General features: G+C 36.4%; 1 protein-coding gene across 1 annotated transcript; it reads left to right on the top strand.

Annotated features, from left to right (window-relative positions):
* Positions 1–38,847: 38,847 nt before the first annotated feature.
* LOC140237112 (angiopoietin-1 receptor-like) lies at positions 38,848–67,967 on the top strand. Its single transcript, XM_072317051.1, has 11 exons — positions 38,848–39,043; positions 40,862–40,996; positions 45,262–45,423; positions 48,299–48,430; positions 49,793–49,951; positions 50,618–50,746; positions 51,878–52,024; positions 53,821–54,135; positions 65,012–65,253; positions 66,783–66,849; positions 67,942–67,967. Exons 1-11 carry the CDS (start codon positions 38,848–38,850, stop codon positions 67,965–67,967), a joined length of 1,710 nt encoding a protein of 569 aa, XP_072173152.1.
* The last annotated feature ends 4,122 nt before the right edge of the window (positions 67,968–72,089 follow it).

Genomic DNA, 72,089 nt, shown 5'->3' with positions numbered 1-72,089 from the left:
TTTTCTATATTTAACCATATTTAACATTGATTCTACTGATGCAAATTTTTAAATTGTTTCTATCCCTAACTCACATGTTAGAATTCTTTTGAAGCACTAAAGCTGGATTTTTGTTTCATCTGCTAATGCTAAAAAATTGATTTTTATACTGGTAATGGTACAATTACTACGAGGGTCGAAATTGTTATATTGCGAGCAGTGACGTGACTTCAGGTATACATGTAATATAATTCAAGAATATGACTGGCTGCCAACTGCCCTCTAATGATTGAAATGTGCATTATTTTTGTTTTTTATGTAACCAATAGTGTAACCGAGAACATTCATTTATATCCTTGCCGTGTTTTTCTCTTTATAAGATAGCGCCTCGACAAAGGCAATATCAATATATACTATTGGACATGTGAGATTGTTTGTCTTTGTGTGTATGTGTGTTCCAATCAACTTGTTATGGAATGTGGGGTCATGACCAGCTTATATCATAATATCTTAGGTATAACTCTACAAGCTAATTTCTGTCTGTTGATAATTTACATCTAAAAAGTAAGGCCTACATTAACTTTAAACTAGTCTGCTACTCTATATCAAATTAAAAGTGGATTATACGCTTAAAACATACTAGCACGCTGCAGTTGTACATCATGTAAATCATATCTTTTTTCGATTTTCTGTAAAATATTAAATTAAAAAATCTTTCTTTCCCTACCAGACACTTTATGAGGGGCGCAAACAATGGCTGATCATCTTTAAGGCATCAGGGTAAACCGTTGTAAAATGTTACCATTTTAAAGGCAATTACAAATCATGTCTTAATCTACGCTTTATATTGTTGTGTTTTTATTCTGATAATCAACCTTTTTCTATTTTGTTGTTGTTGTAATGTTTCATAATAGTTTATTGATGGAATTTAGATCACCGAGTGGGATATGAAGTAGGTAAGAAGTATAGGCCTACCCCATTCCTTCTTCACCTTACTTGACCAATTGCGTATTCCTCACGAGCTGTGCGACTCATGACACAACGCCATCTATAATTAGCAATGCTCGTAGTTTCAATGAAATATTGCTTTCAGTTCGGCAGTCGCAACTCCTGCGACTGATCAGTACCACACACACACACGCACACGCACACAAGTAAAATAGAGAGGGAAAAAAAGGCTTGCGTTTTCAACACGAAGTGTAACAGATGATGAGTTACATCATTACTTGTAATGCCAAAACATACAAATTATGTGAAATATAGCACGTAGAATCAACATTCGTACTGAAAGGTTTACATTCGGCAGCAATTTTGCAGTACTTTGTCCCTGCAAAAAAATAAAAATAAAAAATTATATATATATATATATATATATATATATATATATATATATATATATATATATATTGTGAAGTGGGCTTGGCCTCGTACGTGGTGGGTGCTGCATTATCTTTGGGTATATGTGTGACGGAAGAATGACTCGCAGACGTTGCAGTGATGTTCACTATTGCCTTTATTTCCCAAGCTTTCGACTGTGTAACCAGCCTTTTTCAAGGGCTTGATGAGACATAAACATAAAAGCAAAATAGCAACCAATTTGCATGCATTTGAACAGAAATAGAAAGTAATGATAATAATAAGCCGATCAAACGGAATATAGACAGCAACAAGACATAATAGCAACACAAGACAAAAGCAATAAAGGCCATGGTGAACATCACTACAACGTCTGCGAGTCATCTTTGATTCAGGAATGGCTGCTCCAAAGCTTAAAGAAAAATTCATAACCTCTGAACGGATCGTCTGACTTATTCTCCAAGTTTGATGATGACATGTGTTCCTACAAATATTCTACTCACCCTTAATCAATCAACGTGCATATTTGGGTTTCATTGCCCTTTAAAAGATCAGGAAGTATATAATGAATCAGATGTGATGTCTGTGGTTCTAAGCAACCACACTCTGGACTGACTAATCACTGCAACATCATTATCACCCAATACAGTAAGTTAGTGATACAATAAATACAATAAGCAATACAGTGAATAGTAATTATGTACACGAGAGACTCTGAGCACATCTTTTTTATCACGCCATGTATGACGTTGGGAAACCGAAGAATGAAATAAGGTTAAAGGGACTGTACAGTACTGGTTGAGGTAGGGATTCATGTTTTGAACATTCCTAAGTGAGATAATGAAAAGCCTCCTATGAAATATGAAAGAGCATGTAATTTTAAGAAGGATTCAACGTTTATTTGATGAAAATTGGTTTTCAAATGGCTGAGATATCCAAAAAAGTGCTAATAATAAAAGGCGACATGCCCCAACTTTATTAGGATCTCTTTGTTTCACCTTGTTTTTGGATATCTCAGCCATTTCAAAACCGATTTTCATCGAATAAACTTTTGATACCCCTTAGAACTGCATGCTCTTTGACATCTCATAGAGTGCTTTCTGAATATCTCGTAAAATGTTAAAAGCTAAATCTACACCTCGACCAGAACTGTACACACCCTTTAAAATGCGTCTCATGTCAGAAAACTCGGAGATCGGGACAACTAGTCACGTCAGCACCATTTCGCAATTGAATAAGTACCCTCCTATATAACAGCATTAAAAAAAAAATAAATAAATCCTTTTTCGAGAGACAGTCATAGACAACACATGTATGAGTACTTTGGGTCTGTTGCACACAAACACAAAAAAAGCAATTAAACACGTCAAAAAAAAAAAAAACATAACTCAGGTATCAACCAATCAGAAATGAGCGAACAGGGACCTTTATTTCATTTTCTGAGTTGCGTTATTACAAAAACTTCTCCTGACAACCAGAAAGATATAAAATGCAAAGGGCAAATTACTTTATAGTTATATAGTTATTGACTTTAATAGACATATATATCTGAGAACTGAGAAAAGAACAGTTATCATTAACGATACCTTGGATATCAAGACTTAAAGCCCGTTGCAATCCACATTAATAGGAGGCTGTCCAATGCTAAGGCCTACACGCTTTACATTAACGAGCTGTTATGATTATATTTTCATATTTGTTTTAAGTGGGCACAATGAATATAAGATGAAAAAAAAAAGGCAGAAATCTTAGACCAGAAAATCATGCCGCGTGTGCCCTTGATACATCACTAATCGGTTTATGGAGGGGCCTCGGAACTTGTGGGGTTGGGGGCATTATCGACCCTTGACCCAACCACATGCACTAAACTATCGACCTCCCCACGACATCCCCCCCCCCCTTAAATAAAAATAAACAAATGGCTAGATATGCATATATACAGACATTGACTGGGTGGAATATAAAAACATTCTTTGGACCGCCAGAAAGTTATATTTTCCCAAGGGATTATATCTTCCCGAAGCGCGCAGCGCTGAGATAAAATATGATCACGAGGGAAAATATAACTCCCTGGCGTTCAAGATTGTTACAGCCCATCCCCTACCAGTCAATATCTGTAGGGTCTATATTAGATGGCCTTGATTACGCTTACTATAACAATGAATGTTAGATTGGTCTACAGACGAGTACAGAATGAAGTCCTTCTCCACTTGTTCGATGTCCAAGAATTGCCCTCGCTCTAAAATGAACTGAATAGAACCCATATACTAATTCTGTCTAACGCCTGGTAACTTTAGGACATGTTTAGTGGATCTAGAATCATTTTCCTCCAAGAGCTTATCGAGCTTGTCGTCGTTTTTTATTTTAAAAAATGGCGTTCCATTTTGAAGTGTGAATCCAAACTTCAGCGCAAGTAGTATGGAAGCGCGCTGCTTGAGTGTAGCAGCACGGTCGATAGCATACAGCTCTATGGGGCATTCACATCACGTACGTTGTACGTATACGTGCAAATCGAAAAGTCCATAATGTGTATTCAAATTGGCCTGGCGTGAAAGACAATGTATCCGTTTGGACATGCTGGATATAATCATCAATTTCGGTACGTTTCATAACGTAAATTTTAATACTGATAGCATAGATATAGAGTCTTATTATTGAGGATTGTATTAGAGGAGTTTGAGGTGACAAAAATGATCTTAAGTATCAAAATTCAAAGCTATCGGATTCCGATTGCATCGCTCTCTTAGTGGTTGGTGGTCCCGCGGTACAGCCCTGTCGCGACGTACCTATGTACAGCGACTGGGCTGTGTATAGTTAGCTTAGGCCCAGCGCATTGATAGCCTGTAAGCTTTATGCAGCCTACGCCGTGATCTACTAGTACTCTGTCTCATCCGTCGCACGCACTAATTGTATAGTAATCGTTTGCTCGTTACAGTTACCGTAGTCCCACACCCTTATGTTGGTGTAATTGTTGGTATTAGAAATGTAAGAGGGCGACAGGCAAGGACAAAGATATTTTCATTTTACCAGTTGTTAAAATATAACGAGCTGGGAAAGTTAAACATTTACGATCCTCGCATACAGTACCTAGATATCATGCGACGAGCTGTCAACCAATCACATCCTAGTAACTGTACTGGCCATCTAAAGCCCGCAACACACTACAGTACTAGTACAGGTATACGACTCACGACTACTAGTAGGCCTTTGTATGCGACCTTAAGTCCGTAAGACCCAGTTGTACGACCTGCCAACGCACACTTTACGACCTGACCCTACGATCGGGACGAGTAGGCTTAAGTCTGTTCTGTCTTCAGTACATTTTACCAATGAGTATCAAAGCGCGCGCACTGTGTGCGCTTGCATTTTATTGTATCTTGACTGGCTGAAAGCCCGATACCGGTCCTGGAAATTCAACATGTCAAATCTCTGCAACTGGCGCTAAGACCCAGTCGTACGACTAGAAAGTGGCCAGGCTTGTGACGTCACACTTCCGGTCTTAAGGTCGTCCGACTGGTCGGATCATACAGTGTCAGGCGGGCTTTAACAGGGTGGCCCAGAAAGAACGGAACACCGAAGATCATTAATTTAATTTCAGCAATAGGCCTAGTGTTGCAGATATGTCATTATTTCGCATACAATTGGAAAGGGCATTCTTTTTCTAACATAATTTTTTGGTTAATGTGATATGATTTTAGGATATTTTTTTTTTGAAAATGTGATCATTTTGCACTCTCAGAGATACCGAAACCAGCGAGAATTCCGGCATGTCCGCGGCTTGCCATAGAACCACTAGCGTCCACAATGTCGAATGTCGACAACATTACCAAACGTTGCTCCTAGCTCTTTACTGTGAAGTTGATGTGATTGTCATTGTCAGTTATCATTGTTAATGAGACGACCTGTTGAGCTCATTGAGATACAATTGCTGGAAAATAGCGAGGTTTATTCAAAGGCATGATTGGCAGTGACCTCCCACTTTCGGCGGTGGCGGGGACCCTTTTTTACGTTTGATTTTGCTTGTCAGCTCCCGCCGGTAGGTGGTTCTGTGACCAGGGATCGAAGTACACGAAAGGCCATTTTTTTTTTCACCGCCAATTTCTTTTTCTTTATTTTAAACCAGCAATCCCCCCCCCCCCCTCCCTTTCGCACTTTTTCGGAGCTGGCATGGAAAAATGAAATATCCGAGTAAGAAGCCAAGTGCTTGTGGAGTCGGCCGAATTGTTAATAACTGATTTATAATTTTCATTATGCTTTTTTTTTTTTTTTTGTTAAACAGTAGTTTTCATCCATCTGAACGTTATTATACAGGTCGGACAGCTCATATTGAGATTTTTTAAAATCGGTCAGGCACATTGTTAAATCGTGTCTTTAAATTTCTTGCGACTGCTCGGAGACACCATGATTTCACAAAAGACGTCTCAGAGTCGTAGGCTAGCGGAGACATCTCCGCAACCAGCAAAATCTGCAGTCGCAAACTAGTTTCAAGCCCGGTGAGATACCCCTTAATTCGTTCATAAACCTACACAGCAATATTCTCAATTCTCACTTGTATTATCAATGTATAGGCCTACTTATTCAAAATTATGAGTTTTATTCCTAAACCACTCATGAACTCACGTCACTGCCAACCATGCCTTTGGCAATTTCGGCAATTTAGCATCTCAATGAGCCCAACAGGTTGTCTCATTCATAATGACAATCACACCGTCCAACTTCACAGTAAAGAGCTAGGAGCGCAACGTAGGGTAATGTTGTCCACATTCCAAACATTGTGAACGCTACTGGTTCTATGGTAAGCCGAACATGCCGGGATTCTCGCTGGTTTCGGTATCTGTGAGAGCGCAAAATGATCACATTTTGAAAATTGCAAGGGTTCACAAAAATGGTTCTAAAACCATAACGCATAAACCAGAATTAAAGAACTTGGTGTCATTCTATTTGAAAAAAGAATGGCCTGTCCATTAGTATGCATAAAATGATGACATATTTGCGACAATATTGCTGAAAATCAATGATCTAAGGTGTTCTGTTCTTGCTGGGTCACCTTGTATATATATGTTTATATGTATATATATATATATATATATATATATATGTATATATATATATATATATATATATATATATATATATATACATATATATATATAGATATGATATACATATACATATATATATATCCATACAAATATAATGTATACACATATACATAATGTAGTTATATTCATACAGATAGATAGATAAAGATATAATGCGCGCGATCGTGTGTGTGTGTGTGTGTATGTGTAGATTAAGAAGCTCGAGGTGCAGTCACGACAGGAATAGTATAGTACTATGACTGACGGTAAAGACGATGTTTATTTTTTGGTCTCATTTCCTTCTAAAGCACAAACAAATGTACACTGCACGATTAAAAAAAAATGGAATTTCTAGAGAAGTTTAAAAACGTGACGATAACATAAATATGTCATGCGATACTATGAATACAGTTGTGTCACTCAAATTACTCAAAGTTGTTGTGATAAGACGTTCCGTTCAACCTCATTTGGGATAGCATTTGTTGGGACGTGATAGCATGATAAAGCGGAGCTTGTCATACTAGGGATAGAGAAGGGAACGTGTCCAGGAGGTTTCGGTCAAGGAAGTATGTGAAAGCTCTTGAGACTCCAAGGCAGCCAATCTTTAGATTCCTTTACCCCCAGCCGACTGTCATTATGCAGGTCTTAATGGAAACAAGATACAAAGAATCACATCGATAATCATACACAATTTAATTTGAGGGATATCGGACAATCCATCCGAAAGTTCTTGTGAGTTTTCTGTATTCACCGAATTCACCTGTGTTTGTGTTCAAGATCCCATTTCAAAAGGAAGTTTCTTATCAAAGTCATCATGTTTGAAATGGCCTTTTCAGCAATATAAAGGTAGAATCAGCAATATAAGTTTAGTGGAAACCCTTGTGATACCTTACTTGAAAAAGGTGGGAAAATCCGTTAAAACGTTTGGTAAAGTTTCCGCTCATTCCATGTGCCACACTATAGCTCCCGGTATGGAAAATCTACAACAATTCTTGAAACGTCACGGGAGTAGCGCGTTATAAAAACGCCAGGGAATTTTACAAATCACAGGCTAAGATACTGTATATACATTCCCTTCACCTATTGCTGAGAGATGTAAAGGGATCTTTTTTACCACTCCTATACTGAGAGGAGCTAGGAACTTTTGAACGGACTGTATTGTTATTGATTTACTTTCACCTACAAACTCTACTCTGCATTCGAAGCGTCTCCTGTAAGCTGATTTCACTAGGAATGGTGAAATGAAATACTAGTAAACAGAGAAGAAATTTTTATTTATCTTCTCAGGACCATCCGTGCCAAATCTTATTCACTATTATAAAAGCATGCACGTCGCAAATGAGGCAATTTGAGGAAACGATTCAAGGAAAAGTCAGAATCCTACAGTTTAGCATACATGGTATTTCCAAGAAATATTATGAAAGTCATATTCACGTGTTGTCATTGTCACATGAGTTGATTATGTCATCGTCTCAAGAATATCCCATCTGACTTTCTACACACATAATATATTATATCGCTAAATGTATTCAAACGGAAGACTTACGCCCGTCGCGTCAGTTCGATACCCAGTGTTAATGAGTTAGCAATCTATGGCGTTTTGATGGGAGAGGTTCCGCTAAATTGTAAAAGATGATATTTCGAAAAAATGTACAAATCATTAGGAGACATTCACTAGAATGACATCATCGGTCTGTCTGCATGGCTGGGTGCGACCCATTAAACTTTCCTGAAAATATTTGAAATTTCAAAATACCATGTCCAGCCTTCTTTATTTATTTATTTTTGGTCAAAATCACTGGAAACAAAGAATGCTGTTCTTGTTTTACACCGTTTTCCTCAGAGTCAGCGTGAACATAGGGTCAAAGTACCTGTCAAGAGGATTTTCATGCTAATTGTTGGCCTGTCAACAGCTCTAGCCACATTCAGAGCTTCCACATGACAACAAACGTGATATCCCGTTACATTAGAAATTGAAACGAGGAAATGACAACATGTTGACTTCTCAATATAAGCACCGTGCGGTATTATAGCTGTAAAGGTGTAGCTTCATTGAGACATTCGTGTCCTCGCTAACGCACACGCATTTGGCAAGTTGCATCAAACGTGGAAAGAAACCTGCAGAACTTTACATGTTTTCTCTGAAGTCAGTTTTGCTGCGTGAATTTCTGCTCTACATTCGGACATGTTACCCGAGAGTGTAAAGCAGAAGTGATAAGGCCCTATCTAGAAAGTGTAGACATTGGCACATGACAGCTTCCAATGGTTTTTTAGAAGCCACAAAGTGTGGCGACTGAACCACAGAGGGGACCATTGCTCGCGTAACATTTCTGCGTCTCTCACGTGCTGGAGGCGATTACGGAGCAAAAACTGAGTTGTAGTTATTGGTTTTGGTGTTTGTTTGTTTGTTTGTTTGTTTGTTTGTTTGTTTTTCCGATGGTACACGCCGGTGGGAAATAGACTTTCTGTGCCTACTGCGGAACTTCGTTTCAATCCATTTATGGCACCGCCCAGCGGCGGGCGGTTCTCCGGCTGGATTATGACGATTCAAATGCTAGCTCTCCAAGTCTGCATTATTCTTCTGACCACTCTTAATGGTAAATATCACCCGATCACACTCATTGTTGGTTTGTTTCTTTGTTGTTGTTTTTTCAGGTGTGGGTAGAATGGATGCATATACATTATTGCATTGTCATTCTCCATTGCTATCCAGCTGATAACATTTTCTGTTTACCTTTGTATGATTGTGTTTATGAAATAACTATATGAAATCTTGCATATTTTAATATGTATGTCCATTTATGTTAAACTTCCCCCGTTTTTCTCCTGTTACGTATTTTTCCTTATTTCTTTCGTGACGGACTTACAGAAATACAAGTCATAAACAACAATTGTGGTTGTTAACCAGGTTCCGCCCACCCCCCTCCCGCATAATGATTTTTTTCTTAAAGCTAATGTGCAAGCAAAAACTATGCAACACTGTAAATTTTGTTTGTTTTTCTTTTCATTCGACTGGTAATATACTCTAAGGCACTCTTTGGTACAATTTTCTTCCCTCTGATCTGAAAGTACATGTCATGTACATGTATATAGGTAACCCTATCAGAGAAGAGTCTCGATATATCTAACTTTGATAAAGCGTTATTTTACTATAACGAGATGATTTGTCCGTTAAAACTGGCATTACCTTCCTTATGGACTTTGTTTAAACGAGATTTCGTTATAGTTTGAAAATTCTTGCGGTCCTCAAACTAGTAGACCCACACAGGTTTTATATTCAGTATATCACTATAAGGGGTTTGCACGGCACTGTACTGTATAATTATTCCCTCCTCTATTCGCCGTGCTTAAACTTGCATATCCTTCTCTTGTGTTAGGCCTGGATGTATATGGGAATGTGCAATTTCACATTCACAAATATTTCGATGGGTGGTATTTCGAAAAACTTAGCTCGGATATTTATAATGTAAAACAGGTTTGATGACTGCAGATGACACCGTAAGTGATAGTCCTCAAGAGGACAGTTTGCATTCTGTCTGGGTAGCTCTAACAGTAGCTGAGCAAGCTTGACTTGCTTGAGCAAAGTTCTAGAAACCGATAATTTGTTCAGGATACCGAAGTTTTGGAACTGACTGACTGTCGGTTGTCAGGATGAAGTCATAAACAACATCACATGAGCTGCTTGAGTTGGCATGGTTGGTGTTTTACCCCGGAAGCGCGTAAGTTGCACTAAATAGAAATAGATAGAAACCTACATTGATCCCTGTGTTTTTGAGTGTACATTGTGCATCTCCCCAAAATAAAAACCCTAAATGTTAGTTATTTTCACCCTAAAGATAATATCCCCCTAAATGGCATCCTCCCAAAAAGTGTGCAAAGCTGTGATATTTTGTTTCTCAGAAATCAATTTCTTAAGTTAGATTCATCCGAGAGATTAGACCTGTTAAAAACATATCAATAAAGCTCTTGGGACATCCGGCATAATATTAGAAATACGATCCGAAGTTTGATGTAACCCTAAATATAATACCCCATGTCGCCAGACAAAGAAGTGCTCACATAACAAGTTGTTACTCGTTAACATATCATGCAAATACAATCTTTTGTTCCTCATTCTTTTGCCCCTCGAGTGCCTGAATTGAAAATGATACTACATAACAATATGATATTTTGTTATTTCTCTAAGAGATCATTTTATCATGTCGCCAAATCGCGGTCAGATACGTTATCCTTTTTCAGACTCTTGAGAGAACATCAAAGTAATGCCGCATAGCAGTGTAATTTCACGTATTAAACAAAGTCAACCTCACGCATACATGGAACCATGATTTATTCATTGAATTTCTTGTTACACACAAATTTATGAAGTGTTTGTTTGGAAAAACCGATAAGTCCATTTTTGAAGATTTTGAAGTACGGTCTCTGTCATAAAGTACAAAATAATACCTTTTAAATTATATATTGGTCACTACATATAAAGGTATATTTTTGAAGTTATGGTCAAAAGAAGCAAAAATTTTCTTATTTTTCTCTTTATTTTTCTTGACCTTTAATCGCAAATATCTCCATTTGACAAATATGGACTTATCGGTTTTTGCAAACAAACGCTTCATATACATACATATATATATATATATATATATATATATTCTGATCCGAAGCCGCGGAAGCCTTATGTTACGATGAGCTGAAATCACAGACGTTACCTAAACTTTGCTTCATTTCGAAAAAAAAGTATGCTGTTAATAAAAACAAAGCTCGGATACTTTTGAATAATTAAGGTAATGATTAATCACACAACAGAATTTGTTGGAGAAAATTAGTATTTTTGTAGATAATAGTGTGATGACGGTAACGGCACATCAGATACGTCACCATCAAAAATGTCGGATACGTTACCAATAAAATGTATCGCGCAGCTAGGTTAACAGCGACACGCTTTTGGGCGCGGATTTAACCGGTTGACAACGTGCTCTATGTGACTTGCTAAGAGGACAAAAGGCTCTAAGAGGAATTAAAAGTTTATTTGATGACAATTGGTTTTGAATTGGCCGATACATCCAAAATAAAGTATAAAAAAAAAAGGTTCTGACAAAATGTGATGACTCATCTACTTTTATTTGGACATCTTTTATTGTACTTTAATTTGGACATCTCAGTCATTTCAAAACCGATTTCATGAAATCAGTACTTCGTTCTTTTTAGAGTTGTATGCTTTAGTATTTCGTATAAGTGGATTTCGATTATCTTGCAAAAAGTTCAAACCTAAATACTCATCTATACCAGAACTGCATACTATCTCTTAGAATTGTGGCATTTACAAAAAGGGCCGTCAGATATACGTTACAAATTCATTTTATTTCTGCATTGTGTTTGTGTGTGTATGTGTGTGTGTGTTTTGTTTCACAATATCATAGAACTTTAAGGACAGAAGTGTGGTACCCACCTTTTTTTTTTCAACTTCACAGCAAACGCAACAACATGAACGGTCTACCTTTGTTCATTATAATTTTGCATCTTATCTACATAAAATGGGCTTAGTATTATGGTTAAAGTCAAGAGCACTTACTTCTTTGCATGTTTATGTCCTGAAAATGACAATAGGATTTGATGTCTAATGTTTTGCATCAGGTTTTTGAATCGCGTTTTGAGTGATCGGGGATTCATGTAAATCGGTAGTTTATTGTCTGAACATAAGTACTTTGTCAGATGCGTTACCATCGTTTATTGGTTTTTAGAAGTGGTGTGTTTTAACGAAAATAATCATATTGTGATGTTCTTACAAGTTAAAATGAATATATTGGCATGATTGGTGTTGGGTTTAAGAAAGTATAATAAAGGACTCCACGTTTAGAAATGTTTCTAAAAAAAAAAATATGGGCTCTCAAAAATCACCCATTGATTGTTTTGTATTTCTAAGGGATTGAGGTGTCTGAATCGATAAAAATGCATGAAATCTCTGATGTTGAATTTCTGTAATTTGTACAACGGTAATTGCATACTTTTTCGGAGAATGACCCAATAATCAAATCAACCCTCATTGTAACACATTTTTACCCTGTATGTTATATCAACCATGGATGTTATACTTTTTAACCCTAAATGTAATACCTGCTAAACCTAAATGCAATAACGACTATGATAATAATGCTTATCAAACCTAACTGCGATGCTTTTAGCACTAAAAGTATAGTATCGACCATACGTGAAATATCAACCCTAAATGCAATACATTTCAACCTTAATGTAACATCAACCCTAAATGCCATACACTTCTAAACCTAAATGTGTTATTAACCCTGAATAGGATCAGCCTTAATTAAACAATCAAGTCAACCGTAAATGTAACTCTTTTAACCTTGAATAATCATGATATCGACCACTGCATTTAAACTCCCGATATTGACTTTATTCTACATAGATGTTCTTAGAGACAAGCATATTCAAGTTCGCTTCTTCTGCAGTGACATATTTTTTGTTTGAAATGCACTGTATTGTTTGTGTTCTTCAGAGACATTTGTGACAAGAAATCTTTCTTTTTTCTGTTAGGTCTGAGAACAGAAACAGATTTTAAAAAGAAGGACAGCTTTAATTGGCAGGAAAACTTTTATGTAATAATAACTCTAGATTGATTACTTTTGTCAGCTGCACATACACACTTACCAATGACAAAGGCGAGCTCGCCCATTTATGTACCTCTTTGCGTTTTCTGTAATCATTCACACTTAGATATAGCCACTGAAAGTAGGCATTGAAATTTGGTTAATATGTCAAAATTCCTAACATCATCTTGGTCCTGATGCAGGACATCCTTGAGATATGCAACTTCGTGGGTGCAGAAAACGAAGCTATAAATGCGTTATAGACTTAGGTATTATCTTTTACAGTTGTTGCTTTTTCAAGTACGGTTGTCATCAAATCGAGACAAACTAAACATTTTCAATAATACTGCACTAATCACATGATAGATCCTTTTAAAAGTATTACCTAAAATTGTTATATTTATTTTGATTATATCCATTGTCTTTCAGCAGCTTCCATATCAAATATATCAATTTAGGTTTAGTATCACATTTAGGGTAAAATGCAAATGCATAGCGCATTTTACACGAAGACCTAAATGGAAATACTACATTTAGGGTTGAAATTAACGATGACTTTAATACAACGTGCACCCAAGAGGTTGCTGCTCGGTGAGAGAGCGGGGCTGGGTGTTACAGTGTCTGTTGACTACGGCGAAACGAAATGCTATTTTTGTGAAGGCAGACGTGTTCTAGTGCTATGTCATGCTCCCCTTTTCTCAAGACTATCATCTATGGTGGCACTAGCCGTCAAAGCTTATTTTACATTGAAATGCACATGCTTTTATCAAAGTACCAGACAGCATTGAAATAAATTTAAATTTAAAATACACATTATTCCAATATATTTCTACATTATTACATGACACAAGATAGAAGATGTGTTTACAAATTTGTACTCTGCATCCCTTCTGTATTCACATTTTTGCAAATTCAATATATATATATATGTAATGAAAACCTTAATATAAATATATGTATATATATATATATATATATATATATATATATATACATATATATATATATATATGTGTGTGTGTGTGTGTGTGTATATATATATGTACGGGCGGCGAGACGCCCGAAAATTTGTGTGAAGAAATAAACCGTTGGTGAATACAGCATGAACTTTGTTGCAGCTTTGTTACTTATCTTTTTATCTTGCCAACACGTGGACTACCTTATCAACATATATATATATATATATATATATATATATATATATATACATACATACATATGATATGACCCTGCATCACAAAACAAACAAAATGTCGCTTGACATGGATTTTTAGTTAAGGGCATATTCTGAAAGAGTAGACTCTAAGCTTTAAAATGATGTATAGCTCAATTGAAATTGATTCTCCTAACCTATCTAAATATTGGAAAGAAAGCACGCACTCTGGAAAAGTGTGAACCGAAAAGAGAGGCTCTGAAGTATAGGATCTATCTGTCTATTCAAGCGCTTATTCCTTACCAAACCGTGCTAGCTGTACGATGAATGGGTTAAAAATAGGTTGTAAACCACTGGGGCAACAACAATGAAGGATTTATCAGATTAAGTTAAAATTGAGCATGTTCTATTAACCCATTCTCACCATGATTAACGCGAACTGTCAAAGCAGTAGCCTTATCCCTTCAAAAGTTATCAGACTTGAAAGTAAAAAGTGTGCAAAGGGTTATCAAGAAATGAAAAGGGGCCTCTAAGACATACCTGATCTCACTACTCTACAAAAAAAGAGTTGCAAAAAAACTACTGAAAACGCACTTTCCCATTCATATTTATGATCCCGAACTTAAGAATAATGTAGAAGAAGGGCAGTTCTTTCAGAAAATATAAAAAACTCAATTTATTTATTTATTCTGTTTTCTTTGTACAGGGTAGTCTCTTCAGTACATAAAACTGCTTTTTCAAGAGAGCCTTGTATTATATTAAAATATAAAAATACAATTTACAATTCGAAACAAATTTTAATCAGTACAATGTTACAATCTATAACAATATATTACATAAAGTACACAAAATACGACAAGCTAAAACAGCAATCAAAGTATAAAACTGAATATGATTATAAGTTGAATAAAATGTATAACAATGTAAAATTAAAGTAAGTCTTACATTCAGGATAACAGTATACATCTATTATAACCAGTAAAACATCACCCTTGATTGAAAAAACAAACAAACAAATGCGATCTATCCATTATCCCCTATCCACAACCCCCCCCCCCCGCCCTTTTCCGGATAATACAGTGTAGTTGCTGCAGCAAGATGTTTTTTGGTTTTAAAAAAAAGAATAAAAAAGGTGTATACGGTCGACAAGAATATATTCAGCTATAATGAAAACAAAAATCAAACTTTCATATTTACATAATTTCTTTAAATATTCAAACTACACATAAATTCGCATATAAATAAAAAGTCACTGTTTGGTTTGGGTAAAAACTCAGGTGAGAAAAATATATAAAAATTAAAAATCGAAAGTCAAAACTTAAACGTTTACATTGTTTCTTAAAATTTTCAAACGACACAGAAACTTGGACTTGAATAGGAAACATATTAAAATACAATGTGCCTTGATACGAAAATGTTGACCTCATATAATCTGTACGTGGTTTCGGAACAAAAAGAGGATTGTTTGCAGCATATCTTGTAATAATGTATCGGTCTATTGGAAATGAATTTCTTTAAATACATGGGTGTACGATTATTGATAATTTTAAACATCATTATACAATGATTGAATTTAATCCGTTGTTGCGCTGATTGCCAATTAAGCAACTTCAACAAATTATCAGTTAATGTATATCTATCAGCATTTAATATCATTCTAGCGTATCTGTTTTGAGCACGTTGTAATCTTATTATATTACAGTTTGTCGTATTACCCCAGATAATGCTACAGTAATCCAAATGAGGAACAAACATAGTATGATATAAATCAATCAAATTCTTCTGATTCAAATATGATTTTATTCTACGTACATTTACTGTTACCCATGAAAGTTTATTCACAAGGTTATCAACATGTTTTGTCCATTTCATATGAAGATCAAAAATAACCCCGAGGTATTTCATTTTATCAACAATTTCCAATCTGAAATTATTACATATAATATTAATATTACAATTTCTTATTTTTTTTAACAGAGCCAAATATCATAACCTTCGTTTTGTCAACATTAACAACATTATCAACATCATATCAAACTGAGATTGTAATTTAATCTGTAATTCTTCCTTGGTTTTTGCTTTGCAAAAAATTACAGTATCATCGGAATATAATGAGAGTTTGGTCGATGGCATATACTTCATTTTACAGATATCATTAACATACATGCTGAAAATCAATGGCCCAAGGATGGAACCTTGGGCGACTCCTGTTTTCACCACAAGAGAGTCACTCAAAATACCTACGACTAAAACACATTGAGATCTGCCTGTAATATATGACTCGAACCATCTATACTCTGTACCCTTTATACCATATAACCACATTTTCTTTAACAGCTTATCATGAGGTATGACATCAAAAGCTTTCTGAAGATCTAAAAGTACGCCACTTGTTACATATCCAGAATTCATGCTTTGTAAAATATGTTCAGTTATATCAAGAATACAAGAATTTGTAGAATGTTATAGTCGAAAACCGGATTGATTATTGGCAAGTAAAGAATGTTCATTCAAGTATCCATACAACTGTTTATAAATTCCTTTTTCTAAAATCTTACTTTCTATTGACAATGCAGATATAGGTCTATCATTCAAAGGGTATGTTTTATCACCACTTATTGACTTAGTTGACCCGTTTCACCATTTTTGAGTCCTCATGCAAAATCAAGGGGTGCGAGTTTTTGTTCGTCTTGTGATGCACGGTCACATAGTTATATGTATATATAAGGGGAATTTTGAATTCTATAAATAAAAGAAATATTTTGTACAAAAAAGTCTTTATCAAGCTAGCCCTGAAAATGTTTCTAATTACAAGACATATCGAAATAGATTAACAAGCATTATTAAACAGTCCAAACAAATGTATTTTTCTAAAAAGATAGATAATGTTCAAGGTAAAAGTTCAACTATATGGAAAATAATCAATGAAATTCTCAATAAGAGTAAATCATCATCTGATTCTCAAGTATTTTATAAAGATGGCAATACTGTAAGTAATCCGGTAGATATAAGTAATATGTTTAATGAATATTTTGTGCATATTGGTCCACAACAGGGCTCTAAAACCGATAAGAGTAATTGTGATTTCGCAGATTTTCTGCCACAACCAATAGATTCATCTTTATTTTTAAACCCAACTGATTTTATTGAAATATTTAGAATTGTTTGTGCTTTTAAAAATAGTAATTCTGTCAGTCATGATGAAATCAGCACCAATTTACTTAAGCAGATTATAGGTAGTATTTTGTCTCCCTTAGTCCATATCTTTAATCTATCTCTTTCTTCTGGTATTTTTCCAAGTTCCTTCAAAATTGCTAAAGTAATACCGATTTATAAAAAGATGATCCCACGTGTGTAACTAATTACCGTCCCATTTCTATTCTCTCTAGTTTCTCCAAAATACTCGAGAGAATTGTGTATAATAGGTTGTATGGATTTTTGTGTCAGAATGATTTCTTCAATCCTGATCAATTCGGTTTCCGAACCAATCATTCTACTGATCACGCGCTAATGCAGTTATTTGATAGAGTATCGAGTGCCTTGGCAGATCGCAAACATGTAATTGGTATATTTATGGATCTGAGCAAGGCATTCGATACTCTTGACCACAAAACATTATTATATAAGCTACGACATTACGGGGTTCGGGGTACTGCACTTACATGGTTTGAAAACTATTTGTTATGTAGAAAACAATTTGTTTCCTTTGACTCAGTATCCTCCAATACACTACCTGTAACATGTGGAGTTCCCCAGGGTTCGATCTTAGGGCCGTTATTGTTTTTAATTTACATTAATGATATTTCAAACGCATCATCTATGTTACAGTATATATATACTGTAACATTTGCCGATGATACAAATGTGTTTTACTCACATGCTGACCTAAACCACTTAGTTGCTACTTTGAACAATGAATTACCGAAATTATCTACATGGTTTAAAAGTAATATACTGGCACTTAATTCAAGCAAAACTAATTTCATTCATTTTAAATGCAAAAAAGCTGATCTACCAGAATATGAACTGTATATTGATGGTATATCTCTTGAAAGGAAAATATTTAATAAATTTCTTGGTGTGTATATAAATGAAAACCTAAAATGGGATGATCATGTAAAACACATCATTTTGCCTATATCCCGAAACGTTGGCCTGTTAACTAAGCTTCTGTATTTTTTACCAACTCGTGTATTGTATAATGCCTTAATCTTACCATATATATCGTATTGCAACATTATCTGGGCAACCCACAAATGTAACACAGACCGTATACTTCTCCTACAGAAAAAAGCAATACGAGTGTGCAGTCGAGCACGCTCTCGAGATCACACCGACCCATTGTTTTTCCAGCTTAAATCCCTTAAGATAAATGATATAAATTTTCTCCAAAAAGCTGTATTTATGTTTTGTCTCAAGTCAAACCTCTTGCCTCCAATATTTAACATAATATTTCGGTCAAATTCAGAGATTCACTCTTATCCAACCAGACAATCCACAAATTTACATTTATTTAACCCCAAAACCGCACTCGCGCATCATTCTATCAGACACTCCGGCCCTGACACTTGGAATTCCCTTCCCATTGAAATTAAAAACATGACCACTATGTATTCATTAAGAAGGCTGTAAAACTTCACCTCCTTAAGCAGTATTCCCCAGGATAACATTCTGATTTCTTTATTGTATTATAATCAAATGTATATGAATATATACGTGATACATAATGCATGGATGTGTGCATACATATATCGATTTATTTATCTATCCATATTATGAATATGAGTATCTATATGTATGTATAGGATACATCATGTATTATGAGCATGCATGTGTACGATGTGCCTTACCATTACTGCGTACATAAAACAAGCACGATATATGTTATTCAATGTCAGATAACAATACGTATAAGATATTTTGTATTCACATATTATTATTTCCATAGTGCAAATTCGGTCATTACTCCGGCAAAGGCAACTGAACGTGTTAACTTTAATATCATTATCATATTGTATTTATCATCATTACTATTATTGTAAAGTAGTTGGAGTGGTACCCATACACTCTGTAACTTTCCCTATTCCCCCTACCCTTCCCTATTTCTCTCTTTCTCTATTCCCTATTCTATTCAGAGTAGGTAAGCATTTAGTCTCCATACCGTCAAGCCTCGGCTTATTTCGGAGACCCTTCTGTTTAAGTTCCATAAGCTTGTATGTTTGTATTTGTCTTGTATAATTGTACTAAAAACTATGTGTCGATATACTGTTCGTCATAAATGACATGTACATGATCCTATCTGATGTAACGGAATTAAGCAGAAATAAATCAAATCAAATCAAATCAAATATATATATATATATTTGAACTTTCCACGTGTTGGACTTCGAATTTGTAATTATAAGAAGAACGAGTCTCAAATACACCATGGTTCCAACAAGAAGGTTTTTTATTAAATAAAAAAACCTTGTTGGATCCATGGCGTATTTGAGACTCGTTCTTCTTATAATTATATATATATATATATATATATATATATATATATATATATATATATGTTCACGGCTCCACACTAACTCTTATTTAGCATTTTGAATGAAAATGTTTATTTTCACTCATTTTGGAGTGACCCCAGGGATAACTCGAAGATTTACGAGTGATTTCTGAGGTCACTCTAAAACGAGTGAAAATGAACATTTTCACTCAAAATTCACTCTATATTCACTCTAAATTCATTCTTTTTTTTTGTATTCACTCCTTTAAGAGTGAATATTTTCACTCGATTTTTTTTGAAAGAGTACGTTTGAAATGAAAAAGTGGGGGCATTTGCATACATTTGTTAACATCCGACATTTATTTTAGCATTGTAAAGGGCCGAAAGTTACCGTTATTCACTTCTGATTTCCGAATGTCAAAGCAAACATTCGACATTTATTTCAGCATCTTCCGGAGCCGAATGTTATCCTTATTCATTTCCGAACGCAAAATCAAATATCAGACATTAAATTTAGCACCGTACGGAGCTAAATCTTACCGTTATTCATTTCCTAAAGTATAAGCAAACATCCGACATTTATTTTAGTATTATACGGAGTCAAATATTACCGTTATTTATTTCCAAAATTAAAAGCAAACGTCTGACATTTACCTTATCATCTTTCGGAGCCGATTGTTACCGCTGTTTATTTCCAAAAGTAAAAGCAAACATCCGACTTTTTTTGGTGGCCCGATCGGGCCATCAAAATCTTCATTATATATATGGAGCCTCTTCCCTTTCATCTTCCTCTGCATGGACTGCATTGCAATATCATTCCTAACATTGAAAAAAATATATAACAGGTTCATCCCTTTACGCAAAATCTTCGTCAACAGTCTCGTACTTTGTTTACCTTGTCTTAATTGGTGTTGGTATCAGTCAAATGATCAAGCTATTATAAGTTCTTACGTGTGCTTGGGTATCATGGCATGGTATAACAAAGCATGAAACATAAATGTAAGAGTGCGTTGGTATGACTATTTAATGTCATCTGCATTTTTTTCGTCAGCATCATTTCATCTTGTTTAAAGGCCCTATGAATAAACCAAGAAGTGACTGAAGAAGCTGTAAAGCTGACAAATCAGTTCTTTTTTTCAGAATGTTTTAAAGACGAGTCCCTTCCCTTTCATCTTCCTCTACCCCATTTTGGTCGAATCCTCTCCCCCAGCCCGTGTATTCCCGGACAACAATGTTGAAGTACCCTCTAAAGTACTTTTCCTTCTCTTTAAACAGGTCTACACGTGGATGCCCAGTACTTGAGCAACGATGGCAGGACCCAAGGAACGAACGGAGACTATGCAGAAGAGGCATATGGAGGTACACGGCGATTCCGACCCATTTTGATATTGATATAATCACATATAGTACTAATCAAGCCAAAACCTGTCCAATGCTCATAACGTGCTGACAAAGCAATGACATGGAATCATAAAGTTGAACATGATTTCCTAAATTCACTTAAGTCACAGTCACATGTAGTAATTCAAGAGGAAAGACAATCATGGTCTCATTACTTTTCTATTTCTGCAGAATAGAAAAAAAAATCATATCATGATAATGCGCTTTTAACAAGAATGATAGCACACGTACAACCAGAAGCTCCACCAGAAGCAACATAATGATAATAATGATAAATACATGTAATAATAATAATAATAATAGTAATAAAACTAATGATAAAGAAAGACATTTATAATGCTACGCTATACTCTACTGTCAATTAAAAAGTATCATAACATACATAATTCAAACATAGGCAGCTTTATTCAAACGATAAGTTTTTAACGTGGTCTGAAACTCATTAACTGTGGCTGCTTGCCTTACAAACAGATGGAGATTATTCCATTATTTCTGTGTTGCATACAAAAACGCCCCGTCACCAAGGGTATAATTTTTTATTTTCCTGATGGTTATATTGATAGTGTTTGATCCTGTCAATTTCGGAGATGGTAAAATGTGAAGTTCCTGCAAGTACACTGGTGTTGTACCATATAATTACAAATAGCTCAATATACAATCAACAAAGTTTTAGATATGATTATCTGCCTTACAGACAACCAATGTAACGCGTATAATGATAGACTACAATGAGAAGAACGAGGAGAAATGCAAACTCATCTAGCACATGCATTTTGCACCCTTTGTAGTTTACCTAATTGATTGTAAGGTAAGTCAAAATATAAACTGTTACAATAATCCAATTTACTTGTAACAAACACATGGATAATTTCTTCAGTACTTTCACGTGTCAAATGCCTTCGAATATGTGCAAGATGAAACCAGTAACAAAATGAATTCTTACATAATATTAGAGAATTGGCTGTCAAAGGGACAAAACCACACTCCCAAATTTCGTGCAGAATCAACAGTAACAATTTCAACATCAATCAGTGCGATGCGAAATTTTGAAACTTTGCGGTGCTATTGCAAATCTGCCATCAATACCTACTCCTCCTCGCTTTCTTTTATGAAACATTCAGGAAACAATTGTCCATCGGTCAATTAAAATAGTTTAAAGCGATCCAGTAGATCAAACACTCAAATAACAGAATATGCAATGATGACAATTGTTTGAAATTTTGAATGGTGTAAAGTGATAGGACACTTGAAACGTTGTACTTTTACATATCAAACAGCCATGCAAAAGTTCCACCAGTGTCCAGCTCTTCTCAATTTCAAGTCATACCTTCAAGCGTATTGGACGAAAATTATTTTCAGCTATAAAAGAAAAGAAACAATACCAGCTGCTTTCGAAATCTTATGACCTACCTTCTATGAGATGTATATGAATCTTTACGTGGTCTGCGTATATTCTGGAAGACTAGGAAATGTTACAGTGAAATGGAGACAAGATCATTTTTTTTAAGGTTCAGTGTGAAAATAGATTCTTTAACTTTTATCTGCAAAATGATTGTAAAACTTTTGATAGACACATCATTTATAGTATAGGGTTTACATGATCATTGAAATTGATAGATATAGCACTTAAATTATTTCCGCGTGCTTTTTTACGATAATATCAGACTTTTAAGACTTCTGTATAGTTATTAGAGGAATCTTTCCATTTTACTTTGTATTCGAACACACAAACAAATAGATGACAATAAAAAGTATAAGAAATTCCTGATTTGAGGATCGAAAGAAACCATGAGAAACCTGGTAATGCTTAAAATTATTTGTTTGCCCACAGCCTCTATAGTTTCTGCGGGGGTCCTGAAATACATTCCATTTAACCAAGGATCAAATTGTCGTTCTTTCGTGATGTTACCAGCCAAAGTAATTATTTACTCACCGTATCTCTCTGTTGGTAAACCTTGCATTAAACTTTACAGAGCATTGGTATTCTTTGAATACTTAAACACGAACCGGAAGCTGTATATATGTCTACAAACGAATATTTTGTCACTCAGAATACATCTGTATCATTCTTCTCAGACGACATAAACTCAGATTTGGATTTTCATCATAATGAACTCGAAATATCCGTATTGACAAAAAAGAATATTTTGGGGGACGCACACTTTTTCAAGCCTGGACATAATGAAAAAAAATATCAGTATATATATATATATATATATATATATATGACGGAGAGATAATTTCAAACAACTTAAGTACATATCTTATTTCGTAATCGGTTTAAAAGCTGGGTGCTTGTTCTCTATTAACCGACATCCAGCAGTATGGGCATGTATAACTGAAAAAGCGTATATTTTACAGTTAGCATGGTTGGAGGCGATGAACTTTGTGTATCTAATCCTTTTGACTTTTTTTTGTTGTTATTCAAAATAGGTGAATATTCGTTTAATGAATTCTTTGTACCCTAAATTTCAACTTCCATTACAAAAATAATCATGATCTTTCACCGCAAGATCATACTAGTTAAGAAAGCAACTGCTAGTCAACAGCAATCGCTATAGTATGGGAAAAAATTTTTATCGACGTATACCATGTACAGGTGAATAAATGACAAAAAGGTATATTTTAGAGAACTGTTAGTGTCGATGCGCTTTGTGTATCTTATTCTTTAACTTAGTGTTTTGTTATTCAGAGTGGCTGAATATTCTTTTAAATCAAATTATTTGTATACCCTACATTTTAACTCCCCATTCAAAAATCATCTTGATGAATGATCTTTCACCACAAGTTCATACTAGTTAAGAAAGTCACTGCTAGTCAACAGAATCGCTATAGTATGGAGAATTTGTTATCGACGTACTAAAACATGCTATTCTTGACTCATGTAATGAGAATTTTCACAATTCATCAATTTATTTGCACTCAGCTTGAGAGCAGCTTTTGTCCTTGTATCACTCTGCTGGTTGAAAATTCTTCACGGAATATGTCAGATGTTACTGACTATTTTCCCATTTTGTATAGGCATATCGTTGTATAAATCAACGTTGTCTAACATTTTACGAAAACGATACACCTGAACATTAAGAGATTTGGTTTTTTTATACTAATATAGATAGGGTTGGACGGAGAAGTATTATCAACAGTAATGATATCAATTTGTCTCTTAGTTTCATTTTGGATACATTAGTCGAACATTCGAAAGCTCAATGATAAATGCGTCAATCATAAAACGGTCCATAAACTTTCAGTTCCCATAATGTTTGATTGACATCACACTATACTATGAATTTGATACACAAATATATACTACATAATATTGGTTGAGTAAGCATTTTAATATTTCTACAGCAAAAGCTGAGTGGGACATCTTGAAATACTAATTAAACATTTTGTAAAATTCTGTTACATTATTGTAATTACAATGTAGAAATAATTCTGAGCTGAACTGATTTTCATGAAAGTTATACCATCTAAAACTTCAGACAAATTTGATCATCAGCTCTGAATTCCATTTCATGTGTAAAAGGAATGTTCATTCAGCTTGATTTTACAATTTTACCAGAGATACTAGAAGTCTCTGAAGTTGTCAATTTCTCGTCTTTCAGCATTTTTGTTTGAATATTATTAACATATGGTAAAGATAAAGTTTGCTAGGGAAAAGTTTGCTACTGAAAAGAGGTTATACGATCTGGTTCACGGCCTCATTATGAGCCTTAGGACTATTCGAGATTTCGAGTGATCTTATTGGTCAGTGCGTGGCATCCTGATTACTGATTGGTCGTGCATAGACCGCTGGCGCTAAGCTTGAATGAACATTGCGGAGGTCGCTAGGAGCATACCTTCTATTGTCAAGCAGTGAAAACCGTCTCGCCTTCCCTTTAGCGTGATAGGATGGAAAACTTTGAAGCCATTTTTCTCGAGAGCTTTCGACAACCACTTGACATGCGCTAATAAAATCATCGATATCTCCGCAACCGAGTACTTTTATGAGTTGTGCTATTTATGGAAATAAGTTAGAAGAGTAAGAGAATAATATCATGCCATTTTCAGAAAATTGTCCTCCCCCAACTTTCGGATCCTTTTGTTGTAACGGGTCACAAATTGTTTTGTCAAATGGTCCACTTGCACTTTGCATCAATTCGCAAATATAGAGACGTTTAATCAATGCAGATAAAAAATAGATTTGTGTGTGTGTTTGTGTGTGTGTTTCGACCATACGTGTTTCCTTATGTTTAATTTATCGTATTTGTTCTCACAGTGGATGCTGTACATATAACAATACTTACCAACAAACACACACGCGCCGAGGATGATGACAAGTTTTATCAATGCTATAGGAGTTCACCAGATACAAATGCGGAGCTGACTTTCAATGAAACAGCCGAAGATGCATTGTTAGACGAACACTTCCAGAGTAAGAGATTACATCTGACTCCGGACACACAGGGGGTGTATTACTGTCAGGGAAGTCACGCCACCAGGACAGACAGGGTCACGACACTTTACACCTTCTTCACCAGGTCTAATGGTAAGTGAACTTTCTTTATATCTTTTTTTTTTTTTTTTACCGGCATGACCGAAGACACCACATTGAGTGATTGGTTCGACTTCCTCTACGAAAGTCTGTTTCAGTCAGAAGTGTAAAGATTTGAACCTAGTGTAGTTAATCAGCTCAATGTATTTTCATAATATGTGTCATTCAATGCGTTTGTGTAATCTTTGACTTAAGTCTGCTGTTCACGCATTTTTGAAGAAGTTGGCTCAGTTTTGTCAGAATGGTTAACTTTATTCAATAACGCGCAACATTCAAACGAAACCACAAAGCCCTCTTCAAAACAACGTATACTTACCCTGAAAAGAAGGAACAAGTAGCATAGTGATAATAAACTCCTAATAAGTTGGTGTAATGTACATTCACACACACATTAAAACACACACACACACGCACACACAGAGAATCAGTATGGTGAAGTCTCCTTTTTTCTATGTCTCCATCACCCATCTTTCAATCCGCAAAATAGCATCTTGACTAGAAACGTTAATTAATATTTACAAGATTCCTGGATCTTTCAATCGAATCAAAGCGTCTTTTCATTCTTTGGCATGTTTTCCCAACAATTCCAGTCATACAGATAGCACACATTAATCTGGTATAAACACTGTCAAACAAATTAACGTATAGTAACTAATTTCAATAGAACCTAAACCCGATAGATCTGACAAAGAAAGGATATGCTCCCTTGATATAGAATAAGATGTTGATCCACTTAGTACATGTACGTCACTTTTTCTTTTTGTAATCTCAAGTACACGGAGGTACATAAGACAGTTTTGAACAATATGTTTTCACCTCCAATTCTATCTCTTTTTTTACAGTAGTGAGTCAGTGAATCTCGCCTGATTTGGTATAGGTTTTCCCGGCCAATTTCGCACTTTTGTCAGTCCATTTGATACAAGGTTCATTCTATTTAGTAAAAATACCTCGTTATCGCACAGTCTGGTATTCAAAATTGTAACTTCTGCGCTAAATTTAGCAATTCAATGAATGAAATTTGCACATGTGCCTTTCAAATTCGTAAAAAAGGCATTCAAATTGGCTGGTACTCTACGTTCATTTTGTCACCACTCGCTGAAAAGGGTACTTGAGTCATTCAATTTCGCGAATGGGGAGTCAAATTCCGAACAATTTCATTCAAACTAACGTCATTTTTTTCCTTTTTGAATAGGTGAGAACATTTAAATGTGTGCATTTCTATGTGACTTTGTGTTTCATCCATGCACTGTTACGCAGTATAGTATCACTTTTGACTCTATATAAAAAAATAGTAACTCGACTTTGTTGTTCTGTGACTCCCCTTTTCTTTCATACATATATGGGTCTGAATTTTGAACGATGTACAATTGAGCCAAAACAAGGCAAAATTCAAAAAGTAGGAAACTCTCCAAATCATGTATCTTACCTGAAAGAGTATAACCCAAGCTTTAATATGAACCCAATTATACTAGGATTTTCCCAGAGGAACAAGTTTTTATTCATCGCGGAAGTTTACCATGTCCAGAGCAGCGAACGCCCGTGAGGAATAGTACTGCACATACATTTGAATACCATTTAACATAGTTTGCAAAGATTTGATTCAGTTGAAAATCGTAACGAAATATCGTAAGGGACATGTGTACCAGCTGGCAGAATATCAAGCTTGTACTCATAACCTGTACGTAATGGTAGACAACTGATGATTTAACCCAATTCGTCATTTCTGATGAAATATTGCTCTTCCGCTAAACACTTTCTCCACTTTACGCGCATTTTACAGGAAACTCAATATTTTGACCTCTATTTCACTATCCCATACTTTAATCCTCACTCCCAAACAATAACAAACCTTTTTAAGATGTATCTGATCTAGGCAGTCTCTATAAACCAATAAACATAGCATAGTTTTCATCACGGAGGTTCACATATAGCTCACGGACGTTCGGAACAAACAAGATCATTGAACAATGCAGCTCTCTTGACATGCTTGAACCTTCTGAACCTTCTGAAAGTTATAGCCAGCAGGGCAGCACACTGCATATCGCTGACTTTGGTGTTGAATACACGTGCGTGGTTATGCTGTAAGTGCCCCCTTGAAGCTCTCCGACGATGACACCTTAACTATATCATTATCTAATTTATTCCATGCCATGGGAGTCCTTACAAAAAATGAGTTCTTGTATGTATCCGTTCTTGCAAATGGTATTTGGATTTGCATGTCATTTTTCCTCCTTGTTTTCCTTTCTGGCAAATATGTGATGTACTTATTGGCTGATATCCCCACCATTCCCCGCTGTATCTTAAATAACATGGTCAATCTATTCCTTTCTCTTCTTGTTTCCAGTGTTTCCCATTTCAAATCTGCTAGCATCTGTGTGACACTGCTACTCTTGCTGTAGTTTCCTAGGCAGAAGCGTGCTGCTTTCCTTTGTATCCTTTCCAACTTCTCAATCTGGCCTATCTTGTGTGGATCCCAGGCGCAAGATGCGTACTCCAGTATGGGTCTTACTAGTCTGGAATAAGCTGTTGCTTTTACTTCCTTGGGACAAAACCAGAGGTTCCTTCTCAAGAATCCCAGTGTCCGGTTTGCTTTAGCGACAGTGTTGTCTACATGTTCCCCCCACGAAAGCTTGCTGTCAATTTGAACTCCGAGATAGGGCTGGGAACTTGAATGATGGAGGGTCTGCCCACAAAAGACATAGTCTCGAGTGGGTGGTTTCTTTTTGTTAGAGATAACCACAATAGAACACTTAGAAGGATTAAATGACATCTTCCATGTGTCTTGCCATGTTTCAAGAGCCCTGAGATCTTCTTGCAGGATGTCCATATGTTCTTCTTCTGTGACAGATGTGTATATCAGACAATCGTCTGCGAAGAGCCGCGTTGTACATTTAATGTGTTCTGGGAGGTCGTTTATGTATGTCAGGAACAAAAGTGGTCCAAGAACCGTGCCTTGAGGTACACCTGACAGAACTTGTTCTTCTGAGGACATGCCAATTCACAGACCACCCTTTGTACCCGGTTTGTAAGGAAATCCCTGATCCATACCTGTAGGTTGTTTCTAATACCATAATACTCAAGTTTTCCTAATAACCTTTCATGGGGTACTTTATCGAATGCCGTTGAGAAGTCCAGTATTGCCATGTGGGTGGATTCCCCTTTGTCCAGTGACTGTGAAATATCATCAACTGTGACTATTAACTGTGTTTCTGTTGAGCGTTTTGCTCTGAATCCATGTTGTGAATCCACAAGTGCTCCATTCTCTTCAAAATGGCCCATGATGTGAGAGTGAATAATAGGTCCTATGTTCTAAGATCTTGCATGTGATGCTAGTCAAAGAGACTGGTCTGTAACTATCGGGTGCTTCCTTACTTCCCTTCTTGAATATCGCACAGATGTTTGCTTCCTTCCACTGCCGTGGTAGTGATCCTTGGTCAATTGAGGACTGGAATAGATCTGTGAGTATTGGTGCTAATTTCATAGCGAACATCTTCAGGAACCATGGTGGCAACTGGTGTGGTCCTGGTGCTTTATTTGGCATCAAATTCATCAGTTGTTTCAAAACTCCCGCTTCAGAGATGATTAATTCTGGAATATCCCCAATGGCACTGGGTCCCATTGATGGAACACTTTCCTTGCTTTCTTTTGTGAATACACGTGCAAATTGGTGATTGAGTGCTTCCGCTTTCCCCTTGCTATCGCTTATAATAGTATTGTTTACCACAAGATCTGCAACTCCCTTCTCTCCATTTCCCAGGCGTTTCACGTAAGACCAGAACTGCTTAGTGTTCTCCTTCATTGCTGTGATGAGATTCTTTGATGTAAAATCTTGTTCAGCTTTATTTAATTCTTTCCTTAATTCCTTTTGGCACATCACAAAGGCATCCCAGTCTCTTTTGTCTCGAGTTTTCCTTGCCCTGTTGTACGCTCTCTGTTTTCTGCGTCTGAGTCGGTGGTGGTGCCTAGTAAACCAAGGTAGGCTACCTGGTTTAGCGGCTGTTTTCTTTGAGATATGTTTATTCATGATATGTTTGATTTTTGTTTCAAACAAGTCCCATTTTTCCTGAACGGAGGTCTTCCCCATCAAATAAAACTGTTCCTTTAATTCATCCAGCTCATTTCCAATCTGATCCTCATCTGCTTTACCACGTACAAAATATTTCCTCCTGGGCTGATGTTTCCATTTGGCCAACAGATCTAAGTTTGCGATGACTATGTCCTGATCACTTACTCCTGGCTCTACCTTAATATCCTGCACAAGACTTGTGTTGTTTGAGAAAACTAAGTCCAAGATATTGCCTCTTCTAGTTGGTTCCTTTACATGCTGATTCAGTCCAAAACCCGTCACGGTCCCTATTAAACAATAATTCTGCTGTTTCCTTAGATGCAGAATAGTCCTGTGCTATTTTAGAATCATCCCAATTGATGTTTGGCTGGTTAAAATCACCTGAGAGCACTATGTTGTACCTGTTGCCTTTGTTGCATATCTTCTCGAAAGAATTTTCAAGTTCATATACAAACTGTTTATCATCATGTCTGGGCTTGTATACAGTACCAAACAAAAATGAACGCCGGCCTTTTAATTCAATTTGATTCCACATTATTTCAGTATCTGTTTCAAACTCCTCTTTGCGAATCATAATGAGGTCCTTCTTACATGCCGTTAGAATGCCCCCATGAATACCCTCACTCCTGTCCCTTCGATAAACATCATAAGTATCAGGAAAAATTTCACTATTGTTTATCTCCGGTGAAAGCCAAGTTTCTGTCCCCTGTATGATATCAGGTTTATGCTGGTCCAACAACACTTTGAGTTCAGAAGTTTTATTCCTGATGCTCTGAAAATTGATCACCATCACTTTGAGTGATTTCCTGCCATCATGTTTATTTATAACTGGCTTCTTTTTAACTGTCCTTTTCCCTTGGGGTTTAGATGGTATAGTATCTCTGATGAGTGTATCCCCTTCATCATCATCTTCCAGAACAGAAAAAGCATTAGATGTATTGCTTTCCATTGGTGAATTGAACAGCGTTTCAGATATATTCATGACTTCACATATTGGGCAAATCCAGACACAGTTACTCCCCTGCAATCTACTATATGTTTCATCATCTACCGCATGCCGCATGTATCCATTTCTGGCATCCATCACACTGAATGCTTTTATCTTGGCTAGACACCATTTCCATACACATCCCACATGGTTCAGGTTTACAATTTACACATTGCCATCCAAGATTTTGCTTCATGATGGATGTTCGAATGTTCTCTCATAGTCACCTCGGCACATTTTATGTGATATATTTCGTCACAATCGGTACACTGAATTTTTCTGTTTCGTGCTGTCACTTGTTTGTTACAATTCCCACACCTAGTGCCAGTGGGCCCTGGGTTTAGATTAACGTCACCGGACAATAACAGAATGACGAAGAAACCGATGCGCTTTTTTGGTCTGAGTTCAATGTTCGCACCAGATATTGGCCTGAATAAAAGCCGGTAGCAGTGTATGTAGCATGTTGTGTATCTCATGCTCTCTGCTCTCATGGCTGACTGTGTAAACCCTTCTTCGAGGACTGACACTGATTGATGCTCCTCACTATACATCTCCAATGAGTTCATTTGCTGCTTTACCAACAGGACTAGCAGAAATATGCTGTAGAAACTGTGTAATATTGCCATTATAAATTGTCTTTTTGACTCTCTACTCAAACAGAAAAAATGAAAAGACCACTTCATTTAACTTGTGTCATCCCACGTTGTAAATCAGCAACTGCAGTTTGTAGCTCTCACCACTGCCGTGTTTCATATGCTGTTGCACTTAGCCTGAAAAATCCAAGATGGCCGCCTTTTTCCCGCCACTTCCAAGATGAAGTAAAAACATCTATATGTGTGTCGTGTCGCGATAAAAATACCACTAAACAATGATAAAAGAGTCGATTAAGAAGATCTTTGCACGATTGAATCCGGATAACTAGGGATTGCACTCAAAATATTCTTTGCACTGGCCGTCTTCCCTTGCGTTGTATCAATAGCGGGCTGCGGCTCCCTTCTCCCTTCGCCTGCGCTATCGGGGTCTCGGTCATCCGCTGTCCGCTACGTTCCCTCGTGAAATGTCCGCGGAGATTCGCGAATTAAAACTATGACTTGGCAGTTAAAAATCCGATAGATATTGAACTAAAAATCTCAGTTCCAACGAAGATAAACATATTCCACACATCACAAATATAAAATGTCCACACAAAAAGAAATTTAATCAACAAAATAAAAGAGAATTTGATTAAAAAACGGAGCTCCGCAGAGGCACGTCCAGCACACTCAACATACTTAGTTGGAAAACGCATTCTACTCACAACAAACAACAATTCCATGTCGAGAACAAACTCCTCTGCAAAATCCTGAATAGATTTTACCAATTCTCAATCATAAAAGCTTGTTTATCTTCTCATACTGAGGAACCAAAGAAAACAATTTTTCCATCTCTCCTAAATGAACGTACAAACGTACGCGTAATCTCAGTGACGTAGTCTATCCTTGAGAACGAAAATACATGTATTTATCAAAATTTCGTTATCACGAAGTAAAGATTAAGGTCCTAAATTTGTTATCTAAAGTCTACAATGCAAAATTTGCTTAGAACGAACATGGTCACAGCCAAATATGACATAGAATTAACATAGAAAAACAAAAGAAATGTGCTCTGTTACAGAAGTACGAAGTTTAGCTGATGGGGAGGGCAAACGAATACGTTAGAAGAAATCTCTCTGCGTTTGGTCCTTGTGTTACACACTGTTACCGAGGAGAATTTGTGTTATTATATTAGTCAGAAATGATATTAGGTTCGATACTGCGAAGTTTCGTCATAACAAGACACAATAAGTCCATATAACTTGGATGGATGTTTGTTACTTTGATATTACGCAATGTGGTTTGTTATAACAAACATTTTGTAGCGCGTCATTTCGGAGGCTCGTTATTCATACAGTTTGTCAATCAGAAAAATGATAGAGTTCGTATAATCATAAGCTTTTTTTATTCCGTAAATGATAGGAATCTCCGAAGGTTAATCGAAAGGTTCATTAATTGGAACATGAAAAATCAGGCTCGCTTATCCAAATGTGGAGAAACAAGTTAACAACCAAATCCTCCAAATTTCAAAACCTCATGATAACCGTTTTCACCTAAACGAATATCAGGCTCATTCCACTTTTAGAAGAAAGGACCTAAAAATAATGAACCTTGATATTTAATTTTCGGACTAACAAACTTTCGGAATAAGAACATTTTTAATAAGAAACCTTCTGAATTAACTACGAACATTTTTTTTTTCACTTTTGGAATAACAAACCTTTGGACATTCGGAGTAACGAATCTTTGGAAGAGCGAACATATCAAAGTGCAACCTTAAACCAATTCTTAATCATTACTTTTTTAAGCATGTGTTTTCAAAGTAAGCACAAAAGCACAAAGAAATTGACGTTCTCTCTGTCTCTTAAAATGTAAAATGAAAAAAAAAAATCTTGGAAAGAATTAGAAATTAACATTGCTTTTCGTTGATGAGTATAAAAAAACACCATGTCATGATAAGCGGAGGATTTGCGTGTTTTCATCAGACAATAATTGTATACTGCATTATTTTTGTTCGCTTGTGACGGCATTTCGATGAATAAAAGAATAGACAGACAAAAAAAAAAAAACACTTTTCCAGAGGAATTTGGTATATCGGGAGTGCACTGGCATTTCTTTTCTCTGTGTGTTGGAGCTCGATCCCTTCTCTGTTTCTTCTCATTTTCATTCAACTGCTTCCACGTCCTTTTGAAACTTTTCCGTTTCTTCTTCAACACATGCCCATTACAGACTTCTTCCGTCATTATCCTGAATGTGATTGCGTAGCACTTTTCGGATTTGTTTTGTTTTGTTTTTGTTTTCTGTTTGGTCGCAGCATGTTCAGGCTACTCAGGGAATGAGAGACAAATCGTCGTGAAGAAAAAAAATAAGAATGACTTATTAAAGGCATTTAATATCATGACAATTACAGCGAACGTCCGTTATGCAGACCCAAACTGGATGTGTTCTGTTTGAGACGGCAGCTACCATACTCAAAAGATAAACACTTGGAGCATCTGTCACTAAAAAGTGGCACTGTTCTTCTTTCTCCTACTATGTAATCCATTGACTTATTCTACGAACAAACATCCGTGACCAAAACGTTTTCCGTTTTTTATTACAGGTAAATTGAGTGCTGAACGTTGTTCACTTTTGGGTATGAGCGACTCGGTGATTTGGAAATATTTTCAAGTAACATTAACATGTGCAGTGTTAACAGTCGAAATCGGTCTCGGTATGTGCATTATCGCAACGTTCTTACATCATCCATACGTTTAGCCAAAAGAATGCATTTTTCAAAGCAATTTATCAAGTATAAAAATGACATCAAGAGTACGTGGAAGGTGATAAATGAAGCGCTGAATACTAAAAAGAACATTGAACCCCCTAGGCATATTATCCATAATGATAAGTATATTGAAGATCAAGCTGATGTGGCAGAAGTATTCAATGAATACTTTGTAAGCATAGGACCTAATCTTGCCAGCAGTATTCCACACTCAAACACTGATTTTTATTACTTTTTAAAAGACAAGAATCAGCAGTCTCTTTTTTTCGAACCAGTCATTGAAGAAGAAATCAAAGATATCGTGCAAAATTTGAACAATAAGAAAAGCTCTGGATGTGACGGAATCACCAATTTCCTCCTTAAAAACATCATTAATGAAGTAGTTACACCATTAACACACATTTTTAATTTATCGTTATCTACTGGCATAGTTCCACAAAAAATGAAAATAGCTAAAGTTGTACCAATTTTTTAAAAAAGGACAAAAAGAATCTGTGATAAATTATCGCCCTATTTCTTTGTTAACTTCATTTTCAAAACTTCTTGAAAGGTTGGTATATACGCGCACACACAAATTTCTCGAAAAGTGTGAAGTTTTATGTAACTCCCAGTTTGGTTTTAGGAAAAACCACAGTACGACCCATGCCTTACTCACTTTTATCCATAAAGTTGCTCATGCTATAGATGATGTCTCCCACACTATTGGAGTTTTTCTTCATTTTTCAAAGGCCTTCGACACAATTGACCATGATATTTTGATTTACAAGCTACGACATTATGGTATACGTGGGAAGGCTTTGGACTGGTTTCGAGATTATTTATCAAACAGAAAACGATTTGTGAGTATAAATGGTCGTGCACATGATTCTCAGTTAAAGTTAATTTCATGTGGTGTTCCACAGGGCTCCTTATTAGGCCCACTATTGTTCATTTTGTACATTAACGATCTTCCTAGTTCCTCGCCAATTCTTTCCTTTATATGTTTTGCTGACGACTCCAATCTGTTTTTCCTTATACTCTTGTTAACACAATGAATAAAGAACTTAAATCTGTGCAATCTTGGATATACGCCAATAAATTGTCACTTAATATCGATAAAACTCATTGTATGCTTTTAGCAACAGTCTTAAAACCCTTCCTTGTAACATTAAGTTTAATGAAACTGAATTAAATCAAGTTAGTAGTATAAAATTTCTAGGGCTTTTTGTTAACAGTGATTTGTCTTGGAAATCCCACGTCAGTTATTTAACTAATATTCTTTCCAAAAATACGGGTGTTCTTAATAAACTGAAGAATGTTTTTCCAAGTCAAGTCCTGCTTAATCTTTATTCTACTTTGATTACTCCGTACCTTAATTATGGTATTCTTGTTTGGGGGAATGCACCTAGAAATCTTCTTGACATACTGTTCCGTGTTCAAAAACGCGCCATCAGAAATATCAACCATGTTGGATATTTGTCCCACACGAATGATTTATTTTTCAAAAATAAGATACTGAAAAAATCAGATTTATTTAGTTACAACGTCGGCATATTTATGTATAAATTTTCTGCCAAGGAGTTACCGGATGTTTTCACTCGCATGTTCAGGAAAAACTATTTGATTCATAATTATCCTACCCGCCAAAGTGACGCATTTCACCTTCCACGTACTCGAACAATTTTCGCAAAAAAAAAAAAAAACGATAATGTATACGGGCCCTACATATTGGAATGACCTCTCCCCCGAAATAACAAGCTGCTTGTCTTTATATTCCTTTAAACGCAAATTAAAAGAGTTTTTATTGAGTGCATATCTTGCAGAAACTGAATAATTGTAATGTCTTATGTAATATTGTGGAATGTTATTGTCCGATCAAACATTCTTGTCAACACGCTGCAGATTCCATTTTGGGTCTTGCTGTCAGGCTCTCCGAATTCATCATTATCAATTCCACACTCTACTTCGCTTCCCTCTCTTCCTCTTTCCCTCTTTCTCTCTCTAACTTTCTATACAGAGCTTGACGGCGGACACCAAATGGCTTGATAGCTGTACATGTTACTTCTTGTGTCTTACTGATCATACCCTGGCAATAGCTTTAATGCAACAACAGTTTATAGTGTATATACCAAAGTAGGCTTTATGATTATGCAAATCATGTTGTACTCCTGAAACCAATGATAGCTCGGTCACAGTAATAGTTCACATTCTAGGTTTTTTTTTCTTATTTAGCACCCTTACATCATCTGGTCTTATCTACTATCCGTTCTCCGTTTCTTTTTCACAAACACTGATTACTCGGGGCTTACAGCCAAACAAGCTTGCTTTCATGTAGGTCCCGCCATACTTTTCTTTGATCAACCCCATCTCGATTTCGAATTTGACCAGTTATTACATATAATTACTGTGTTATCACCATGTATATTGTTGTTTTGCACATTGTTTACAAGGTGAAAGAACTTGTTTGATTTCTGTTATAATGTCCATAAATGAGAAGTATGGAAATAAAATGAATTGAATTGAATTGAAATGTGCAGTGATATATTTGTAATTATCAGAAATTTCCTTTCTCGGACAGAACGTCCGTGAGCGAAACTTTCAGAACCTGTAACAGTACAAATTGTCTCCAGAACCTCATCAGAAAGAAATTTAAATGCACAGAATGACAGATTACGCAACATTCAATATTCCTATAACTTTGTTTTCAGTGTTAAGCTGTTTTTCTATAATTAGAAGGAAAACAAGCGTAAAATGGTGAATAAATTTTCAACTGCTTGTTCATCATGATCACATAGCACCTTGAAAATTCTGAAACTACTGCTCTAAACTCATTTTTTACTTTGTAAAACTTTATTTGTCGCTATTTGAGCCAAAGGTTTTAAAGAATACAGGATACTTTCGGGACAAGTTATCCCTATCGGTGGGATTGCATACGTCACGGACGTTTGGTGGAATTGTCTCGGACGTTCGTTCTACTACTAGGGTCATGTTTCAGGACGGATAACTAATCGGCAGAGAGTACCTAGCCTTCCCAACTCTTTCAAAAGTTTGAAAAGGTATTGACAATGCAAATTATAAGAAATTTGACATCCTTACAACATGTGTATTGCTCAGAGGGGGATCAGGAGGTGACTTTTTAGAGAAAATATTCATTATTTGCTTGGTTTTCGGTGAATTGCATGGTCCAAAAACTGCGGACGAGCCTCAGTCCGCTCCAAAGATAACATGTAGCTCCTCGGCTAGAGAGCCAAAGGTAAAATGTACCTTCGCCATCGAAGCAAGATGGTGTCCCAGTCGAAAACGTTTTAATAATCACGGACGTTCTTTTTTTCTAGGAGGTTCGTCTAAAAATGTTATTTTGGTTCCTATTTGACAAAGGGTGGGCAGAAACTCAAAACAAACATATCATCGTGTGGCTAGATCTTAGTTGATTACGACTCAGAACAATATCGCCAATAACGTTTCATGGGCTACGATCTTTATTAGAAAATAGCGGAAGCACGTCCGTGACGAAAACTGACTATAATTTTGCATAAAAGAATGTTACGTCCCATGTACAGCCAGCAGACGTACAATTTTTGCAGGATATGTTCATTAGGCGGAACACCAAATTTTCGTATACATTACAGTTGGGACAGCAAAGTAGAATTTGCAGCAGCGATAGAAATAAAAGCATCACGGACGTTCGTCTGTTTAGGGCTTTGATATTTCAATTGTTCTCTGTAATTTTATACGTGCTCATAAAGTTCTTATAATTTTGTGGTACATACCCATGATATGTCAGATCCAGAACATGGTCAGATATTAGATGCCACGTACCATAAAAAAGGCACATCATTAGTTTGAAAAACAAAAATTATTGTGAAAATAGCGTTTTTACCGCATTTTTACACTTTAAGTCCTTGTCAAATGAAAAATATCAGGCAAAAGTCAACCAAACCATACATTTCCTGAAAGGAAATTTACCAATCTTTGAGATGACATGAAAAAATCTGGTTTTGTAGATCATGCTGACGTGTTCTAAGGGAAAGAATGTCATAAGGTGCGAAAATTGGCAATTGTACATCGTTCAAAATTCTCACCCATATATATGCCTACATGTACCAATACTCCTAGATTAACTTCATCTTCTCACACTCGTGACAGCACAAGTTAGATATAGACGTATATTTCAAGAAGACAGACAAAGAATTAAAGGAAAATTTGATAATCATAACCTTGACTTCCTAGAACTGGCCGACACACTCAGAGTGAAGCGCTCAATGGCCAGATAAATTGTGGCCACATGCACTATCTTCGGACTGGCAGACTCAATAAGAACATTGAAAAAAACATTGTTGCCAAAATCTTTAAAATAAATACGAAAATATGAAGTGTATTATAACTATGTTGTATAAAATAAAGAAAGAACCAAAGCATACACATGTGTGCTATATTTACTGCAAAAGATGTGATGTTAAATTGGGTCCCCAAAAACGAATTCGAATGAGCGAGTGCTGCATATACGTGATCACGTGATCATACCATTCTAATCTGAAGGAACGAATAACGAAATGGTGCTTGTTTTACGAATTTAAATTGAAAAAGCGTTGATTAGAATGGGGTTAAAAGTATTTTGAATGCTCCAAAATGAATTTGAAAGAAGAGATCATGAAATTGAAATACCGAACATGGATTGTCATCTACGCTAAATTTTGCTAAATTGAATGCAGCAATAAGAAATTGGACTGCCAAATGTGCGAAATTGGCCGGGAAAACCTATACCATGCCTATATGCTCAGTGCTCGTGATTACCTTACAGCCCAGTTTCGTTCTGTGGATAACAAGTTCACTAGAACGTTGAGCGTGGGCGACAATACATCATTGACGATCGACATGAGGAATTCCGAGTACTGGTTAAACAGTTTGGACACAGTTTGGCTAAAAGATGGGAGCCCTCTAGATATCGGTGAAGCCTCCGGTTCTTCTTTGTATTTGCCTGGGCCAATCAATGCGTCGTATGCAGGTATATACGAGATACATCTTCCTGGTCAGGAGGATCGAAAAGGATTCTACAGGCTGATCGTAAGAGGTAAAGTGATGATAGAAGGTGACAGTAGCAGCAATTGTGATGCTGATGGAAATATTGCTGATGATACCCTTTAAGAGGGATGACGATAGCGAAAAAGGCAAACAAACCATATCTTACTTCTGCAAACTTTCTTTAACTTTGTTATCTTTCTATAGTGACAATGTTTCGTATTGAGTGATGTTGTTTGTTGAAGGGGAAGAGGAAACCTTTATTTTGCTTACAGAAATTTCAACAAGAATTCTTTTGTGATTTGCAAGTATGACAACAAATTTAATATATATAGATATTATCTATTGTTTGTTCCTTTGTGTCTTCTCGTCTTTATCTATTACAAATACAACCCCTCCCCCATTGTCTCACATGACAAAATTCTTTTCTCTCTGCACATTAAACGTTTCTCCCACAAAATCCCTTGAAATTAATTTATAAATTGAAATTATGGCTATCCTGTAGCATTTGGCATTCTTTAAATAGACGAGAACATGCTCGCATGTTCCATTGCACTCTTATAAAAATTTTGCCTGTTTCTTTGTTTGATTATTTTTGTTGTATATTTAATATTGTAAAAGTAAATTATGAACATATTAAGAATCGAATGTGCAAAGTGTCGAATAAAACAAATACTTAATACGAAAATTCATATTATGTGAAATACGAGGAATTTACATGGACGCATTGCTTGTATAATATGTCGTATAGATTCGCAAATTCTATACCAGTGTGTATGTGTGTATGTGTGTAAGAACAAACTTCAGAAATGAAAAAAATGGTACCATCTTGACGAGAACTACATAGCTTTGTACCTCAATACCAGATGATAAATGAGGCTGCAAACGTTTTCTTCAAAATTCAAAAGGACGATCGTTATGTTTGGAAATTCTGGAAAATTTTGAAAACACGCGAATAATGGTAAAACTGCAGTCTTCCTATGAGAAGTAGGAAAACTCCCCTTGAAAATTTCAGGACTCTAATGAAATAAAGTGCGTTGCTCTGAGATCTTTCATGAAAACTGCATGATGCTATCTCTGTTGACGTGGCCAAGAGGCAGTAAATAACGTGCAACGAAGTCTGTACTGGACTGATTTATGCCAGGGGTTGAACAAGCCCTCTATAGTAGCTGAGTACTAAGAAGGACTCTACTGTGGTGTAAAATGATCAATGAAATCACTTCAAGAATATAATCTGGAAAACTGACACAGACCAGAAAGAAATGAATTATATATAGTATATTCTTCATTTCTGACTGTTGTCGTCATTGTCGTTTTACGCATAATGTAACACGAGATTAGAACTAATAATTAATCAAAAAAATATCCCTGTCAAATACGTGCAAGAAAAGAACGGTGAAGTAAAATGGTCGTATACACCATGATGCAATTCGTCATTTTGATAGATTGCAACAACAATGCTGTGAAGGTGTGCTGAAATGCATTTTTATGACAAAGAGTACAAGTAAAGGCAACAGACAAAGAAATGGCGGACATTTCATTATCATTATTAATATTATATCTGGAAACCTGAAATCTGCCTTCGAAATAAAACGTGACTAAAGAGCTAATTTTGACAGTAGCGGTAAAAGATGTTTATTGATGTGGTGAGCTGTTACGAGTGACGAGTCGATAGTTATGTCTCTAATTTTCAGGAACTGCGTTTTATGATTATAAAGTCCCATTCGGCCGTTTTATAAACACAGCAATTATTTTTTTTTCCTTATATTTCCCCTCCTAAGGTTTTAAGGTTAAAAGGGTTCCTAATGTTGTTTCGTATCTTTTTCGCAATAAAGTGATTGACTGACTATGTAGAAACTTTCTTGCACAGCTTGTCAAGCAGGAAAGTACGGCCCACCTCACTGTCGGGGTGTTTGTGACAAATGCTACAACGGGGGAATCTGCGATGACATATCTGGCCGATGCATCTGCCCAAATAATTTTCGAGGACCAAACTGTCTTGAAAGTGAGTTTGTAGTGAACATCGAGCAGTCACGAAAAACAAAAATCATTTAGTGGTCTGATCTGTTCTGTATTCTGAGCTTTTCCAATGTTGATATACCATAAATATGTCCCCCCCCCCCGAAAAAAAAAGAAGAAAACCCCATTTGATTTGCTTCAGTGGTCAAAGAGAAATGGGGATTTTTCTCGAGCATTTCAGGAATCCCTCGCCTCCAAGTTCTGTCTATTGTGTTTACACATTAATATGCAGTTCCAAGAGCATCCCAGCGCTAAACTGGGAAGAATCCGCCTCATGCCATGCTTTACAACAATCCACATTTCTCTGTGACCGCTTAACCAAATTGAATGGGGTTTTCTGCAAAATAAAGCTAAGATGTTGTACGTTAAGACTCTGAAGTAGCATTTAGATGGTTTAATCATATTAGGGGTTATCAATGCAAAATATGATTGTAATTTTCTCTTTAGGACATACTGTAGGTTTTCGGATCAAGTTCATACTTTTGTCATTTAAATTCCTATTATGAGCACTATTCACGCATCCCACGCTCGCAGCACTGAATCAGCAGTCAAATTCAAAATCCGACCAGTTGAATTCACAATCAGAGCATTCAATTTCACTGTCGGAGCATTCAAATCTAAGAGAGGAGCACGCATTTCAGCAGTGAGCATTCAAATTCATCTTAAGCTGCCGACGGAATCTCGTTGGTCGTTCAAATTCGCGAATAGGCAACCAAGTTCCAAATAAGTGCTTTCAATTTAAAAAAAAAGTCCCGAATTTAGTTAGTGTGGGGTCGTGTATGCGTGTCTTTTTTATTCAGCTTTTAATATTTGTGGATTTATGATTGATATTGTGTATTTCGCAGCATAGGTCCACCTGTCCATTGTAAAATTTGAACTCGTTCTACGTGAGAAGGAATACACTGACACATTTGGCACGGTTTAGGCCTATAGATTATGCAAGGGAAGGTTGATTGACTACCTTGTAAAATTGTAATTCAAGTTTCCATTCCGAGCTGTCGCCAGCTTGAGATGAATTTGAGTGCTCGTTGCTGAAATGCGTGCTCCTCTCTTAAGTTCGAATGCTACGATAGTGAATTCGAATGACCGGATTTTGAATTTGATTTCTGATTCAGCGCTGCGAGCGTGGAATGCGTGAAACTGAATGTTCGGAATAGGAGCTTAAATGACAAAAGTATGAAATAGACAGGGAAAATCTGTAGTTATTTTATTCAAAAAAAAAAAAAATAACTGCTTTCAGTAGAAATACAATAGCTCTTATGAAAATTGCCGTACTATGGCCGATCTAAACTCATGCGAAACACAGGTGAGTGTTATACGTTCTATAATATTGCCACCATTTCTATTGAGACGTTAAAAGCGTCTATTTAGTATATTGCTGAACATTTGAATGACAATACAGTGCGTATCAGAAAAAGGTAATCCAAATTTGAAGGACTACTTTTTCATTGTTGTCAGCTATGGAGAGCACAATGTTGACAAATGTCATGCATGGCTGAGTACATGAACTTTAAAGACAACAATGACAAATTGCGCTTTTTACAAGTTCGCGTGTACTTAAAGGGAAGATAAACCCCAAGAACAATGTGGATTGAGTGAAAGCAGCAACATTAGTAGAACACATCAGTGAAAGTTTGAAGAAAATCGGACAATCGATGCAAAAGTTATGAATTTTTAAAGTTTTGGTGTTGGAACCGCTGGATGAGGAGACTACTAGAGGTTATGACGTATGAGTGGACTACAATATCAAGAAAATATAAAGAAAATACTACAAAAATCAATTTTTCATGAAAATTACAAATTCCATCAACTTGATATTGACATATGTTAAGGATAGCAATTATTCCCCCTGCTTTCCGAAAGCGGTTGGTCCACTGCTCTTTCATAATTCTAGAAAAGTGAATTTTTGTTGAATATCCTTTATATTTTCTTTGTATTGTTGTCCACTCATACGTCATATCCTCTAGTAGTCTCCTCATCCAGCGGTTCCAACACCAAAACTTTAAAAATTTATAACTTTTGCATCGATTGTCCGATTTTTCTCAAACTTTCACTGATGTGTTCTACTAATGTTGCTGCTTTCACTCAATCCACATTGCTCTTTGGGTTTACCTTCCCTTTAAGGTTATTGTGAAGAAACAATAAATGTATCACTGCGTGGATGAGATCTGTCAATGGAGCCAAATAGGTCCAGCCTTTACGAATGCAGGTTCGTGTTTAGGGTTTCTCCTAACATTTTATCGTTCATAACCATTAACATGGCCACCTGTCGGATAACTTGGTCACTCCCACAGAGGTCAACCCACACAGTCCATTTTTCTCTGTTCATATTTAACACATAGCTCGCAGCGACAAACCATGTCTTGAATAAATGAAGAGAGAAAAATGGATAATGGTTTAGCGGAAGGACGGATGTTTTGGGAAGGACCAAAATTATCGACAACGTGGCCATCTTAAATGTTAGGCCTATGAACCATAAAAGGCTAGACGAAACCCTTAACACGAACCTGCAGTCGTGCAGGCTGGCCTGATGATTGGACCACTTTCATTGACAGATCTCATCCATGCAGTGAGACATGCATTTTTCCTTCGGAATAACACACAGACTTAGAAAAAGTGCAATTTCTCATTGTTGTCTTTAAAGTTCATGTGCTCAGTCATGCATGACATGTCAACATTTAATCTAGTGTCAATGGAAAGAGGAAGAGTTCCCCTTTGCTTTCAAAGAACATTGCTCTCTCTATAGCTGACAATTATTGTAGCCATCAAAAGTTGGATTACATTTTTTTTCTTGATACGCACTGTATTCAAAACAGAACAAACGATGTGGAACTATGCGCTTAAGCTGTTTAGTGTGTTTAGATTAACAGGAAAACTTATCTTATTTCAACTGTCTCTGCTATTTAACGACCCATTAATTGTCTTATATCAACACTATGTAGTCTTTAAGTATTTTGTGGGAAAAGTGAGTATGGAAAATTCGGCGTCTTACAGACCGCGATGTCCACTCTCTTGAAGGGTCTTCAAGTATTTACCATAGAGATGGATGTAAAAGAAAAACAATTAATGAACTTAGATTAAACAATATCAGAGACAATGGTAATCCTATCATATGCTAACATTCAGCTGGAATTCTTAAACCTGGAGACAAATGTATAGATTAAACATACAACAAACTAAGAAGACTTATAGAAGACTTAAAAACAACATCTTCACTCTGAAGGGGTAGGTTGTACAAAGGAGTTAGCTCCTTTTGTCGTACTATACACGTGAAATTATATCAACATGAACATTTTTGTTCAGTATCTTAATTCCTTCTTCTTTTCTTTTTGAGGGTTATTATGATTCTAAATGTTTTGCTTTTGTTTATTTGTCTGTTTTTATACATATTTTCTATCGTTTTCTATAAAATGTATTCTGTCAATGTATAATTTTTAATCAACACGGATTCGCAGAACAGTCACTGGCTAATGTGAGTGATCTCTGGTTAAATGAAACAAAATTAACTCAGACTCATATCCTTCTGTAACAGTGTTCCAAACCAGGAGGATAGAGCGAGTACGGTCAATTAACATGCTGAATGTCGTAGTGAATAACGAACGGCAATGCCTATCGTTGGAGATGTCATGAGTAAAATTTTTGCATTGAGAATCCAGTTGTGTAAATCTCATTCTTCTTCTTCATTGACATTTCCATTATCATTTGACATTTCCATCATCTTAATTGTTTAATTTCCCGATAAACTTGGATACACATGTACTTGCCAGATGAAAAATCAATATCATAATACTAAGTATAATCATTACTCATCATTTTCTGCAACAAAAAGTATGATAAAGGATTTTTAAAAATGTTTGTCAGAAGTTCTCTGTACTTTGTCATGCATATATGTGCTGTTCTTAAAATGATTAAATCACTTACATAGAAAACGTGGTAGCGACAAATATCATCTTTTTGTTATTGCATCTGAACGCTAATTTGCCATAACTTTCCTTTGTTTTGTATGTCCCTTTCACTCGCTAAATATTTAACGTAATTATATTTTATAATATTTCATGTAATCCTTTATCATTTGATTCTATAATATCAACTATAGGCTGTGCTTAAATATAAAGATCAATTTTTCCTGGCATGGAGATGATAACTCGCTGGCTTCGACGAATTTGCTTTCCAAATGACTATAAGATGCACTCTTTAATGTTTTTGTATTTGACGACGTTCTACCACGCTCTACCAACAACCTTCCACCAGTCTGCAAACGATTTGGGGGAAACAGATTTGGATATAACTGCGACAAAAGATGCACTTACCAATCAGATCCCTCGGGCCCTTGTCAGAATTACCTGTTTTGTCTACCTGATCCTTTCGGTTGTTCTTGCGACGTTGGAGTTCACGGATTCGCGTGCGATCAAGGTGCGGATAAGGGTCAAACTATTACTAGGCCTAAAGATAATCTTGGAAAAGTGAAGCAACACCATGTGGTGGGTACACTACCAGAATATGTATTTTTGGTAATTAATGTGATGTGCACAACATGATGGAAACAACTATCAACTGAAACGAATTGAACTAAACTGAAGAGAATTTTGTCCTATACGGTTGGACGGAAATACAACAGAGGAACGCTGGAGAAACGGTGTTTAATATGGTTATTCTCACTGCTGAGCTTTGGGCATTTTCACATTTAATTGAACACACTAGGCTAGTTGTTATCAAACGCATTATTTAGAGAAGGCATTCTCGGAGGAAAAGGACGAGATTTTCAAAGTTAGGCTTTCCTTTCATGTTATTCTGCTGTTTTTTTAAACAGATTGTATTCGATTTAAACTAATGGTATAGTATTGTTTGAGGTTAGAATTCAGCTTCAAACTTTTTACGAGACTCTTTGAAATTACTCTATATAGAGAGGGCACAATTCTAACAGGAATTTAAACTTTATTTGATGAAAATCGGTTTTGAAATGGCTAAGATATCTGAATACAAAGCAAAACACAATTAAAGATTTAAGATTAAAGATGGGTCCCACCTTTTATTAGGATTGCTTTTGGGGGTTATTTCAGCCATTTGTTTGTTTGTTTGTTTAATAGATACTTTATTTTCTGCAAATCAACAAATCAATCAGCAAATCAATATACACAAGGCACATGATCATGAACATGTGGGAAATATACAAAATAGATTCAAAACAGAGTCGTTTGACTTGCGTAAACAAAGATATAAAAGGTAATTAATGATACAATATACAGTATGCATGTCTATGCAGCGGGGTTTACAACAATTATAATTATGGAGCGATAATGGAGAGGGCCGCCATTGTAAGCATAGCTTGAAAAGATGGCCGGCCAGAGGAAAAAGTAGGGACGTATACTAGTTTCGTAATACTACAATACAATACAAATTCTGCTGCGAAGATAGCAGGGGAAAAACGTGATGGTGGTGGACGTGCGTGCAAGTGCTAGAAAGTGCAGAAGGGCAGATATGCTGGAATGTAGAATAATCGAATTGGTTTGCTGAAAGAGGGAACGGTATGCGATGTTGCTATTTGGGAGACCAACATTAATCATATGAATTATTTGTTTTTGATTTGTATTTGAAGTATACTGTGATAAAATGTGCTTCTTTAAGTTTGCTTTAAATGAAAACAAGGAGGCACACTGTTTCAACTCCTCAGGAAGAGTGTTCCATGTATCCGGACCGTGATGTCTAATCGATTTTTGAGCAAGTAAAAGCTTTGGATTACTTGAATGAAAATCATGGGAACGACGGGTTGGGTATGAATGAATATGGTCATTGGTTACTAAGGCATTATGAAAAAATGGTAATAAATTTCGAGTGTGTTTATACATGAATATAGCAGTTAGATATATATGTATGTCATGGGCTTTTAAAGTTTTTAGGCGATGAAATATAGGATCGGTGTGAGCCAAAAAATTTGAGTGTGTGCATATACGAAGAGCCTTTTTCTGAAGAATAAAAATTGTATTTAATTTACTTTTGCTACAGTTGCCCCATACAATATTGCGATACATTACATATGGTAAAAATAAAGTGTTATATAACATTATTAAATTCAATACCAATCTTCGTCAAATAAACTTTGAATTCCTTTTAGAATTTATGATGCTTGTTGATATTTGATAACAGGTTGGCGTTATCTATAATACACACAAAACAAATCATCATTAAAATACATAGAAACCTTGAAGCCCATCTCAGCTGAAACTGTACTATCCCTTTAAGTTAATTTAATTTAAATTCGTTTTCATTTTCGACAGAACATGAGATACACCTTACCTTTTTATCAACGACAAAGAATAATGTTAATTCCTCATTGTGAAAGGAACAGGTGACCAATAGTGTCCAAATGATAATACGTCATTGTCCTAACGAAACATGGTAATGCATCACGGAGGAGATATAAATGCAATGAACGAAAAGTTCGGCGACCCACAATTAAGAGTCAATGCTTGCAATTTTATGGTAGGCCTACATCTATTAAAAGAAGAAAACTAGTGGAAACCGACTAAAGAGCAAGACTGACATGAGAACAGGATAATAATTGAAGCGAGACTGATGTATAATAATATGACAACAGAAGAGACAATTAAATGCAATTGGAGACTGCAACCGGCATAATTATGTCGAGATGTACTTTTGTAGCATGAAGAATGAAGTAAATGACAAAAATTTCTGGAATATCGAAGGGAGACAAAGCTGTAATATTTGCCCTTGAGTGTGTAAAAGTAGCAATAAGAGGAAGAAGAATGTAGATTGATTTTTAAAAATGACAAATAACAAGCTGACAAGCCTATTCGATTCTTATATGGAATTCTGCATTGATCTATCATTCTAACACAGTGATTTTTCTTTAACAATGTACGAAGAACCATGCACAGATGATGCATGCACTCACGGAAAGATTCAAAATGCAGTTACCCAAATACGGCCGTGGCAAACATACTGCATGTTAGTTGCTGAGTTTATAACTCAGTTGATCAGAAATACCATTTAATTAAGAATATCATGACATAATAAATTATAACCCGTAGTGTTTCAAAATACCACTTCGGAACGTAATAATTCTCATGATTAACTTAGTTCCTATAAAGGAAGTTTACGTAAGATCCTTCAAATCCACAATATCCATAAACTTGTAAACGTCGCACAAGTTGTAAACTCGATGGGGAAAAATACGCAGCGATTTGAAATCTAGTCGCAATAAAATATCGCGTAAAGCGTATGGAGGTTTATGTTAATGATTATCGTAAATCCTTCAATTCTTACACAGAATGTGAAAGCGGGAAGTTTGGAGCAGATTGTTCGCAGACGTGTCATTGTCAATCGGGAGGCTGCAATCGATATTCAGGGATCTGTGATAGCGGATCATGCGCGGAAGGATATACGGGAGACAACTGTCAGAGTATGTGAGAAATGTCAGCCCTCATTTTCGTCCTTAAAAGATACATTTCCGTGATGTCGCAGTTTGACTATAATCCTCATAAGACATGACGAGTCTTTTTTTTTTCCATTTTATTGTCCTGTAATAAAATCCATTATTGACATTGTTCATGTCATTTGATTCTGCTGCAGAATCTACTTCCCCTTTCAGTAACCCTCTTGGCTCGGACCAGGAGCGGACCAGGAGCGGACCAAGTCGAAAATTTCGAGTTTATGAATGTGTTGGGGCCAAAGTGGCCCGCGCCAGGTGCGGACTACTTTGGCGATGCTGCATCTAGCACCAGGGGCGGACCAGGCGCGGGCCTGGCGCTGATCGAAGAGTTTGATATGAACGATAGCAGCGTCAGGCGCTTGCCAAAATTCTTTTCACGGTCAAAGATCACAGCTTACGCTGCTCAGCTCGTAAGCGCGCGGCACGCACATCAAATATCGCGCGAAAATGCACTTTTGCTCTAACCATGAGGTGTTCAGTTACCATGGCAGTTATCCCTTACTGACCGAATTTATGAATGGGCCGTCGTAAAAGTAGCGCGGCTCTGCTATAGTTACAATTTTTAATGCTTGGCGCGGGCTAATTTAGCTCGGACCAGGAGGGGGCCAAAAATGCATGAGTTACTGAAAGCGGTATTAATCTCGGAAAGAATAACTGATTTTCGACTTGGTTCGCTCCTGGTCCGCTCCTGGTCCGAGCCAAGAGCGTTACTGAAAGGGGTCTGATTCTCATCTTTTTTTTTTCAAAATGTTGGAAAGATTAAATTTCTTTTTCTCATTTGGATTGATTTTTTTATGGCTGATTTTATCATTTTACCTTGTAAAACCAAAGACGTATATTAAGAGTAGTTGCTAGTGTAGTTTATATTACTAAATTGAGATTATCATTATCATCCTAGGGATTTGATCCATTTATTCATTCTCATCATTTACTCCTCTTGCGTCTTTCTGTCTGTCCGTCAGTCCCCTCCCCCTTTCTCTCTTCTATTTAAGCATCTGATTCAAATAATTTTCTTTGAATGTTATGGTCTTGTACAAAATGTGACGGTTGCCACCTTTGAGTATTGTGTGCTTTAGAGTTGGGTGAATCATCGGATCACTCAGATCACAAAGTAGAAATCCCGCCTTTTTCAGATACACGTTTGTTATCATTAACGAATTGTGTAATTGCGGTATATTATACGTAAGAATCATTGTGAAATAGTTGAGATAGCAGTCATAATACAGTCATATAATGTTAGTAATGTTAAATAGGGACGCATTTTGCGGAATCTATGCACTGCATTTTATGCATTGCTTGCACTGCTACACTTTGCATATTAATGTTTTCCAGTTCCGGCTTTTTGTGAGCGAGGTTACTATGGACGGAACTGCACAAAGAAATGTCACTGTCTGAACGATGAGGCTTGCAACAGAAATTCTGGAGAGTGCCCTTCGAAGTGTGCTGTAGGCTATAAAAATGTCTCCATTGACAACTTCCGTCGTTGCAGAGGTAAAATTCAAGAAATGTATGAAAACTGAAATTATTTTTTTCGTATTTTTATGATCCAATCCGTCTTCTTAAATCCGTTTATGTTCCTTAACCCATATAATTATGTAATGATACCGTCACACAGAATGACCATAGATACGCCCCCCCCCCCTTTCCCCGCTTTGTGACCAGCTGTATCAATGGAAATCAGAGTCAGGTTGCTCCTCCCCTATTCCTCCTCCTCCTCCTCCCCTCTCCCCTACCCTACCATCTCCCCTTTCCTTCCTTTCTTCATTTGCTTGTCCCTCTTTACTCCCCAATCCGATTTCCCAACCTTTCCTCAGTATCGTCCCTTCCCCGAACTCTTCATTCCCTTCTCCATCCCTTCGTCATACAATCCCTCACTCCCTCCCCCTCCTCATCCCTATCAACTCCTGTAGCCTATTCCTTCTCACTTCCTCTTCCCTACTACTCCTTCCCTCTATCTTTCCCCTCCCCTCCCCTCTACTTTCTCTTCTCACGAACGTCTACATTCTCCTCTCCCTCTTTTCTTTCTTGCCTAATGTCTAACCAACTATCAGAAATGGAAATAGTACAATACACGAAGCAGATGATATTATTGAATCTCCGGGCTTTTGCGCCAAAGAAAAAGTCTCAAGATTAGAATCATTTTTTTCTTTCTTTCAGCATGTCCAAGAGGCTCCTATGGACACGAATGTGTCAAGCGATGCCACTGCCCCAAGCCTGTATGTGATAATGTGGATGGATGTAATGGACAGTGTGACGAGAACTGGTTGGGCCCAGATTGTCGTAGTGGTAAATTCATTTCGTATTAATCGATTCCTCGAGAGAGTTTGGTGTTATGTGCTTGCTAGGATGGTTTTCATATTATCTGAGTTTACATTTGAGTGAGTTTTGGAGTGTTTGTTTTTGTTCGTTTATTTGTATTCATGTGAATGTATTTCCTTTTTTTCATTGTAACATGTCTTGTACTACCTTGTATGAATGAGGTGCGCTTATTAGCCCGCGTCAAGAACGGCTCCTGGTAATGGTCGTGTGTCAGAGGAATTTGTCCCTTGTAGACATGAAAATGGATTTAAGATACCCAACGATTCAAATGCATCTGAGATAGTAAAAATTAACAATAAACATTGCTCCAACTTATTGATAAATTGCCCTACATGGACATAAACAACGAATTAATCAGAGTGTTATTAGTAGCTATGATAGAAAAAGCATGGACCATTTCATAACAGATTTTAGGATAGCAACCCTTGCAGAATAGCAACTTCCCATAGCAACAGCCAGTTAGGAAGCTTAATCCTTTTCGTTGCTATGACAATTGCCATTCCAGCAAGACTTGCTATCATACCGACTTTTTATGAAATGGGGCCCAGATCATCGGCAGGCGTCTTTTTCACTGGACCACCCACTTTCCGACCGAGAGCTAGTGCTGGTTTCTATAGCAAACAGCGGGTACTGCGTAAATGACTGCGAGTTCTGCTTACTGCAACTGCTTGACAATTGTCTTTCATTGTTGATTCGAATTCAGCCTGAGTATTATGCAAGCCAATAATTTTTCATGATTATATTACTGACTATAACATAGCCAGTATATATGTTGTATATAGGCCCTATATATATATATATATATATATATATATATATATATATAATGTAGGGCAATGTGTCAATCAGTTGCAATGACGATAATGACTGTAATGATAATAATAATAATAATAATGATAATAATAATAATAATAATAATAATAATAATAATAATAATAATAATTACATTTATACGGCGCTTTATTTGGGTGTTTCTGAGCAGTAAAACACAAAAGTTAACATTCATTGCATAAAGAAAAGACGAAATATACGTAAATGTCTAGTAAAACATGATTTTGTGTGATGGCGCCTTATAATTCTTATTGCTTTCTACGATAGGTATTACAAGCGTCTTCTCCACCAAGGTCAATCCTGGTCAGCCATCACAGATCAGTGTCTACGTCACTGTAGAAGACGACGCAGTAGGCTATCTTTCGCTTACTATGGATCTGCCTGATAGTACCCTTCCTTCTCCCATTGATGATGGTACTGTTATACGTAGGAGTCGTTACGTCTATTTTCCTGTCGAAAACGTGACAGACGGAGCAGTATACACTTTTACTTTGAAATCTACCGTCGGGGAAGATACAGTTTCAAGAAGTATCGACGCAAACGTGTACAGTAAGTTGATCTGTTGTATCATTCAACTCACATTTGGGACATCCCTAAAGAGATGGCCTTGCACGATCAAGAAACGTCAATCATTATCAGCAAAAAAAGAAAGAAAAAGAAAAAAAAAAGAAGGATTATTGATATAACAATAAACATGTGTAGAGTCAATGAAATACCTTGGCATGGTTGTAGACCCAAGTTTGAAATAGAACACACAGATTGATACAATCTATGCACGTTCCAGTTGGCTGTTTGGTCTGTTTTCTCGTTTACTTGTTGCAGTCATTTATCAACTTGATATGCAAGGATATTACTTCCCGTTCTCGATATCAAAAGTGCAATTTAATGTACTACCATGGCTCAATACACAGACTCATTGCAAAAACTTCCAAACACGCTGGCATAATTATATTAAGAATAAGTCCGTTTAGAAACGCCTGTTTACTTTTGGAAGCAATGATTTAAAAACATTTCAAGATATCACATTTGATGCATAAAGTGTAGGTTTGTTGTATCACAAAACGTCCTACCATTATAAAATTTTCACAATAAAGCTTAAGATATAAGGAGATATCAGTGTTTTTCTTACTAAATCGTAACTGCAGGAGGTTTAGTCTGTAAACATTTTCATTATCACTATTGTTCCCATTTTTGTGTATGTAACAATACTTAACATTGATTATAAGGATTCAAATTTTTACAGTTGTTGTTTCTATCCCTAACTCACATTTTAGAAGTATTTTAAAGCACTCATGTTGGGTTTTTGTTTCATGTGCAAATGGTGAATATTTAATTGTTAATGTCTTTAAAACACTACATAAACCTGTATATAAGGTGGAAATAATTGGTAACCAGACTCTGTTATTTTAAGCACCATGGTATTCAAATCAGTTAATGATTATAAATTACAGGAATCTTTCCATTTTTGATCAGAATTGTTATTCACATAATGTTACAATAGGACCTTTACTTAGGTGTTCAACATTTGTAACTTCCTGATGAATGATTGAAACTAATTAAAGCAATCTTTCAGTTTCACTTCGCTTGTACATGAGCTGAACTTATTCAACTCGTCCACTTTCTGTACCCTGCCCATGTTCTCTACGAATAACCCAAAATTCAGAATATTATAATTATTCTACCTCAGCAGAAAATAACATTAGCATATAATGTCCGTCAGTTTCCATTTTAACAGCTATAGTATACAATGTACTGCGAATACATGAACCCACGGAAAGAACTGCTTCATAATACAGAAGAAGCTGAATGGGTGTTCATTTCCGATATCATTGGTGATTCTGTTAATTCATTTCAATTGAATCCTTGTTCCTATATGCTATAAGTTATCATGTAACAAACTGATATGAGAGATGATATACAAGCAGGGCTAAATTTTAGCTGCCGACAGTAAATAAACTGTTTTGTATTCTCTTGGTTACATATATAACAACCATTATTACAGCGCGGTATAACAAGAGAATTTCAGGTGCCAAGTCTTTCTAATACAGGAAGGTGATACTTGCATCACTAGATTGAAACACGTGGTAATCTCGGAGGCATTTAACCCTCGCGTATTTTTATTGAACATTTGGTGTATATCATTGTTATACTTCACAACAAACTATGTCGTTCTTGTGTGATGTTTAAGCAAGTTCATCTTTGATTTCTAGCTCTGCCGTTTCTAGAAGACCCTCCGAATGTTAGAGCTGTGAACTCCACAACAGTGAGACTGAGATGGAACGCTATCTCTGGTGACACTCCATTTGTGGCGTTAATTGGTTACACACGAGAACGAAAAGACGATTACGATAATATGACATGGGTGGAACACGAGAGGGTCGCCTTGTCCAGGGGTATGACGTCACTCCTCGTAGGCGGATTGTTAGCCGACACCGAGTATGATGTCGCGGTATCCATGGTCAGAGAAGGACCCGGTGGAACGGGGGCGCCATCGCCGTCAGCATCGATAAGGACTAACTGCGGAAGTAAGTCGAAATCAAATTTCGATATTTCTCTCTTTTTTTGCTACTATTTTCAATCTTTTTGTCTCCATCTAATGACTATTAATGTTTTTTTTATAATGTTTACATTATATTTTGCAAGGCTATCCAATCTCTGGATCAGTCTCTTAGATTGTTCCATGTGTACCGTGCGTATATTCAAACATGCATGTTGGTTACTTTTAAATACACATGAATTCTCATCCTCATACTATGTACATCAGCCGTGTCGGCCGTATTAAAATGTATATGTAAGAGTATATATGTGATCTTTTTACTCAACTATTTCTCTCGATCGTATCCTCTTCTTTCACTTTCAGCTTTTCTCCACAAATCAAAAAAAAAAAATTGCTTATCTAGGCATAAATTTGTTTCCTTTTCTGTCGAAATTTACGATCTCTTCTTCTCTGTTTATATTATGTATTCATTTATCAATATCTTTTATTCTACAAGAAGTCAAACAACGTTTCTCTGGTTTTTTTTTTCAAATAAATTTCATGCGTAATCACGACTTATTGTCTTTGAATAGTTGTATTTTCATTCTTGGTAAATATAGGTTTTCCCGGCCAATTTCGCACTTTTTTCATTCCAATTCCTAATTGCTGCATTCAATTTAGCACAATTTAGACTAGACGGCATGTTCGGTATTTCAATTTTATAATCTTTTCATTCAAATTCATTTTGGAGCATTCAAATTACCTTTTACATCATTCGAATCAGCACTTTTTCAGTTCAAATTCGTAAGACAAGCACCATTTCGCAAATCGTTCATTCAATATAGTCACGTGATCACGTAAACGCTGCGCTCGTTCATTCGAATTCATTCTTGGGCATCCAATTTCGCATTTGCTGCAGTCAATTTAGCAGACACGTTTATGCTTTTATTCTGATATCACCTTTGCAACAGTACTTTCAAAATAAGTGTATGTGTTTATAATGTTCGATAGCATTATTTCATTCACAGATACATTGATCTTAAGTTTGTTTTGTCAATAATTGGGAGAAGGAGGTTTCAATTTACATGATTATTTCTTTCATCTGCATGTTTTATTATTTTCATTTGGTGGGTGCTAGATTGCGTTAATTATCATTAGGAATAAATAAAAGTTCTTGGATCAGCTCTAGCCATCAATTTGTCAAGGGCATTACCCTCAAATGCTTCTATGATTCTTTCCCTGTTTCCTTGAGAGATACGCCTGTATCTAACTCGTGCTGCCATGACTGGACATAAGAAAGTGAAGTGAATCTATGGTACTGGTGCAAGCATGGCATGTATAGTTCTGATAACATGTATGGAAGAAGAGGGGCGTTACAGAACAACAAACTTGAGTTATTTAGGGTCAAAGATATATTTACTATATACTTAACAGTGTGTGGATGAAACAAAAATTCACATTTTAATACGTAAAAATCACGGTTCTCACCTTTTCAAAATAAAAATAACATTACGCCAATTTGAATGAACATGTTTGGAATTTGACTGCCCATACGCGAAATTGAATGACTGAAATACCATTTTCCGCCAGTGCTGGCGAATTTGAATGACTGAAGAGCACGTGCCAATTTGAATGCCCGTTTTACGAATTCGAAAGGCACATGTGCGAATTTCATTGACCGAAATGCTAAATTGAACGAACAAGTTGCAATTTTGAATGACAGAATGTGCAGTGACGAGGATTTTCGCTAAATTGAATGAACGTTTTATCAAATGGACTGACAAAAGTGCGAAATTGGCCGGGAAAACCTATAATATGCAAAGGTAATAAAATGGTAAAGACAGAGCAAAACAAGAACACAAACTTGAAACTCCAATTAAAACAAGTGGTTCTCTGAGTAGAGTATGTCTTTCTACTGAATTTTATTCTTTTATCGAACTTGAAAATTTAAAGTACCAATAACCATTGATAACTATGTATAATGTTTATATATTATGTGAATAAACAAAGAAGTACATTGTTTATATGTACCTTTCTCTCTCTCTCTCTCTATATATATATATATATAGATATATCATATATATATATATATGAATTTGTGTTAGTGTGTACGTGTGTGAGGGTGTACAAATTTCTTACCTCTTCATGCGCTATAGTACGACGGCTCAAAACTGTATCTTACCCCCTATGTTCTGGTCATAGAGCCATTTTCTGCACCAGTCATCAGCAACGTTCAATCCGGTCTACGACAGCTCACTGTAAGATGGCAGGTAAGGGACAGACCTGCATGGTGGGCACCAAATCTGCCTGGCACCTTGATTACCTGTCCATAGATTTGTGCGGAAAATTTGTGCACATTTTACTTATTGAAACAGACAATGACAGAATGGTTAAATGACATTTACTCTCACAATGATGATAAAAGTCGGCATAAATTTACTGTCATATCTTTTTCTCTTCTGTCTGGCTGTATAAGCGAGATATCATATATATTGTGATACACACATGTATATATATATATATATATATATATATATATATATATATGTATGTGTGTGTGTGTCTATGCATATATATATATATATATATATATATATGTATATGTATACATGTATATGTATATGTATACATGGTATATGTAAAGGCCCTATATATATGAAGAGTTTGTTTGCAAAAACCGATAAGTCCGTTTTTGAAGATTTTGAAGTACGGTCTCTGTCATAAAGTACAAAATAATACCTTTTAAATTATATATTGGTCACTACATATAAAGGTACATTTTTGAAGTTATGGTCAAAAGAAGCAAAAATTTTATTATTCTCCTTATTTTTCTTGACCTTTAATCGCAAATATCTCCGTTTGACAAATATGGACTTATCGGTTTTTGCAAACAAACTCTTCATATATATATATATATATATATATATATATATATATATATAGTTATATATACATATATATATCAACACTTGAGAAAGGGCGGCGAGACGCTCGAAAATTGTGTGCAAAAATAAACCGTTGGTGAATACAGCATGAACTTTGTTCCAGTTTTGTTACTTATATATACAGTCAAACCTGCCTTAGCGGCCACCTGTCTATAGCGACCACCTGTCTATAGCGGCCACTGAAAAATCCCCCGAGAGAAAAGCCCTGTTAAAGACCCTGTGTATAGCGACCACCTGTCTAACTTTTTTTTTTCTGCTTTGTAGCCGTGCGGACAACATTCAGTGATTGCCATCGCTGTATTCATCCCTCATGTAGTGATAATAATGCACTAGTGTAAAGCTTTCTTCGCGACAAAACACATACTACTGTGCAACAATTTCATATACACCGGCATGGTTAAATGCATGAAACACACGGTGTGCGCATACGTACACACAAACATGTAGGCTACATGTAAGGATACAACGATGATACACTGTACATGTGCATGTAAGCAATGCGCACAAAGTTGGATTACCTGTCTACAACGGCCATTTTTTCCGTTTCCCTTGGATGGCCGCTATAGACAGGTTATATATATATATATATATATAATGGTATTATTATCCGCGTGTTGGAATAAGAGCATGAAGACGATGAAGACAAACAAGTTGACATAATGCATTAGAATCCAACTAAATCCAAATAAATGAAGTTGGATTCTAATGCATTATGTCAACTTGTTTGTCTTCATCGTCTTTATATATATATATATATATATATATATATATACGTAATTAATGTAATGTAATGTATTATTGCACATCGGTCAGAATATGTTACGCACCAAGTAAAAAAGTTAATTCTGTAGAATTTGTTAACTGCGCCAAATTCCAAAAAGTTTAAACTGGTCCACATCAAATATTCAGGTGGAGTCTCATCCTTTTTATTTTCTCTATTTCAATTCCTCCTATTACTTCTGTTTATCTTCGTGTAAATTTTGCACTTTATACATTTTCTTCTCTTTTTTGCTTTATCCTTCCTTTTTCTTACTTCTCTTCTCCGTTCCCTTATTTTACTCTCATTCTCCAACACCGTTCTATATTTTCTATCTCTCTCTTTCCTATCAGTCGTTCCTGTCCCTTACTAATTCAGGTCATACAATAGAATTGCACTTTGTTAAGTCTCTAAGAAATTGAAATGAATGGTGTGTGTATTATGTTGTTACAGTCTTGGTTAATCAAGAGCATGTTATATCATATCATTAAATCTTCAGTACATTAAATTATGCTGAGTTCCCCCGTTAGATCTGCCATTTCTGCACTTTTCAAAAACCTCCCCAGCCTTATCGTTGTTATTGAATAGACATATGCTATACCTCTTGTACCTTTTATCGCAACAATTCTGTATGTACTGAACATAATACTGAAACATTCCACATAATTTTAAACATTTAACTTGTAGTCAGAATAAAATCCACAATGAATTCACTGTTTCTTGTGATGTTCAAATTATGATGGCTAGAGATCAATGTCTTGAAAGAAGATATAAAACTACGTCTATAGTGCTTATTTTCCACGGGAGCTTTTAGGTAAAACTTCGGTTTATTAGGCCAAAAAAAAAAAAATGGTTTGTTTGCCCTTCGCGACCGACCGAAAATCACGGAAATTTCGGGTCGCGGTTTTTTTTTTTTTTTTGCTCTTTCAAGTTCATTTTTTTCCACAAATTTCATCTTCTACAAATTTGTGAATGGTTTTAAACCCAAAATTTATCCATTTTAAGCTAGAGAAAGAATTAAAAAAAGTCTAAAAATGTTTGTTTTTTTCATCTCATCGACCCGTCGTAATTGTGTTCGGGCCGCGCGGGTCCACAGGCTACCGTTTTATAGCATGCATTGCATGCTACAATGTAGCTACCTTTTTGGCTCACATGCGTGCACGCGCACGAAATCCAATCAATGCATGTATAGGGCTGCACACTGGCGACCAGTGGACTGTTATTCGCGCTAGCTTGCGCATTGGCGCTGCTCACGCACTGCCATGCTATGCAATACATGCAAAGCATGTACAGTGTAACTGCTTTTCGTTTGCTTGCGATCGGCGGTCACATGCCAGACAAGAAGCATTGATAGAATTAGAAGCGCACGCATTTTTGGGTCATTTTACTCACGATCCGATCTCGGCTTCGCAGCAGCGTGGCAGTTGACATGTTAGAACTAATTTACTTGTGTCGATTTTTAGAAAAGTAAAAACATATTCGATATTCAGCGATACAGTAAATGGATCTGATTGCATTCAGTTTCATTTTACACAGTCATTTCACAAATGAATATTTTCATTCGTTCAGAATGATCTCACAATGAAGATAGGCGCAAAAAGGATCACGAAATCGGCCCTTCCGTGACTTTTTAAGAACGCATGCACAAAATGTGAAGAGATAATACTAAGGAGAAAAAAAAAATCATGAAATCATCGCAGTCCCGCTTACATATTTGAGGTAGAAATCGTCCCAAAAATGATCATGATTTCGGCCGGCCGCGTCGTACACCTTTCAAAAGCTCATGTACGAAATGCGAAGAGATTATAGAGGAGAAAAAAAAAAATAAAGGACACATTTGGTACGTGCATCATAAAAGATTACAGCCGAATAAAAATTCATGAAATCAACGCAATCCCGTTGAGATTTGAGGAAATGATAGGCGCAAAAAGGATCTTGAATTCAGTCCTGCATGCCGTGTTGGTTATCAAAACGCATGCACAAATGCGACGAGATTATCGGGAGAAAAATAAAAAACACATTTTTACCCTTCATTACAAAAGATTACATCCGAAGTAATTAATGAAATCGCCACAAACCCGCTGATATTTGATGTAGAAATAGGTGCTAAAAGGATAGTAAATTCGGCCGTGTCGTATACGCATGTACGAAATGCGAAGAGATTATAGGGAGAAAAATACAGGACACATTTTCAACCCCTTTTGGCCCGTGCATCATACGTAAAGATTACAGCCGAATAACGTAATTCATAAAATCATCGCAATCCCGTTGAAGTTTGAGGAAACAATAGGCGCAAAAAGAATCATGATTTTTGGCCGTGTCGTATATCTTTTAAGAACGCATTTACGGAATGCGAAGAGATTGTGGGGAGAAAAATAAAGAACGCATTTTCAACCATTCTAGCTGGTGCGTGCATCACAAAAGATTACATCCGAAGTAATTTATGAAATCGTCACAGTCCCGCTGATATTTGAGGTAGAAATAGGCGCAAAAAAGTATCATGAATTCGGCCGTATGGTACATCTTTTCAGAACGCACTTACGAAATTCGAAGAGTTTATCGGGAAAAATAAAGGACGCATTTTCAACCCCTTTTGGCGCGTGCATCGTAAAATATTACAGCCGAAGTAATTTATGAAATCGTCACAATCCCGCTAATATTTGAGGTGGAAATGGGCGCAAAAAGGATTGCGAATTCGGCCCTGCATGTCGTGTACCTTTCAAGAACGCATGCACAAATGCGAAGAGATTATCGGGAGAAAAATAAAGAACCCCTTGTATCGCGTGCATCAGAAAATATCACAGCTAAAATAATTCATTAAATCATCGCAATCCAACTGACCACCAAGAGCAGGTTACGCAGCAAGTTCGTGCGCTGATGTTTAGAAAAAGTCACAAACACATTTGATACAGTCTGATTTTGTTCATTATTTTACACTAATTCACCGCAAACAAACATTCTAATTTTTTCCTGTCTTTATTTTTAAATTTCTTGTGCAATAAATGATGCAAGTTTTAAAAAAATATATTAATCCGTAAAATGTACATGGGGGGGGGGGTACATCCATTAAAAAGAAGAAAAAACTTTTGCAAGTCATTTAATGTTTTTTATGTTGTCATTGTTGACCGTTAAATCTTCTGTTCGGACCTGTAAAAAATGGTAAAACGGGACATTTACCGGTCCGACAGAGACAGGTCGGACCTGCAGAAACAATGGGTTAGTGTGCAGCCCTTCACAAGATGGCTACTTTTGCAGCATCCGTTACCAGCTGTCATGGCACCAAAACTGTTTGGAGTTCAGTTGCCAGCATCTCACTGGAAGGTACTTTTTTGGAGCTGTTTGCAAAATTTAACAAAGATGAACGTTATAAGTGTTTGTCAGTGAGTGTTTCTGCCTCGCGTACCGGGCCCTGGCAAGACGTAAATTTGAATGAATCTCTTGGAGTTTTGAGTGCATTGACATGGAAAAAAGGGTACCCTGTATTAAAAAAAAAAAAAAAAAAAAAAAAAACCGACCTACCGACCCTCTTGGGTTTTGACAATTAAGGGCAAACAAACATTTTTTTTTTTTTTTGGCCTTATTAGCATGCCTTCCATGCTGAGGGAATTGATATTGTGCATCTAGATATCGTATAGTGATGTCTGATTTTGCTTCTTGGATAGAGGAAACATTAGGTAAAAACCCGCTGCAGTGACTTGTAATTGGATTTGTATATGAAATGTACCCTTTACAAGCGTCATGCATATCTGGGATATTATAGTATAATGTATATATATATATTATAATTCATACAGGGATATATAATGTATATATATATGTACATATATATATATATATATATATATATATATATATATATATATATATATATATATATGTATTATATATATGATACAGTGTGTGTGTACATGTTGGCAAAAGAAAAAGACGTAAAACGATTTATTTTCCAGTGGAATTAACAATATCCTGCAGAAGGAAGTTTGAGCAGAGTTGCCCATGCCAGGATATCATGATGAGGGGAACCTTAATATATCAAGAAAGTTTACAATTAATGCGATGAAGTAGCAGAAGGAAATGACACAATATTTTTTTCACTATTGTTATTTTTGGGTGATTTTTCATAGTGACGATATGGGTTTATTGATATGTTTCTTAGAAATTTGACAGGAAAAACCCTTTGCAATGGGATGTTATCCAAAATAACAGTTCTGTGTAGTTTATTAGATATTTGCTGTTCTTCAGTTAATAAGAATTTAAAAAGAGATAGAGGTATGAATGCTCGGATTACCAAGCAGCAACAAATTATGTTACCAGACTAGTTAAATTTTAAGTAGATTTATTTCATTTCCAAGAAACAAATAATTAGGCATACAATAATATGTTCATATATACAGATGTCAAGAAATCAGTACAAAAATGCGATGAAACATAACATGTGATAAAGACACAGGTAAAAGATCAACAAAGATACAAATAAATGTTATATCATTATGGTAAAGGCAGAAACAAAATTGCTGGAAATGGAGGGGACTGCTAAAAAGCAGAGCTTGTATTATGCAGTCCCCTCATGAAAAAGAAAAAAAATGGGAAAAAATCAAATTGCCAAAAAAAAGGCAATTTGCCTAAGTGATACAAAAAAGACAGAGTAATACACACATACATGCACACACGAGGACGCACATTAACAAACACAAGACGGCTCTCTTGTAAAGGAAGAAATGATGAGAGGATAGAGTGATTAGTGAGGAAGGTATAGTAAGTCCGAGGTGGACGATAAAGGGGGGGGGGGAGGTTGAGGAGTAGGAAATGGGGGTCATAACCAGGGCACTGGAGGCACAAAAGGCTCGGGCTCGCCGAGATACAAAAAAAAAAATAAAATCAAACAGGGGGCAACAATTTTTAAAGTCAAAGTATTAAAAAAAGAGTATAACTTACTATGTTGCATACGAATTTTTGAAATAATCCTTTAACTTTAAAGACAAGGTATGAAAACTTAATGCTTCTTTTATATAGTTATCAAGAGAATTCCAGAATTTTGGTCCAGAAAAGGAGAATAAAGATATTCTATAAGTTGTTCATCTATTTTTCTCAGTATTCTCTGGTCGACGTAATCATCAGATTGTGTGAGTTATTGAGACGCAACGTAGGAACTACAAGTGAATCTATAATTATGAGCATTAATGTAATAGCAGTGGTGTACGTCAGATCCAATTAGACTCCATCAAAGATCAGCTATTGCTGCTGAACTTGGATTATCTAGCCATCTTCTCTTATTAAAAATGAAACAAACAAAAAGCAGTGATGCATGGAACTTATAGGGGGTTACGTTAGCTTTAGGACGACAAGGATAAAAGGATCCGAAAAATGTTGCTATTTGGAATGACTTGGGAAAGGGTTCAAAAAGGGCTTGTTATCATTATTATCGATTTTTTTTTCGTGTTTTCCCTAGCTGTTCACATCATATTTGTGTTTTTTTTTCTTTAAACTACCAGCGTATAAATACAACCGCCGCGAATTGCCGAAGTGGCATATTGTCATACACGATCTGTTACCGGCTCTCAACGGGGACATATAATCGAGAAACTTGTTCGTCCTTTGACGGGGATGAAGAGGAAGCGACTCTCACGGACCTTCAGCCGTACAGTTCGTATACCATTGATATCAGAGGGCATAACGAGCATGACCGAAGCGACAGAAGCACCCCTAGCATCGGGCGAACACAGGAAGAAAGTAAAGCCATGTTTTATAACGCCCTCAATTTTTTAGTTTCACAATTATGTTCTTGATGGCTTGATTGTGTATATTTCGGGTTTATTATTCTTTTCCGAGTGTGCATCGCAAAACGAATTTAGCGCCATTTTCAAACATTGTGCAGTATCTAATGCCCCAGTCACATACCACATCCCGGATCACCCAGGACGTATCCGGGGAGATCGGGGAGAGATCGGTGTTGACGCCTTGGACGTCCTTGGACATGCGTGTATGTCCGTGTAGATCTGGGGACATCCGGGAGGGGAACACGGCAACTTTTGGAGGTCAAAAACATCCGGGATTGCCGTGTTGGTAGAGCAATCCGGGGTGGTCCATGTGGCTGCCGTGTAGCTGCCGTGTTGATCCGTATAGATGCCGCGCTCTTCCGGCCTTATCCGTGTAACTGCCGGGTTGATACCGTGCGTACAGTCATACCAACGCTCGTCGACACTCCATCGAGATCGAAATTATATCCCGGATCTCCCCAAATCTCCCCGGATCACCATGTAGATCCGTGAGCATTCGTGTTTATATGTGACTGGGGCATTAAGTCGATCATCAGACAGAGCAAAATAATACTAATAAAATAAAAACTTGTGATTTGCTTATAACATTACAAGGAATATCCATGACGTTATGATTAAAGAATATATATTTATATTCTTTGTTTCAAGAGATTTAGTATCAAAAATTGACATGAATTGAGTTCACTCGTGTCTTGACCAAACTTCATTTGTTTCGGCAATTTTTCCATGAGATACGGCAGAACAAGAATGTGTATACTTCGTATAAGATATAAGCTGTATACACTGCACATTCAATGCAAGGATATACCATAATAAGAATATTTTTCCTGGCAAAAGAAAGAACAGATCGCTGAATACCAGAATTGACAAAGTATGACAACGATGGTGAAGTTACAACCCTTATATGCTAGTCTATCTAAAAAATAAAAAATAAAAAAAAAGGAAAGAAGAAGAAAGAACAAAAACCCGCACTTCTCCGTAGCAAGGAGTACAATGATGCCATTGACACCATTCTTATCATGGTAATCCTTGCATTTAACATGCAGTGTATACACAAATTATTGTTTGTCTGTAGTTATCTTTCGACATTAGAAATACACATCTTCATTTGCTGTATACCTTATGGAAAAGTTGCCGAAACAAAATGAGGCGTTTGGCCACGAAATCGGGCTATTTCAAACGCCCTCAAGTCATGGAGCGGCTGCTTGCTTCGACAATCGTGAGTGAAGCGGGCTGTGGAGCTTACGTCGATTTCGATTTCTGCCGTACAAACGAATCGCTTTGTCTGCTGGAGCAAGAAGGTCGTTGACAACAACAACAACAACAACAGCAACAAAAATCCAGGGTGCATAAACAAAGGAAGAAATCCCAAGAGCAAGTAAATAAAAAACTGTGTTTTGAAGCATTAACCATGGTAATTCATGTGACCATGCCTTACCTCGACAGTCGCACCACCACCTTCCCGCCTCTTCATCATTGACAAAAATGCGACCACGATCAGGCTTACGTGGTCTATAGCATCGCCGTCTTACCGCAACGGAAATGTCACCGGTTACGAAGTTCGGTACGATCTTCAAGACTCGGAATCGAGTGAAGTAGTGAGTAAGGTCGTTATCGTAAGGTCTCAGGACTTCGTAACGGATTACTCGCTCACTGATCTGCCATCAGAAAGAAATCTGACAATAATGGTAAGCTGAGTTACTTCTTCAGTATTACAATGTTGTTTATTATGGTTCATGTTTCATTTAGTATCTTTCCCTCTCTGTTCTTGACATCTTATTTCCATATTCATCTATCCATCGACCGTGATTAACCGATTAAGGAAAACATCGCCGTAAGCAATTGGTAAATAGGCCCTGAAGGAAGACCACTGAGGTAGTTGTTTCTTTTATTATATAGCAGGGCCCTCTACCAGAGGGCCCTGCTATATAATAATAGCAGGGCCCTGTGGTAGAGCAGTGGCAACACTGGAGAGGCTACCCTGGGTAAATAAGACCTTATTACTATTATTATCATTATTATTATTATTTAAATACCTGCCCGAAGATTCTCAAAACTGAGTAGTTGAAAATATATTCCCTTCATAGATAGGTTAACTAGCTCCGTTAGACTTTTATGATTCAAATGAATCCTCATCTACTCCATGCATGAAAGCAATGGGTGATTTCAAGTTCGGTGCTGGTGCTAGTGCTAGTGCTAGCCCCCAAATAACAGCGTTAAATCGACCTCCAACACCGACGGTCAGATTAACGAGGCGATACCGATCAAAATTATCGATCACCAGCACCATAAGGGTGTTGGATCACAGCACCGCGAGCTCCGCGGAAATTGCGCGACGAAATAAGTGATGGCGCATAGTTAAAGTCATATATAAGAAGATGTAGCCAAAACTGCTTAGTTTTAGACACGTAACGAGGAAGACTGATTAAATGCCACAAATTTCATCCCTTCTTTAAAACACAATTATCTTTATTTTGCTCCCAGGCTCAGATTTCTATGGCCATGTCTGGAGTGTTCGTGTTCTTTACGTGGGCGACCATTGCATTAGCATAGACTTTGCACGTAAAACGTGCATCTCTTATGGAATTGAATACGGGTCTCGCACGGCAACGCTAACACCAGCACCGAACTTGCAATGAAGAAAATAATACTAGTAATACCTAGGGGCTAGTGTTAGCCAATGGGGGAAAAGCACGTAAATCGCTAATACAGACGGCGGAGCTCGGTTTAGCAGACGACATTCAACACCGAGCCCAGCACCAGCAACCGGAAATACGTCATATTTTCTTTTAGGTCAACTCCCAACACCGACGTGATTTCAAGTTCGGTTTTATCGCCGGTGCTAGTGCTGAGCTAGCACTAGCACTAGCACTAGCACCGAACTTGAAATCACCCAATCAGTAACTTAGAGTAATTGATGATAAACTGTTGGTTGGATTTTTCCTCTCTCTCTCTCCGATTCAAGTATATTATATACCATAAAGATAAAAGCCGCCAAAGATGACATTTGCACAATGTGTAATGTAGTAGTATTCAAAGTGTGTATGGACCACAAACGTTGATATCAATAACCCCCTCAAAAAAAAAGATACATTTTCAAAAAGTTAACTAGATAGGACTCTGAAAACTGTTTGTTCATACAATATCAAATAAATCACGTACGTAATGATTTCTACGTGTATATGGTATTTGAATGTTATTTTTGTTCTTGCTTCAGGTCAGAATTGTGAACGGGGTCGGCAAGAGTAAATGGTCGGAACCACGGAATACGTCGACATTCGCTGGTGAGAATGAAACTCGTGCATAATTATTTGCACAACCAAATTCCAGAGTAAAACGTCATATTCTAGCGCCTCGTTCAAAACTAGGCCTATTCTACTCTACTAAGCCAACATTTTAAATGTGTGTTTCAAGTGATATAAACAACAAAGCATTTCATACATTAACTACTACTCAATTAGATTTAAGCAAAATGTATTTCAAAAGCTCTTTCAAAAACAGACAGCACAACAGAACTTCACAAAATAGAGGGGAAAGGGAAACGAACAAACAAATAGTACAATGCATAACCCCAAACTTGCAGCGGATGTGGTGTGTGTGTGGGGGGGGGGGGGACAGGGGGGAGGGGGCTAGCAAATACCTTTTTCCTGTTAAGGCTGGTAACCGTTAAGACAACATTTATATAAAATGCATCATTACATGCTGAAAAATGGATATATTTACAGATTGGCTTTGTTTCAATGTTATCGATAATGAGTTTCTGCCTTATAAATAACAGGGCCGGCGCAGCCCCCACACTTTCTGTGCACCATACAAAGGAATACATAAGGTGTCACCACTTTGGGCCCCCACACTTTTTTCAACCCGGAAGTACGTAAGTGGCACTGAAAAAGAAATAGATCGAGATCTTGAAGTATGGCGGGCGGTAAATAACACCCGGAAATGGGAGGGGAGAGAATGAGCCGAGGACCTTTTGAAAACACTGCGCCGGCCCTGAATAATATCAAAATTCTAGAGAAATCATATTGGAATGACACATACAATTTACTACGAGACAGGATTGAATACGTATTGATACTTTAAAAGTCATCATTCAAAATGTTAAAGACCTTTTAGATATGATTATATTGTTTATTGTGTATTCTTGTTTTTCTTCTCTTTTTCTGCCTCAAACCTCCGAGGATCGTTGTCTACGTTCCATAGTCCTGTCTGTTTTTTTACCTCTTTGTCACGCTATCATAGTCTTGTTTTCTGTCGTGACGTCAAGTCAGTTTTTTTCCCCATAAGTAGTCATGTTTCTGTCCCAGTGTTGCCTTCTGTTAATCAGTTTGTTTGCTTATGTTTTGTGTGTAACTGTTTGCCCGTCTGTCTCTCAGTGGGCTCCCAAACCTGTGCCGCTTAGTTGCTGTTTCAATCAAACTTTGCATCGTTTTTGTTTTAATCAAAGAGGGGCCCACACTCTACAAGCTTCACATGAGCTTTGTCTTTTTAGTGGGTCCCTCCGTTTTTTCACACAATCCATACTGACAATTATTTCACTTTCGTTACTTCAGCAACCATTGTAATATATCCCAACTCCAAGTTTCAATTATTAACTTCTTTGTACAAATTTACATGCACTGTTTCTGTTACTAAAGAAAGTGAGATTTATGTATATATATCATTCTATTGTGAAAAACGAATTAAATTTGAACTAAACGGAATTGAACATAAAAGATGAATTATAATTTACTAAATGTGAGAAAATCAAACTAATACAAAAATCAACTAAAACTCGTAAACAAGCGTTGAAAACGCAAAGGGGAATCGAATATTTCGCCCAAAGGACGGATTCCCCTAAGGATACCTGGTTTTCACATGGAAATTCCCCCTTTGCCCCAAATTATAAATATACACACACACACATATATATATATATATATATATATATATATATATATATAATATTTCAATGCTCGACACTTCCTTTTTTTTTTCTTGGTGTCCCCTTTAATTGTGTCACAAGAATCCTCAACCTCTTTTTTTTTTGTTTTTTTTTTTTAGATGGTGGTGGTGAGCGAGAATGACATTTGCTTGCCCGAAAATAAGGACAAACTATTTGATGAAACATTAAATAAAATAATATGAAATCATGATATTTATGTGAAAAATGGCTGGTATAATGAAGGGCGTCAAAACAACGTACTGTGCAAAAAAAAAAAATCACAATGAATGTAAATGCTTGACAATGCAAAGCAGGGACACATTTAGAACTCAAAGTGCTGTCCTGCTAGGTTTCAAGAAAATCAAAGATTCTCCGTATATAATTGTTGAAATTTATCACAAATATCGTACCAATAGGTAGTGTACATCAGGGCTCAAATCAAGTTCATCCGTTTCATTCTTTCTTTCTTTCTCTCTTTCTTTCTTTCTTTTTCTACAGGTGAAGTCGTCTCACCCCAGCCCATCAAATATACATCTCTCCTGTCTATTCTGTTTGTATGTTTAATAGCTGTGGTAGTTGTTGCAAAGCGGTACGTGTCAGAAGTCCTGCACTTTAATTTTACATTATATATCTCATGTCTCTCTCTCCCTCTCTCTCTCTCTCTCTCTCTGTTATTAAAATAATAAAATAAAATAAAGTAACGTATATCAAAGCCGGGCAAAAAGTACTTGCAGATCTATCGCTTCTGACGAACGTCTCCTACGTTTTAACTGATCTAGTCTATCGTGTATAGAATCACTTGATGATACACAACAGGTAAAAACAAAACTGTAGATATACTAAATATTACAATATAGAGAGCAGGGGACGAGTATTATGATTGAATCGTCCGATCTTTCTTTGGTTGTCGTAAATTATGCATTTCAATAGCAATTACGCTTGTTTACTTGAGGACTTTACCCTCTCATGTTTTATTCGCCTTTATCTGCCTTTGTTCTTTAGGAGAAAGACATTGAAACAGGAACACAACTTAAATCGGCAAACAGATCTTACCACCATTGAACAAACGGGTGAGATAACATTTTTTTTCTAATCTCAATTATCGGGGACGACGAAGATTATCGTTCGATTTTTTTCAAGATTCTCATTGCCCCTTCACATCCTATCCAAAGTTTGTGTGTGCGTGTGTGTATGTGTGTCTGTGTGTATGTGTTCCAATAAATAGAGAGTGTACACCACATAAGCTATGACAAAATGGAGTCTTTTTATTTGGCCAAGAGAACATTAGGAGTTTTGTCAATTTTTATGTCGCTTTTCTTTTACCGATGTAACCTTTTGAACAAAGTAAGGTGGAAGCACCATAAACATTTATATATGTTATTGCTTGTAGCTTGACGTTACCAACTGGTAGTTTAGTAATGTTTCCGGTGTTGTGTTCCTTTAAAAGTACTAGTAGCGCAAATAACAATGTTGTTTTTCAAACCACCTGTGCCACACATTTGGATCAAAAACATATTTAATTGATATCACTATACAGACACGAAAGATATCAGAAAACTCTGACGATACCACAAGGTGATAGTGTAATGTATAGACAATGCTTTATGCTTATCAATAGTTTCATTACTCAAATAATGATGACTGATATAGTAATAATACGAAAAAATTGTAAACAATAATAATAATAATGGAGGTAATTGTCATTATTATTATCATTAAGACCACTGTTTTTCCATTTTCAACCTCTCCCTTAAAGCGCGTAGAGACGCTGGGTAGTGATATATGAGCTATATAAGCACTGTAGTATATAAACGTATAGTATGTCCCCGAAATATTACAATCAGGTTTTCGCATTGATAACACCGATTATGATTAAACTGTCTAAATGCTATTTCAGGATCTCAAAAAATAGCATTTAAGTCTTATTTTGCAGAAAACCCTATTCAGTTTGGTTAAGCAGTCACAGAGAAATGTGAATTGTTGTAAAGCATGTCATGAGTCTGATTCTTCCAAGCATAGCACTTGGATGCTCTTGTGTGTGAACACAATAGACAGAACTTGGAGGGAAGAGATTCCTGACATGCTCTACAAAATTCGTCATTTCTCTTTGACCACTGAAGCAAATCGAATGGAGTTTTCTGCATGGGGTGGGCAATGAGTAATAGTTTCGTATCTTGAGATTGCATTTGGATTTATTCACTTTTTCTAAAGTTATCACTGTGGAGAGTCCTGTTGTATTTTCTTTGGACATACGGTATATATATATATATATATATATATATATATATATATCTTTTGTGATCCGAGTCCTCTCGAATCTCCTTTTGATATTTTTTTTAATCTCTTTCTGCCATTTCCTTTTTTATTCAGAGCCAATCTTAAGTATCAACTCTTCTCTTATTTTGAAACATCTTTCATTTCAAGACGATATGGCTGTAATTTCAGTCAGGTCACTCATGCGTGATGACATCACTTTTTAAAATCACTTTACTAATTATATCTCCATTACTAATTGTAATTTTTTTTAATGAAACTTGGTAGGCACACATTTCATCTAATATTCTATGCCCGCAAACACACACACACACACACACACACACAAAGGAATTGCACTTTACGCGCGCATCAAAATTCTAACTTGCTCGAATCCAGCTAATTTTATGCATTCTTTTCAGGCCATTTTGTATCTATGACGCGCACGCATAATTATAGGGAAGCAAAGATCACACGTAATGAAAATTTTAAATTTCTTTTTCGCATGGATCAGTTGACAAAAAACAACAACATTAGGCTCTCCTATTAGGTCTTTATTAGTTTTTGGCAATGTGTGATGACAGTATTGGCAAAATATTAAATTGACATGTTATATGTTGAGTGTTCACTTTCCTTGAACTAGATTTATTTGGATTAATGGCTACATTTTCTAAGAGAGTATGTATTTGGGGATTTGTATAATTTTTACTAAACATTTAACCTCTTTATAAGTCTATGCATTGGGTGATTTGAAGGTATAGGGAAAAAATGTAATAGTAAATTCTTAGAATTTTGACCTGGCCTTTGACCTTTGACCTTCACCCTTCGACCTGAAATTTCCCTAGAGAATCACTGTGAGGCAGAACGTGCATAGATATTAGTTTCATGATTATACCTTCAGCCACTTCCGAGATATGGAGGAAGAAGTGAAATTGAGCACTTTCACATGACCTTTGACCTTTTGGCCTTTGAACTTCTTGGCCAAAAATTCCCAGAGAATCTCTGTTGGTTAATACATGTGTACACCAAGTATTAAGAAAAGTCTTGCAGGCACTGCATGAACATGATGGAAAAAGTGAAATTTAAAGAGTTGACCTTGACCTTTGACCCCTGATCTTTGACCTCATGGCCCCTCAATTCCCTAGATAATCACTGCCCCACAGTCATGCGTATGTACTATGTTCCATGAAAATACCTGGAACGATTTCGGAGATATGGAGAAAAAAATGAAATTTTAACATTAACACTTGACCTTTGATCTTTGAAATCTGACCTCATGACCTGAAACTCTCACTAGAGAATCTTAATTGGGTAATACATGAAGAGTTTGTTTGCAAAAACCGATAA

Source organism: Diadema setosum, chromosome 13 (genome assembly GCF_964275005.1).
Source record: "Diadema setosum chromosome 13, eeDiaSeto1, whole genome shotgun sequence".
Taxonomy (NCBI): domain Eukaryota; kingdom Metazoa; phylum Echinodermata; class Echinoidea; order Diadematoida; family Diadematidae; genus Diadema; species Diadema setosum.
Note: the sequence above shows the minus strand (reverse complement) of the source record. Positions and strands in the feature narration are given on the sequence as shown.

Bases quoted from the DNA above. Each gene is read 5' to 3' on its own strand.
- LOC140237112 (XM_072317051.1), top strand. From the start codon at position 38,848: ATGAGGAATTCCGAGTACTGGTTAAACAGTTTGGACACAGTTTGGCTA. The intron at 40,997-45,261 runs GTGAGTTTGTAG...ACCTTCCACCAG, and splicing joins AGGACCAAACTGTCTTGAAA to TCTGCAAACGATTTGGGGGA. The intron at 45,424-48,298 runs GTGCGGATAAGG...ATTCTTACACAG, and splicing joins CGGATTCGCGTGCGATCAAG to AATGTGAAAGCGGGAAGTTT.